The sequence below is a fragment of the Mangifera indica genome, chromosome 7, assembly GCF_011075055.1.
Source record: "Mangifera indica cultivar Alphonso chromosome 7, CATAS_Mindica_2.1, whole genome shotgun sequence".
NCBI classification, from domain to species: Eukaryota; Viridiplantae; Streptophyta; class Magnoliopsida; order Sapindales; family Anacardiaceae; genus Mangifera; species Mangifera indica.
This window is the reverse complement of record NC_058143.1, coordinates 7,871,408-7,943,496: the sequence shown is the minus strand read 5'-3', so window position 1 is coordinate 7,943,496 and position 72,089 is coordinate 7,871,408. Positions and strand designations below refer to the sequence as shown.

Here is a 72,089-nt window from a genome sequence, read left to right as displayed (position 1 = left end):
TTCTTTTTATGCTTGTTTGTTTGTCTAACTTAATTTGTTTGGAGTTCTTTGAAATAGTTGTACATTCACTTTGAGCATAAAATATACTATCTTTTAATGCTACTTTCTAGTCTTGCTGACTCATTTTCCCCTATATTCTTGAATTTTTTAAAGGAAAATATTGATAATAATATGATTGATCTTGGATTTGTCATTTGAGTTATATCTGGGGTGTTGATTTATTACCCAAAATTGAAATAACTTTTAGAATTGTTTCAAAACAGTTCAAAAAATTATCTTATCTAAATGCTTTTTCTGAAGATTCCTTATATTTATTGTTTTTCAAAAACAAGGAATTGCGTACAGATTTGATATCAAACATACCCTCATAGATTAGCTGTTCTCTATTTATAGTTCAATGTGTTGTTATCTCCATTGGAATTATTTAATGTGTTTTCCAGTGATAATATTGAAGTTTTAAACAGAGATCTTCAATATAGAGATATTTGAGATATGCCTTTTGTTTAAAGGTTCAACCAAAGAAAATCAAATATTGTTGATATATGTATGAGTACTTACATTGTCAATTGTTTTCTAGTGTTCAAACAGTACTTGTCGAGTTGCATATCACCCTCTCTGTGCTCGTGCAGCTGGTCTTTGTGTTGAGGTATTTTTTGCTTTTATTTAAGATTTCTTTGATATTACTGGATGTTGTAGCTGTTGTAAATGGTGGAAAATGTGGCTCCTGATTCTGATGTTCTGTAATTTTATTTGTTTTGTGTAGCTTGAGGATGAAGATCGACTTAATCTTCTATCTTTTGATGAAGATGATGAAGATCAGTGCATTCGTCTACTTTCCTTCTGCAAGAAGCATAGGCAACCATCAAATGAGCGTTTAGCTATTGATGAACGGGTTGGGCAAATCATTCGTCGATGTTGTGACTACTGCCCTCCATCTAATACATCTGGCTGTGCTCGTAGTGGTATGTTATTTTGCATCTAAAATAATTGTGCAGATTCATAAATTTGATTAGTAACTTTTGAAAAAGCAAATATTAGTACAAACCATAGAATCAAATAGAGGGTCTGTTTGTGTATGAATTTGTTACATGTTTTACAACCTGTCCAAATTTCTATTTTTCCCAATTTTCACTGTAATTGACTTTAATATACTCAATAAACACAAATTAAAGTCGAAATACATGTAGCAAAGTGATTAATGAGGTTAAAATAAGAATACACATTCACTCAAAAAAATATATATCTTGCATTGATTATTTTTAATGGTATCAATTAAAGCCGACTCAGTCTAAATCCTTATAATTGAAGCAGAAAAGCTTTATTCGAACAAATATCTCAACAAGTAATGAAAAGATTAATTAGGTCAAAATTGGAAACCTCCCTAGAACCTACATTGATTATTTATCCAAATCTCTCTCTCTCTCTCTCTCTCTCTCTCTCTGCAATATGACATTATCCTATTTCAAAAAATAAATAGCAGAGAAACACAGAAAATTAACACGGCTAGAATTTATATTGATTTGCATTAGTTGTAGAGTTTACATGGATTTTGGGTAGATCTATCCCACAAATGTTATATTGATTGGCAGAGGGATAAGGGATAGATAAATACAAGAAACACTTAAATGAGTTTTGCAATTGTTTTTTCACGTTTAGGTGTAACGTCATATTTGCCTTTTCTTTGTTTCTGAATAAAGAATTTGAAAATGATAATTGAATGTTACTATCAGATATACAACTTTGGAAACAAAAATTGGAAAAAAGTTTATAAATAAATGGGGCTATAGAATAACGTGAAAGGAAAAAAAGGAGGGTTTGACAGCATTTGAATTAGGATTGGATGCAAACTCTCAACCAATAGAATCTCCAAGAAATGCAATATCTAGCCAGAATTATTGTTGTGGAATAACCAAAAAGACATGATTCACAGCTTAGACAAAAACATGTCGTGGGAATGTATATATCATTGAGAGTAGCATATCAAAAATACTGGTTCTCCCCATGTAAGTCTGAGAAGGTAAAGAAGGAACTACACTCAGCATTCCTTGTCCCTTATTGAAGCTCCCAGCCTAATCCTTGAGCCATCACATATTAAGTGATGGATCTCAATCTTTTATCCCTTGTGAGTTTGCATTTTTATTGATTCTCTATGGAAAGAATTTTTCCATGTTCTTAAACTTGGCATGTGTTGTTAAATGCTTAAATTTGGCATACTTAATTAGTGCCACATGTTAGCAACATGTCATGTAAGTAATTTCTGTTCAGTTCTGCCATTTACCATCTCCTATGCTAGGCTCACTGAGGTATTGACAGGTAGCAGGGAAAAATCCTCATCTAAAACTCTTTTGGATGAATTTGTTAGATCAAAGGTAGAATGTTATTTTTATTGGGATCTTTCATATCATCTTCTGCAGAGCCTTACAATAATGTTGGAAGAAGAGGGCGGAAAGAACCTGAAGCTCTTGCTGCTGCATCATTAAAGCGTTTGTTTGTAGAGAATCAACCATACCTGGTTGGTCGCTACTGCCAACATGGATTTTCAGAAAACATATTGCCTTCTATTGGAGTTAGTGGCTCTAAATTCTCTTTCAGCATTCACAGGGATGCTCACAACAATATTCTTTCCATGGCTGAAAAATATAAACACATGAGGGAGACCTTCAGAAAGAGATTGGCATTTGGTAAGTTGTTTTAATTAATAATACATAGTCCACCAAGTTGGTGGGTTTCACAAATGTTAGTTGGGTTTCTGTAATTTTTAGTACTTCACGCTTGATCCCTGTAGTAAATGTAAGATGTGTTCTGTTACCTAAGTTAGATCACTTTAATGTTGTCAATTTGCATTCTCACAGATTTAATGCTACTAACAGGCTAACAGCAATAGTAGGGCATACCAGTATGCCAGTTTCTTTTTTCTTATGTTTCTCATAGATAATTGGATTACTTGTGTAAAGTTTATTATGTATGAAAGCAGCATTCTGAATTTTATATTTTATTTTTCTTCCTTTTGGATCATTGGGATTACAATGCCCTAGGGAAATCAGCAATTCATGGGTTTGGCATATTTGCAAAGCATCCGCATAGGGCAGGAGACATGGTAAAATATATCATTCTCTAAGTCCTCAAGTTTGATATAATTGTTTTTGGTATACTGGGCATTAACGAATTAAATTGCCCAACTTTTAGGTGATTGAATACACTGGAGAACTTGTTCGACCTCCTATTGCTGATCGCAGAGAACACTTCATTTACAATTCATTGGTGGTATGCAATCTTAGAGTGTTGTCCTTGGTCTGCTTATTTTATGTTTGCATCATTGTAGTACAGCTGTCATCAATAATACAAATTTACTCTATTTTCAAGGCTTAAACCGTATGTATATTCCTGAACTAAACGTGATGTTGCAGGGTGCTGGCACTTACATGTTTCGGATTGATGATGAACGAGTCATTGATGCTACAAGGGCTGGGAGCATTGCACATCTAATTAATCACTCATGTGAAGTGCGGATCTTTCTCTCTTACTTCATCTTTTGTGTTTCTTTAAAGAAATATTTGTCCCATAAAACTTTTCTGCCTAAGCTGTAGGCAGGTGAAATTTTTATTTGGATGTTAATACAGTCTTAAGGATGGTAACTTCATAAATTTATTTTTTCCACTGTATTTATTGAAGCAAATTTTCATGTACTATTTGCCATGCTCATATTTATACCTTTGCGAAGGTTGACTTATTATTGTTATCATTGTGATTAAATGCTTTCTTAAATCCAGATTTTAAAAAATTCTGATTTTAGCTTTGCTTGATGCAGCCAAATTGCTATTCCAGAGTAATAAGTGTTAATGGTGATGAGCATATTATCATATTTGCTAAAAGAGATATCAAGCAATGGGAAGAGCTGACTTATGATTATAGGTTCTCCTCAAGTCCTCTGTATCTACAATGTAACCATGATTTTGTTTAGGCTCTGACTTTATCTTTGTGGTAGGTTCTTTTCAATTGATGAACAACTATCATGCTATTGCGGCTTTCCAAGGTGTCGGGGCATAGTTAATGATACTGAAGCAGAAGAGCAGGTGGCAAAGTTATATGCACCCCGTAGTGAATTGATACATTGGAGAGGAGAATGAGAGGTTAGCAATTTTTAGATCTGTGTGTCCCCTAATAATCGTTTTTGTTTGTTACCAAAGTAACTAATATATAAATGCAGTGATCATAAAACATTATCCAAATTTTGACTGGACATTTTGTTTGAACATCCTTTCAGCATTTTTTGAAATGTAATGCCCAAATCTAAGGTTGCACATATTAATGGGAGATTCAGATTGAAAACCCATTATACCCTTTGCATAATCATTAGGTTCAATTTGGCTAGTTAGTTCAAGGAATTTTACATTTTAGTGCTATGATTCTCAAATAGTTGTCTTACTATCATGGAACAATTTTAAATGTATGGATATTCTCTGTTTGCACGAGAGCTAGTGTTAGCTTAAAATAGACCTTTGTTAGTAAGTTTTCAAGATTATGGAAAGCATTGCCTATGCAAAGAAATATTTATGTTTGAATGGTTTTTTTTAGGGGTGTTTAGACTGACCTCCATTTACTGTTGAAGAAAGTGTCAATTAGACCAAAGAGTTTTTGCGCTGTAAGGATACTTTACCTTGAGATCATTAAATGAGGTGAATTTTTCATCTTAAATTATCTCAATGCCCTTGTCGTGTCTTTGATTTGTTACTGGGGTAAATTAATTACCTTGGGAGGTATCCTTACAATCTAGAAACTTGAGTCTAATTTGTAGTCTTCCAACCTTGAGGGAGGTCCTTACAAACTAATAAGAATCTACTTAGATTTTATTAATATTGAAAGAAAATAGTGTTGACAACAAGAGGTATCAACTCCTTTCAAATATAATTAGAGGTGTCTTTCCCCTCCCAATTAGCGCTAAGGGGCTGCCCAAAAGACCATATTTTTCCCCCCTTTGTCTATTCCTCTTTTATACTCTCATATCCTAAAATCTTATTATAGTTTAAATTTATTAAATTCCTTAATTCTCTCAAAATCATAATATTATCCTAATCTCATAATATTATCATAATTTTTATTTTGATTTCAGTTCCATCATTACCTGATCTTGTCATAATCTTATCATAGTCCTATCATAACTTTTATTATTATATCAATTATTTCCTAATTTTATCATTACTGTCCCATTGAGAACCACCTTATCCTCAAGATGGGTTAAGTGTCAGTGTCACTTTCCTTTATGCTTCTATTCTTCATCTGTTAAGAGTTTGTCTTACTAGCATTGCTTGCCTTCTCCCTTGCCAAGGGTCTCACCACTCTAATACTATTTGACAGGAACCTACTTAGATTTTAGTAGCATTGAGAGAAAATAGTGTTGGTGTGTCGACTTCTCCCAAAGGCAATTAGAGGTGTGTATCCCCTCCCAATCAGCCTTAAGGGGCCTAAGCTGCCCAAAGAACCATATTTTTCCCTCCCTTTATCTATTCCTCTTTTATACTCACATAACCTAAAATCTTGTCCTAGTTTAAATTTATTAAATTCCTTAATTTTCTTAAAATTATAATATTATCCTAATCTCATAATATTATTGTAATCTTTATTTTGATTTCAATTATATTATTATCTAATTCTATCATAATCTTATCATAATCCTATCATAATCTTTATTATAATATCAATTATTTCTTAATCCTATCACAAACTAGCTTCTTTATGTTCAATTACTTTCTTTATATTTCTCAATAATTGATAGTAAAATGTGGGATATAAGATATATATTTTTGGTCACTTTTGCCGAAGCACAATAAGTTTGCTGAATGGTTGGGGTGTTATAGTAAAATTCACTTTGAGGATTTTAATAATGTGATTTTTGGGTAAATTCATATTTTCAGCTTGTGGTTTTCTAGTTTAGGTCTAGGCTGCATTGTTTTCATTAGAGTAATGTTTGTGTAAAATTCTCCTTTTGCTCCTTTTTCTTATGGTTTCTTATTTTCTTTCATGCAGGAATCAGAGAATCCTACTGGAGAAGTAATTTCTTCTCTGTAGTTAACTAGAATGGCATGTCATTTTATCTAGGTGTTATGCTTAGGCTCTATGGTTTTCTTGTTTTATATTGTTCTTTTTTCACCAAGTTGGGGAAACATTATTTAATCTTATTTTTCTGCAAATTGGCGTAGTAATTTATGTTAAGCAATTTTAGAATGTGCTTGAAATCGAAGCGCCAATTAAAACTAATGTTCAATTTACCTCTAGGGAAGCTGTGTTATTTAGTTAGGTACACAGGCATTATGTGATTACACTAACCAATTGTAAAAAAAAACCATTTTATGGTTTCAAATGAAATGTGAGTGGTGATAACCCTTGAAAATTGAGTATGAATGGTGTTACGCAGGAAAGGACCCTATTCCAACAAAATGAAACAGCCCTGTTGTAACCCCAGTGTTGCACCATGGCCGTGGGTAATAAAAGTCATAAATAACCATAAAAAAGACAAACCAAAAGGAACATAGATGAAAACCAGCCCTTCGCTTTTTCATCTTCCTCGTCTTTTACAGATTCGTTGCCACTGCTGATAACGACTTCTCTCTCCATGCTATGTACCTTTGCCGTGATCAGCTGCCTCAACCTCAATATGGTCATTACTATCAACTTGATCAGTTAAGTCCAGCTTGGACACTGGAGGTGATGTTTATTCCAATAATATCTTTCTTTGGTAATTAATGTTTTTTAGTCATGTTTTTCTTTGATAGCATATTTTAGTATAATTATATTGATTGTAAGTTTGGTAACTTATAAATTGAAACATTCATAAACTTATTTTGAAATAGATTGATTTTTGGTTTTATTGTTGATATATCCAGATTGAAGCAAAAAATAGAATAGATGCAAGTACGAGTGTGAGTGTGAGTGCAAGTATGAGTGCAAGAGTGTGTGAGCTGACGCGATATAAATTTTTTCTAACCCTAAATTGGTGCACTTGTAGTTTGTTTTAAAAAGTCAACTAATTAAGCAGAAAAATGGTAAGGGTGATAGATATACTTGGATTTGGTGGGTAATGGGTTAACAAAGGTGATAATATTTTAAAATGTATTAGTAGAGTTCAAACATTAGTTTTAATCCATAAGAAAATTAATTATGATGGATTTGTAGAAGTAATGTGATTTTGTTTAGGTATCGATCGAAGTTGTAATGAGGTAAAAATTTATATGTCAAACCTAACGGAGTTCAATGATTTGCTATATTTGTTAAAAGATAACTATGATGTTCGGATTATGATGAAGCTATTCAGGTTACGCAAAAGGTCTTTGTTATTTCTTGAAGTGGTGACATGCTCAATTGAAGTCATAACCAACTTGAACAATAACATCTGGAACCATAACAAAGGGTTCACTAAGGGGTTCATCGATCCCCCTCCATTGAAGTTCAATCTTTGAATAACATGTATACGCAATTAGAAAGTGTGCTTGAAAATAGTAAGAGGTGTAACACCTATAGGTAAACACAAGGGCATTTTAGCCTTTTCTTAGTTTTTATTTTAAATATGACAATTAATGATTTCAAGGGTACACGCTCATGTATGGAGGCATATATGGTTGTGCATGGTCAATAGAGAGTTAATAAGTGAATCAGATTGTGATCGTATCAAAACAGGAAGTTGTTGTAGTTGTGTAACTAAACACACAATCGTGTATAGTCCATACATGTTCGTGTATCGTGTCATAGAGATAAAAATAAAACGTGATCAATTCTAATTTTCTCACATTCGTTTGCTTCCTAACCATTTAAAAAGTGATAGAGTATGAGAGAGGAGTCAATGGGTGCTTGAGGTGCCAAATTGTGTGGATGGTGACATAAACTCAAATCAAGTAAAATCTAATTCGAAAAGTTAACAACCTTAAGACTAGTGTTAGACAACTAGATAGTCACTAGCTATGTGTTTAGTGTATCATACACTTGGCGTCAAGGCATATAGCTACCTAGTTAAGTTCAGGTATACATAGTAAGGATGTGGCTTTTATATTTTCCTCACATGATTAGCTAGATGCATTACATATGTACCCTAGGTATGGATCATCTTCGATTGGTTAATCAACAGTTTTGATTAGCTTATGTGGGAAGAGAAGAAGTTGTTATCAGATATTTCACCAAGGTGTCCTAGTTAGATAACCTAATAGGGCATTTGGCATGTGCACAAGGTACCACAATAGCTTTCACCAAAACATCAGATATGTCGATTCTAGCTTGGGTCACCACAATTTTTGTGGATGAACCATGTTAGAGCATCGATGTGTCGTAATGTGACAATATTTATATTACAAATGGAACGCGAGTTTTACCACCAGATAGTTTAATAGTCATGGATGCTGAAAGATCTCTATTTATTGAGTTTCACTCACATGTTTCCTTTGTATGTTTTACAGATATAAGTGAGTAATAGGGCAGGTGGAGATTTAGTGATCTAGTGAGCAGCTACACAAGGAAAAGGGCTTTTATTATTCAGTTTATCAAACTCATATTTTTCAGTACTACTATTACTGTTTTATTATCGCTATTGTTATTGTCAGTATTTCCAGACATTTAGAGTTTTATAAATATTGATTAATAAAGTGTTTTTATTGCATCACTTTTTTACATGCTTTATAATTTTGATCATGCATTAAAGTTTAGATATAGTCCAGTTGTGTACGTCTTTTTTGGTATATTCCCATTAAGAGTATGTATCTAAAGAGGGATGTTACACAGGGTATATGTGAACTTTCATCATAGCGGTGTTGAGGTTAGGGTTGGCTAGATTCTTTCGTTTCAAGATTGGGCACATGGTAAAGAGCCCTAAAACCGCTATAGGGTACACCTGAAGGATATTATTAAATAGGCAATTTGCCTACAGATGATTTTCACTCCAATAAAGAAGACAAATATGGTGTTTGTGATAATAATGGTAGTGATAATGATGGTGGTGGTGATGATAATACTGGTAGTAATAATAATGGTGGTGTTGAAGGGGTGATGATATTAATGATGATGTGAGGGTCGGTAAATTAGGGATAATGCAAGAAAGTTCAATTCATGTTGCTTCAATGCATCATGGTTCCAATCCTATTAATGTGTAGGTCCAAAATCTATTATTTTGGTGGTCTAGAACCTTATAGGGATATAGAAAATAAGCGAATTGAATTTCGTGTTGCTATACCATGAGATAGGAGATTCAAAGTAAAAAATCAATTTTCTTGTAAACATGTTTTAATAGATATGTTATATCGGGATGCATTGAAAAATGGTTATTAATTCATGGCTTTAAGTTTAAACAAAAAAATATGAGTTATAAAATGTGTGAATCAACAATGCAAATGGAAAACAGGTGAAGTTAAGTAATAGTGACATTTTTGTGTTGTGAAAGTTGGCAATGCACACTTGTCCTCGAGATGTCATAAGACCTCATTATAGATACGCTAACAAAAGGACATTTGAAAAAATATTACAGACATTGTTTATTATAGGTGATAGTGTGTAATATGACATATAGGTATCAAATTGATATATTTTATGCACAAGTTTGATGTGCCAAAAATTGTGCTTTGAATGAGATAAGAGGTTCACTAGAAAAGTCATTTAGACTATTATCAACATGTTGTTACAACCTTGGATAACAAAATCCTGACACTATTATACACATAAACATTGACGTGGATAATTGGTTATATTTTGTCTTTATGGCTTTAGGTTGCTTCATTAGAACATTTTGTGATTATTGTTGTCTCATCATTTGTATTGATGGGATATTCTTGAAAGGTTGATATTAGGATACAATTTTTATTGCTTGGAGCAAAGATAGAAATAATCAAATTTATCTATTAACATTTGATGTTAGGGAAAAAAGAGGAAACAATAACTTGGACCCTATTCCTCCAAGCGTTATATAGGTGCATTTGGGACCTCCTAGATTTAGCAATCATCTCACATAGACACCACGTTATCACTTCTTGTGTGAGAAAAGTGTTCCTGAGTGCATACAACGGTTGGTGCAACCATCATATAAAAGGGACTATACGTAGTCGATACAAACAAACAAAATATATCGAATGATTATTTTAGAGAGCCATAAAAGCATATCAGATAAAAGATTTTGAGGAGGCTCTATGGATGGTTACAACTAAAAATCCCATTACAATAGTTTATTTGGACGGTAGTGACTACTGATGGTGGGCTTGTGTTCATTTCTCCGACATCCGATATAATATCATGACCACAAATATTATTGAACTATTTAATACTTTGGCACAACATGCATGCAAGTTACTAGTGATGATGCTCCTTGAATTTCTATAAAAATGTTTTATGTGACGCTCAAAGAGCATAATCACTGATAACTTGCGTGTATATCATGCTAGAGCATTAAACGACTCAACAATATTTGTGGTTATAATATTATATCAGATGTTGGGGAAGTGAGCATGAGCCCACAATCGATAGTTAATACCTTCCAAATAAGCTATTATAGTGGGATTTTTATCTTTAACTATCCATAGGGCCTCCTTAAAATCTTCTATTTGATATGCTTTTATGGCTCTCTAAAAGAATCTTTCAATATGTTTTGTTTGTTTATACCGACATTGCATATTCCCCTTTATATAATGGTTGCCCCAACCATATTACTCATTTGGAAACACTTCTCTCATAAAACGAGTGATAACGTGGGGTCTATCTGAGATGATTACTAAATCTATGAGGTTTCCAATACACTTATGTAATGCTCAGAGGAATAGAGTCCAAGTTATTGTTTCCTCCTTTCTCACAACATCAAATGCTAATGGATAAATTTGATTGTTTCCATCTTTATCTACAATAATAAAAAATGTGCCCCAAAATTGATCTTTTAAGAATGCCCCATCAATACAAATGACAAGACAATAATAATCACGAAATACTCTAATGAAGCATCCTAAAGCATAAAGTCAAAGTGGAAATGATTATCCACGTCAGCGTTTATGTATGTAACAATGCCAAGGTTTCGTTGTTCAAGGTTGTAACAATATGTCGATAATAGTCTAAATGACTTCTCTAGTGAACCTCTTATCTAATTCGAAGCCCAATTATTGGCACGCCAAACTTGTGGATAAGAGATATCAATTTGATACGTATTTACCATATTTGTTATGATGTCTTTCGGCCTATACATATGATTACTCGCAGTAAACAATGTCTACAATATTTTTCAAATGCCTTTTTGCCAGTTTATCTATAATGAGGTCTTATGACATCTCATAAACAAGTGTGCGTTACTGTTACTTAACTTCAACCCTTATACTTTCCATTTGCAGTCTTGATGCACATATTTTATATCTCATCTTTTTTTGTTTCAACTTGAAACCTTGAATTGATAATCATTTTCCAATGCATCACTGTATAACGTATCTATTAAAACCTGTTTATAAGCAAATTGATCTTTCACTTTGAATCTCTTATCTCGTGGTGCAATTGCATGAATTTCAATTCCTTTATTTTTTACATCTCTATAAAACTCTAGACTACCAAAAAATAGATTTGGAACCTACACATTAATGAGATTGGAAATGTGATGTATTGGAGCAATGTGAATTGAACTTTCTGGTGCTATCCCTGATAGACCAACCCTTGTATCATTACCCCTTTCAGTACCACTATTATTATCACTGTCGCCATTATTATCACTATCACTATCATCACAACAACCATATTTGTCTTTTTCATCAGAGTGAAAATCATTTGTAGGTAAATTGCCCACCTAATAGCATCCCTCGGGTGTACCCTGTAGTGGTTTTAGGCCTTTTTCACCATGTGCCACACTGTCATGATGAATTTGGGCACACTTTCTAGTTGCATATATATGTTATCAAAGGAGTGAACTTTAATAGATGAGGATCGATGAACCCCTTGGTATGGTTCTAAATATTGTTGTTCATAGTTGGTTCTGACTTCAATTGGGCATGTCACCATATTAAGAAATAACAAAGACCTTTTGTGTGACCTAGATAACTTCATCAGAATCTAATCATAGTCATCCTTTAACAAACATGACAAATCACTGAACTACGTTGGGTTTAACATATAAATTTTTACCTCATTATAACTTCGATTGATACCTAAATAGGAATACATTGTTTCTACAAATCCATTGTAATTGATTTTCATATAGACTGAAACTAATGTTTGAACTCCACCAATGTATTTTAAAATATCATCACCTTTGTCAACCTATTGCCCACCAAATCCAAACATATATATCACCCCTACCATTTTTCTAATCAATCAATTAACTTTTTGAAACAAACCACAAGTGCTCCAATTTACGGTTAGAAAAAATTTATATCATGTTGACTTGCACTTGGACTTGCATCTGTTCTATTTAATATTTTATGTAAAAAAATTATTTTAACTATAAAACAATTTAAAAGAATAATCATTATAATTATAATAAAATAAATAATATTAATAATAAATTCCATCAATAAAATTTTAAATTTAATTAAAAGAAATATAATAATAAAACAAACATTAATGGAAATGGATAACAGAGGAAAAAAGTAGTTATACTTCTAATAAATAATGTTTTATCATAAATCATATTTCTTTTAAAAATTTTTATTAATAGGGCATATATAAATAATTTTAGTTAAATATAATTACATCGCAAAATATTTTTAATAATAAAATAATACGTATACACTTTTGAATATATAATTGGAGACACATATGATGTGTCATTATATGATTATGTATTAGTTGAACAATTTTGAATTAAAAATAAAATAAAACATAATCATATGATACATATCGTGTATACCCAATTGTGTATTCAAATGTGTATACACATGATATTGCTCTATTTTTTTAATAATAAAATTTTCAAAGAATTTCAATTCCATAAATTTATTAGTTTAAACATTTATCTTTTAGCTTTTATTATTTATAAAATCGAAATTTATAATTCTATAAATTTCTTATTTTAAATATATTTTATAAATTTAAGAATTGTAATTTTATAAATTTAAATATATATATTTTTACACAATATAACCTATTATATAGATCTCAAGGGTTAGTTTGAGTGATTAAGTGAGATGACTCCCTCATGAAATGTCAAAGTTTGACTAGTATAATCTCTCTTTCATATGAAAGACTTAAACTGATTAACTTATTGCATGACTAAAAAATTTTCCAGATCAAGTTAGGGTTGAGAAAATTTTATTTTGAGTTAGGTTAGGGTTAAGGCATGGTTTGAAAAGTCAGACTGGACCAATCCAACCAGGAACCGATCATTGCAGCGAATTTATAATTCGAAAAAATCGTTTTCTTTACTTTTTCAGATTGGACTGTGGCTGTAGCAACGGTTCATTGCTAGTTTGTAGTCTAGTCTAGTTCAAAGTTCCGAACCAGCCCAATAAAAATATAATTGATATTTTTTTTCTATTAAACTCTACACAGTGCACAATGTTTTACATGCATAAGATATTCAACCTGGCCCGCACCTGCTGATGATGCACCTTGGGAAGAATATCCAACCCCTTACATGGCCCAACTTTCGTATGGATTTGGTATAAGAGGTTTACTGGTAATTTTGACTCAAAGAGATTAACGACTTTTACCCAAGACTTAAGGGGATTAAGCTGTAAGCTTAGTCATAGAGAGAGAGAGAGATAAATTGAAAGTTTTCTCTGTACTTGCCTTGTATACAAGGATCCTGTACACCAGAACTCGTACGGGTTGGTCTCCTGTTAGAACAGAGCAGTCCAAACACTTAGGTTCTATGAAAGGTTGGGTTGACTATGTGTTGAGCGACCTTAGACCCGTAAAAGGACCCTCCATCAAAGCCTGTAGATGTTAGGCTCAAACCGGGTCATACCTTGGGTACGAGTTGTCTGTTTCACTTTCATAATCCCTGACATACCTTAGGATCTATAAGCCTTGATTGCTCTATGAAAGAAACAAAACACCAGACCTATTGACCAACCAGGGTTAACCCCCCACACATGGTATCAAAGTGACCTTAGACCCGTAAAAGGACCCTCCATCAAAGCCTGTAGATGTTAGGCTCAAACCGGGTCATACCTTGGGTACGAGTTGTCTGTTTCACTTTCATAATCCCTGACATACCTTAGGATCTATAAGCCTTGATTGCTCTATGAAAGAAACAAAACACCAGACCTATTGACCAACCAGGGTTAACCCCCCACACATGGTATCAGAGCCATACCTCTGTTAGTTTTCTTCTTTGAGTATTAGTGATTTTTACCCAGACTTAAACTTTCTCTCTCATGGCCTGTCAAACTCCCACTCCTCAAAGTGAAACTCATATTATTCCTTCTCCAACTAGTTCTACTTTAACTCGACACTTTTCATACAAGATGGACAGTCTTTATGAAATCAAGTACCTCGATAATGAATCTCGTCTTCCTACTACCAACCTTACCTTTTTAAACCCCTATCATAATTACTTAAAACCTCTTACTTCTTTTCATCGAACCTTAAACACCATCATTCACCCCTCTGCTGTAAAAATAAAGGAATACGTCCAAAGTACTTCCTTTAGCAGCTATCAACTCCCTGCTACAACTGCTGAACAATACATTACTCTTGAGTATCCTGCTCACTTTACTCAAGAATGGATCTCCAAAGGATACACCCATCTCCATTTTGGTGCTATTCGGTTTGCTTTAACTTTTCATGGCAGAAAAAGTCTTCCAATAACTTCCAGAATTACTCTCCTGGATACCAGATTCCCAAACTTTGAACATGCTAATTTGGGAACCGTCCAAACTACTCTCAATGCTGGCACTGTTATGGTAACCCTTTTTTCTAACTTCTGTATGTCTTTACAGGATCCTTTGGTCTATCAAGCTTTGAAATTCCAAGTATAAGTAACTGGTGTTGTCCCACAAGGTCAAACCTTGATGGCTACTATCCACTACTAGATTGCTTACCGAGTCCAAAATCATTCTCTGGACATTGCAACTCCTGATCAAACCCATGATGCTATTTTTCTCACTGTGGATACAGACAGAAAGCCCTATTGTACTCTCATTCCAAAATAGATGCCCAAAGATCAATTGGAAGCTTTGATCCCAAAAAAGTGGTATACTGCTTATGAACAACTCCAGACCTCTGATGTTCCACCACTTCAGTATACTGATCCCCAGTTTACCAGATCTACTAGTGGACGCCTTTCCATCTCATATGATGGCCCTTCTTTATCAGCTAAACAACCCCAGTGTTTTCCAACACAGTTTTCATGTGTTCCTGTTGATGATGTTCCACAAGACGAAATATATGGTTTTACCCCTCAGGGTGAAACTATTTATTTACTTCAACCACATGATCCCGACAATACTCAGTGTCGATGTGTTTCTTGCACAGAACAAGCCAATCCCTTCTCTCCTACAAATCGTCGCAGATTTTTCTCGCGTTCTGCAAGACCAAAACACATAGATACCCAAAAACTTTTCTAGCAACGTTATAAAGCTGGTGTGCCTGGTTATGATCTTCTTGGTGAACCCTCTGGCAAATTTGACTATGTTGTGTATTATGGTCGTGGTGATCCCCTTGCCGATACTACTGATTATGTTCCTCCTCTTGGACAGACAGATTCTTGTTCCTCCTCTGATGATGACTCAGAACCACCTCCTCCTTGCTGTCCTCCTATTCATCGGTCACATTCGAAGACCAACAAACAGAAACAACAATGGCTCCCCAAGCACAGCAAACAGTTTCCAGTTTTTCCTACTCAACCTTGCATGATGTTCCAACCTACTGATTTTCCTCTTCTGGAACCAATTTCTGATCCAGTCCAACGCACAACTCAAGCATGGAAAATTAAAGATCCTCAGACAGTCAAGCCCGATGGTACTCCTGAACGAGTAAGTCCAGCAGAAACTGTTCTTAATTGGCAATCTTAGAATGCTTTGGCCCAAAATCAAGTTCTGCATGATATCCATCATACGGCCCAAAGGATTGAAAAAAAATTGGACACCCAAACCCATATGGTCATGAAGCCCATTGATGCTCTTAGACTTAAAATCCAACAGGTCCATACTGACATCATGACCTGTATTGATCAACAAATTCCTTTCCATTACCAACAACAAGAAATGAATTCCCTTAAAGCCCAATTAGCCCATCTTGAAACTATGGTCCAACAAGGTCCTCGAATTGCTATTCCTCCTGCTTTCCCGTTCGCTTTTCATGATACCTCTCCTTCTAGCCTTTTACCTAAAGAACCCCAACAAATATATACCAACCGATACCTCCAAGGTTTTGAAAATTACAAAAGTCTTTTTGGCGATTCCTCTGTTCTCCACCAAAGACCTAAACCTCCACCCCCCTCTCGACCTGCTTTTTCTTCATATGTTCCTCCACCTGCTCCTACACCTCCACCATCCCGAGGCAAAGCTATTGTCATCTCTGAACCTATTGACACTAGCCACACTGATCCCTTACCGTCCCAACAGGCCATTTTTCCCAATCCCATCAGTGACTATCTCATGGCCCATACGGTCAGCTCTAGGTCAGACACTACTAGTACTGCATCTTCAGTCACTACTTCAGATACTTATTCAGTTACCTCAGAAACTCATCCCGTTTTGACTTATGAATATGGTCAAACTTCACAACCTCCAGATGAAGCTGAATCCACCATGGAAGAACCTCTTCCAACACAACCTTCTCGTACATCCCAATATGTACCCATCACAACGTCAAAGTTCCAGACTTTTACTTTTGATGATATCCTTGTTTCTCAGTATCGAAACAGGATCCATGAAATGACTGGCTGGCTTAATACTGAAATGTTGAAACCTGGTGCCAATCTTGTACAGGTTTTAACATCTTTTGTATCCCACTTTACTGGTGATTTAAAAGAATGGTGGATTGCTCTTGCCCAGTACAGACAAACTCAACTATTGCAAATTCTCGATATTGATCAATTCATGTACAATATCTATGTGGAATTTATTGGCAGTCCGGCCCATATTTCTGATCAGGCCCGTGAAGAATTTTTCAAACTCAAATGTTGTTCCTTCAACCCAAAAGATTTAGAGAAGCATTTTAAGAAAGCCCGTGCTCGCTTCTACCTTCTGAAAGGTGTTGATGACCCAAATTTGAAACAGGCTTATCTTAACCAATTGCCTGAACCTCTTGGTAACGAAACTCTGAAATTCTTAGAATTTCAAGGCCGCACTCTAGCCCAGACTACCCTTGGTGATCTCTATCAATTGGTCCTCAGTCAATTGCAAATGCTCTGCAACAAGTCCAAGTTCCTAGTTAATATGGAAAAACTTGGAAAGTCTTTAGGACGCGTGTGTGATCGTCCTGATCTAAAAATCAAATGTTCTCATGTTGACAAAACCTGTGATTGTCGTACCACCAAAAAACGACATCATAGAAGGTACAATCCCAAATATCGAAGGAAGCCTCAGTTCTTCAAGCCCCGAAGACCCAGACGACGTTTCTTTCGCCGCAAGAAATCTTTCAAGAAAAATGATCGTTGTTTCATTTGCAAAAAGAAAGGACACTTCTCTAAAGAATGTCCTCATGCCAAAAAGAAGAAGATGATTCAACAAATCTCTCAGATTGCAGATCTTACCACACATGATGTGGAATCCCTTTATTCCGAAACAGAATCAGAACACTCAGAATTGGACTTCATTCTATATGAGTCCCCAACTGATGATTCTCCTGACACTTCTTCTGAAGATGATCCAGTTCCTCTTTCCTATGGTGTCATGCTTTATACTCATCAGCCACAACATCAGCAACCTCTTGTAGAAATCAAATTGTTACTCCACAAGTATGATCACCCTATAAAGATCATTGCACTCATTGATACTGGTGCTGTTTCTTCCATCCTTAAACCCGATGTGATCCCTCATAACTATTGGAAACCCCACAAACAATATTTTCGTGCCGCCAACAATGAAGTCTTTGCTACTGAAGCTATTAGCAAGACTGTGACTATACAACCATTTCCCTCTATCAACATTAACCACAAATTCCTTGCCTCTGATCTCCCTGGCAAAGATGCAATTATTGGCTTTGATCTCATCCAGAAATTTCTTGATAAACGAGTTTATCTACGTTCTGATGGACTACAGCATACTCAACAATTTCTCCCGTGGAGTAAAATTCCCAATTACTTCACCATCTCCCCTTTTGAAGCACTCAAACAGCAGATTACCATGGAATCATGTGCTACTTCTCATACGGATTTTCTCACCAAATGTACTCATCCTTTGTGGAAAAATCCTGAGTATTTTATTACTCTCCCTTTTAAGAAGAATGAAGACATCAATCCCACCAAAGCAAGTCATCATGGACTTAATCCCGACTTGGCCCAACAAGCAGAACAGGAGTTAGCTCAACTAAAACAAGAAGGCCTCATTGAACCCACACAATCCCCTTGGGCTTGTGCAGCCTTCTATGTCAATAAACGAGCGGAACAAATACGAGGGAAGCTCAGGCTTGTGATCAATTATAAGCGTCTCAACAGTTTCCTACAAGATGACAAATTCCCAATCCCTAATAAACAACACTTCTTTGCGAGATTGGCTCAAGCTACAGTACTTTCAAAGTTTGATCTCAAAGCTGGATTTTGGCAACTTGGTATACATCCAGATGATCGCCCCAAAACTGCTTTCTCTCTACCTAGACATCATTACCAATGGACCGTTATGCCTTTTGGTCTCAAAACTGCTCATTCCCTATTCCAAAAAGCCCTCACAAAGATTTTTAGCCCAATTCAAGATCACGCCCTCATTTACATTGATGATATCCTACTTTTCTCTCGCACTGAAAAAGACCATGTTACCTTCCTTCAACAATTTCATGCTCTGGTCAAATCTCATGGGATAATGCTCTCGGAAAAGAAGATGATCTTAGCTCAAGATTCAATTGAATTTTTGGGCATGACAATATCACAAGGCTCATATGTTCCTCAGCCTCACATCGGTATTCACCTTCAAGATTTTCCTGATGAATATCTTTCCAAAAAACAAGTCCAACAATTCCTCGGTATTGTCAACTATGTCTCTGAGTTTATCCACAATCTCAGTCATTACACCAAGCCCCTTTACCAGATGCTCAGAAAAAATCCTCCTGTATGGACAGATGTACACACCCAGTCTATTCAACATCTCAAGGCTCTCGTCCCGAAATTACCTCTTTTAAAACTTCCCTCATAAGGAACCAGGATTTTACAGACTGATGCTAGCAATGACCACTGGTCTACCATTCTTCTCGAAGATCTCAATGGACGAAGACACGTGTGCGGATATAAAAGCGGACACTTCAAGCCTTCCGAACAACATTATCACTCCACATTCAAAGAAATCCTTGTTGTCAAACGAGGCATTGAACGATTTGCTTTTCATCTCAGTGGACATCATTTCCAAGTGGAAACAGACATGACTTCTTTCCCATCAATGTTGGTCCCCAAGTCTAAACGACTTCCACATCCACAACTTATGCGCTGGAATGAATGGTTCTCAAACTATTCTTTTACTGTCAAACATGTCAAAGGAAAAGACCACATTGTCCCTGATTACTTTTCCCGCCTACATGATAAAAAGCCTTCCAAACCACTCCTCCTCTACACTCCTCCTTTGCTGATTTACACCATGACTTCCACCTCTTCACCACATCCCCTACCTCCTGGCATTTCAGATCTACCCCCCGAATTTCCTTCTCTTTACTCCACTTTACCCATTGATGAAACTGAAACCCTCAAGACACTGATGTTCTCTTACCAAACCAAAGCCATTCAAGAAACTGGTCCCTATACCCTTGGCTCAATCAGCATTCACCCCGAATTTTCTTACATCACTCTTTTTTCCATCAAAAACCCTGCTCGAGATTTTACATGGAACTCCCTCTGGTTTTTATGGTATTTACTTGCAAAACACACCATTGCTATCGAATTCCCTGTTAGCCTTATGCTTACCTGGCTTCACCACCTGGAACATGGCCCCTACAATCCAGAATTCCTCCCCTTTCACATTTTTCTCCTCTGGTTTTACCGTCTCCCTTGGTGGGCATGTACCTTCTTCCAATACCAATTGGACCACCAAAGTTTTGGACGCTCTGCTGAAGCCTAATACTCCATCCTGTTTTTCACACACAAAACCCAAATCCTAAAATACCACCACAAGGTTTTATTTGAAACCCATACCCGCAAATATGCCCATCTTCCATATAGCCTCCTCAAATACCGTACCAAATACACCCAAGAATACCGTAACTTTGAACGCTCTATCACTGAAGCCAACTCAATCATTCCACACCAAGTCTAGCCCGCACCTGCTGATGATGCACCTTAGGAAGAATATCTAACCCCTTACATGGCCCAGCTTGAACATGACCGTGATATTTTTTACTCAAAACTCAATGAAAAGCACAAACTGACAGATCCAACAAAGCCTACCTCCAGCTGTCAAGACATGGACATCTCACCTCAATTATCTCCAGAACTGTCGCTGTCTACATGGCACTCTCCTCAGCCCATTATTACAATTGAAGGAGAATTTTCTCCTGTCCCAGTACCTCCTGATGCTGATCCAGCCACGTATCCTACCTATGATAAAGATCCAACGGTCTATCGACATTTGCAAGAAGATTCCTATCCTGCCTTCTGTCACCAAAGCACATGTACCCATAACCATAACCACTTTGTATTACGTGCCTATCCACCAGAAGACAGTGTTCCTGAATCCCACTCAGAAGATTCCCCAGGTGGCAACCTTCCAGTTCTCCATGACTTCTTCTCCCAACCACCAGAGTCACTCGATGACATAGACTTCGATGCAATCGATGCCTTGGTGGCCCAACATCACCAACAATCAACATCAAAGACATCTCCATCCACAACAAAAGGCTCACGCTCTTCCACGTCACCGCACTTGGCCCTCTAACTATTTTGGCACCATCTGCCATCTGCCGACGATATTGTATAATTATTGTTTTCCTGTTTTTATGCTTTCCATGTGTATTTTAATTATTAAGTGTGATGTAAGCCCTTACGAATGCATGTAAAAGATGCCCTACAGCTGGCATCTCTTTTGTACAAAGTTTTTCTATAAATATCAACCCCTTCTCTTCGAAGAAGGCAGAGAAAACTTTCAATTTATCTCTCTCTCTCTATGACTAAGCTTACAGCTTAATCCCCTTAAGTCTTGGGTAAAAGTCGTTAATCTCTTTGAGTCAAAATTACCAGTAAACCTCTTATACCAAATCCATACGAAAGTATGCTCTGTACTTGCCTTGTATACAAGGATCCTGTACACCAGAACTCGTACGGGTTGGTCCCCTGTTAGAACAGAGCAGTCCAAACACTTAGGTTCTATGAAAGGTTGGGTTGACTATGTGTTGAGCGACCTTAGACCCGTAAAAGGAACCTCCATCAAAGCCTGTAGATGTTAGGCTCAAACCAGGTCATACCTTGGGTACGAGTTGTCTATTTCACTTTCATAATCCCTGACATACCTTAGGATCTATAAGCCTTGATTGCTCTATGAAAGAAACAAAACACCAGACCTATTGACCAACCAGGGTTAACCCCCCACACAAGCAAGTCATCATGGACTTAATCCCGACTTGTAATCAGTTTAATGAAGGTTTCATCAGTTCAAAATCTTTGTATACATGTAAGTCATATTATCTGCACTATAGCGTCAAATTTATTATAAGTAATATGTTTAGTCAATCTTTTTTTTATTTTTGTAGTTAATTTCTATTGCATATCAAAGAAGTCGTGTATCCGAAGATATCTGCAAACTATTAGTTGTTCTTAAATGTTGTGCAACTCACGATCCTTCAGATGTTCTAATTACAAGTAACTGATCTCATTTCATTCTCTCTCTTTCCATTGATTAATTTGTATTGTGATTTAATGCAATTTTTAGAGATTTGCAATATAATACCTTAAAAATGAATCGATAATGTTGATTTCTTGAGTATTTTGAAGAATTCAAACATTTTTTTACCCTTTGTTCAATCAATTCGTGGTTGCGACTAGATTTAGGCAGTTTAGATCCGTATGACAACTTTTTTCAAAGATAAAATCTATTGAAAGATTGTTCTAATAATGAAATGCTTACTTTTTTCTTTTTAATTTGAAAAATAGTATTAGATACTGGTATTGGTAATTGCTTGGAGGAATTTTAGGACCTAAAATTCTCTAGTGAGTTTGTTGATGCCAAAAAGTAGGGTAAGTGAATGATTGTGCATTTTGTGATAATTCGTATTAATGATATGCTTATTTTCGTATTTTTGTGTTGTTCAAATGACTTGTTAGTAGCCTTTTGTTTGACATGTTGAATTTCATTGTAGATGTAGTGCTTTCAGTCAGAACAAGTAGTAAGTTCAATTAGTTTGTGGTAACCTTGCTTTGATTTGTTAGATCTTTTTGACCATCTTTTTTGGACTGACCAAAATCTAGTTGGATTGATCGGTCAAAACGGTCCGATTGATTTAACTAGAATTAGTATTTAAAATGATTTATATTTCAGTCTAGTTCTTAAAACCTTTGGTTAAGGGTTTTTAATCCTAAACTCGAAATAACATTAACTACTAAGTCTAATATCAAAATCTATTTTTTTCTTAGGGTCTAGTTTTAAACCTTTGTTAATAATAATGTCAAAACTTCATCATTTTGTTAAAAAAAAAGAAAGTTTACAATTTGGTCCAATTTCATTCCAACTTGAACTACAAACCAAACCATAAACCATTTTTAGTTTTTTTAATTTAAACTAAACCGTTTTACAATCAAGTCTAAACGAAATCAAACTAACAACTTTGAAAGGTTGGATCCAATTTTATCTTTTGGAACTTTTTCAGACACCTCCAGCAATATATGATAATGTACAAAGTTTTGTTCGAGTCCAGCGCCAAGGAAGAGAGCTCAAGGACTCTTTTGCATGGTGATAATGTATAATATTTTGTTTGTGATTTGAGAGGCTTTATAACAAAGGGAGAAGGGAGAAACGTTAAAAGAACTGCCCTCTTGATGTAAAATCGTTATATTTACCAAATGCATAAAGCTGTATTGAATCAATTTCATACCCAAGATTTTATGATTAGACCAAGTGCAAATTCATTGATATTTCACCTAATTTTTTTAAATTGATTCAATCTTATACAAATAAATTTCTATTATTTTCTATCTCAAAGATATTCATAACTCAATCATCAAATTAATAATCAAATTTTAACCTGAACCCTAAAACCTTGGTTAAATCTAAACTGTTAAAATCATAAATAATTAGATTTAATTCAAGCATTTATTATCAAATTTGTGCAATTAACAAAAAAGACTTCCAACTCACATTTTTTCCTATTTTGCAGATTGAAAATCATGAGTTATTTAAAAAAAAAAAAAAATTATGGCAACATGGAAAGTATAAAAGTGAAAGTAGAATTATTTTTAAATAAACCCTTCAAAAAATTATTTTGTGTTTGCTGTGCATTTGAAGAACAATGGATAATGCGATGTCCCTGCAACTGCAGAGCCATAGAATCCCTTACAAAAACAACTTTTTCTTCAAAAACCTTCTCCGAAAACCCTTAACTTTATCTCTCCCTAATTCAACCAAACACACAACTCTTCTCGTTGAGACCTACCATCAACACCAAGCGCTTAAAGCCTTGATTCACAGGCTTAATCACATCCATTCTTGCCCTTTGAAAATACTTCAACATGACGGAGATTGGAGCAAGTCTCACTTCTGGGCTGTCATCCGCTTCCTTCAAATTTCCTCCAGGTCAGCTTTAATTCCCCAGGTACTTTCTCTTCAATTCAATTTAAAACTTGTCTTTAAATCCGGGGAACAATAAATTTGAAATTTTAAAATTTGTCCACAGGTGTTTGATTTGTGGGTAAATGTGGAGAAGTCACGCATTAATGAATCAAACTATGAAAAGATTATTGGGTTGTTATGTGAAGAGGGTTTGATGGGAGAAGCTGTAAGTGCACTTGAAGATATGAAGCATAATAATCTTAGACCTTCTTTAGAGATTTACAATTCCATGATTCATGGTTATTCCCGAAGCAGGATGTTCGAAGATGCTTTGTTTTTCCTTTATGAGATGAGGGGAATTGGTTTGAAACCTAAAACTAATACCTATAATGGTCTTATACAATCTTATGGAAAATATAAAATGTATAGTAACATTGATATGTGTTTGAAGGAGATGAAATTAGATGGGTGTTTACCTGATCAAATTACATATAATTTGCTTATTCGAGAGTTTGCACGAGGCGGTCTGTTCAAAAGAATGGAAGGGGCATATAGAAGTCTGCGTTCGAATAGAATGCATTTAGATTCATCTACTTTTGATGCAATGCTTGAGGCTTACATTAACTTTGGGAGCTTGAAGGACATAGAGAAGGTTTATAAAAGTTCACTGAAATCAAATACTTTTTTAAAGGAGGATTTGATTAGAAAACTGGCTGAGGTTTATATTAAAAACCTTATGTTTTCAAGACTAGATGACTTGGGGGATGATCTTGCTTCAAGAACTGGTAGGACTGATCTTGTCTGGTGTTTGCGCATCCTTTCTCATGCTTGTCTTTTGAGTCGAAGAGGCATGGAGCTTGTTGTGCAGGAGATGGAAGATGCTAAAGTTCCTTGGAATATATCGATTGCAAATATTATCTTGCTTGCTTTTTTAAAAAAGAAAGATTTTACTCACTTGAAACTCTTATTCTTTGAACTTCCAAATCATGGTGTGAAACCAGATATAGTTACCTTTGGAATTCTGTTTGATGCAAGAAGCTTTGGCTTTGATGTGACTGGGATTTTAGTAATGTGGAGAAGGATAGGGCTTCTTGACGAATCTGTAGATGTAAACACAGACCCTTTGGTTCTTACTGCATATGGGAAAGGGAACTTCCTTCAAAGTCTTGAAGATCTGTATTTGTCCCTTGATCCTAGGGCTAGAGAAAAGAGCTGGACGTATCAGAATCTAATTGATTTACTGGAGAAACAAAATAGACGTCAGCTTCAAAACAAATACTTTGAATGAAGCTCAGAAACTGTGGCTTAGGTTCATTAGTGAATGAAGCTCAGAAACCGTGGCTTACATTCATTAGAACTGGCATGAATTTGTATGTACCAAAAATTAAGTGGTACTTTCTGGAAACAAGGCTGGACTGGTGCTGCTTCGACAGACCAAAATGTTGTATTGTAATATGTGTTAAGGTGGCACTTCCCAGAAAATATGAGGATTTTACTGTGTTTATGCTAGTGATATTGCTGGAATATTTTCTTGTTCTCAAGATCAGACGCTTTCACTTACGCGATTGAGTTTAGAAATGTGTTATCATGTTGTTTTGCCGGTAAGATTGATGTTTTGGGGAGAGTTGAAGGAGAACTTTTAACTCTATTGTTTGAGCAATCTTTGCACAAAATCTCATGTTAAGTTTGAGAGATTGATTAGTTCTTTAACTAAATACTGTCTCAGCTCTAACCCTTTCATCTATTACCATTCATTTTAATTGGAAAAACTATATAATTATGATGAGCTCAAGGCCACTCAGTAAGCCAATTTACAGCACAACAATTGACCACTTTGGAGCTGAGTTTTGATAAACGCCAAGACTTCATGTACGAGATGGGGACTTTGATAGATGAATTAAGGTAAATCCTTTCAGAGTAATCAAGCCTCAAATTTATGAAGACCAAATTCTGATTAAAATACAACATTTTTTCCAGCTATCATCATTACCTAAAGAAGGTTTTGATTTCATCTAATAATCTCATGTGTCCATTTTGTGATTTCATAGACAACTGAAATGATTGAGATATTCACGTAAAACAGTAACTCAGAATCTTTTCTTTTAAATGCTGACAAAAGAAACCATGGAACCCATTTGTGTCTCATAATAAAGAAAACATGGCAGCCACAGAAATTAGTAAGGAAATACCAATTGAGTAAAGATGTGAGAAACTACTGTCCATAATTATATATGAAAAGTGATTTTATTAAATTGTCAAAATGGAAGGAGCAAAAGCAAACGAAAAACAGTTCCTGCAGCACATGATTTAGACTAGCAATAGGCTCTGCCTTTAAGAAATCGGAATTAAGTTAGTTCTCGAAACAGAAGGGCCATTTCACTGCCATCACTAGCCTCTAGGTTTCTAATTATGCCAGATATGCACAAATCATCATACATAAGGGAATCTTATCTAGTTTTAGCATCGCAACAGCTACATGCACAGTAGGCTTGTGATTAAAGAAAGATTTCGATGCCATACTTTGAATATCAAAAGACAATGCTATCTTTTCTATAATCAGCCAGTACCAATTATTTTTGGCAATAATTCTCTTCTGCAAATCCAGCTTTTCCGACCCTAACAACATTGATAGGCAGAGTCCACGGTTCATAGCCACTGTGATGTCACTATAAAAAACTAGGCCTTCTAACACAGCCACTTTGGACATTAGGAAATCTATGGAGCAATTCAGGTCCTCATGTCCTCTACTTCTCTTATCTGATAATCAGGTGAACAATTCCAAAAGACAATATGAAGAGACAAGCTTGACTGAAGGGGATCCGAAATGCATCAGGCTGCACAAATCATGGCAGTGGATTCTGACTGCGGTGAGTGATTGCTTTGAATTAAATGGGTCAGCAAAATTTTGCAATTTCAGGAGGCGTTGAAACGCAGCATGTAAACTAAGGCAAGAGAGAAAGATTTTATTGATTGGAATCATACAGGTGCATCAATGCAGGGCATTTACCTTCTTAAATAGAAATAGTATTGCAGAAGTGCAAATATCAGACTTTCTCCTGCATTAGCTCCTTCATCATAATCAAACAACACTGGTTCCTTCGAAGAACCAGTGTCAATTGTGTCGATAGCTTTTTCCATGAAATTTACTATTGTTACTATGTCATGCTCGTGGCTTTCTTGCTCTACAAGCTTTACCAATAAGCTAACCAAAATGGCAGCTGCATAATTGTCTCCTTCTGCTACTGACCCTGCAATAATCTTCTCTTCAATAGTTTGGCTACCATGGACAAAAACATCCATTCCATAGCTTCTGCAGAACTTCCAGATTTTGTAAGACAATGGCTTGCTAATTTTCGCTTGTTGAAACAGCCACCTCGGTGCTGATGAGGGGATCACTGCAGAAGTCACATCCCATTCATTTTCAATAACTAAATAGAAAAGGATCCTCTCAGCTTCTGACCGGAGGAGATCTGGTAACTTTTATCAGCAAAATTCCTAACTAAACCTTAAAGATTCACCAGCCACATCATGGTTGATAAATCACAAGCCCCACACTGAAAGTTGCTTCTATTGACAAGAATGTATTGCTATAAAGAAGCAAAAACTAAGGTCTCATCTGCAAGCCTGAATAAAGAGGTCTATAAAATGAGAAATGATGAGGCAAATCTAAATGGTGAAAGAGCAATGGGAATGGTATTAGCTCAGTAGCTCAATTACCTGTCCTCGTACTGATAAAATAAGTAAAACTACTGACTGACAAGAAGACAATTCTAAATTGTCAGCACTCCTCTGACCAAGAAGAAACAACATATCATCAAAATCAGATGGAATGTAGCAAGCCACATCTCTAATTAATTGTCCTGTATCACTTCCCTAAGGTACATCAACAAGGGAACTGAGCACCATACATACTTTTCAACTTTAACTTTTCGGAAGGAAATAATCCCAGACATCCATATGAAAAGCTTAACCAAGAATATGCTACCAGCGCCTTTGCAAATTCTGTGGCTTGCATATCAGAATCCTGAGTATAAAGTGAAAAGTTTCCAACAACACTAGCACAATTTCTTCATTTTTCTCATGGATGGCCTTTACAAACCAGGGTAGTAAATGGGATATACAAAATAGTTACAAAGATTGAGCAGGTCAAAATGATTGTCTCTGTAAGCATGCTCGTTTCCCATCAGAATTCCTTTTAAGCATCATTGTCAAACAAAGAATTACTTTCTCAACCTGAGAAGTTGATAAGATTCCAGGGCAGTTAGAAATGCAGTCCCAGATGAGCTTCATTGTCGGATTTTGATAAGGGTGAAAAGTATTGAAACTAAACCAGAGAGAGAAATTGAAGGAAAAATAAAGATTATTTTTTTTCTATTTATTTTCTGTAGTTGCAATATTGGAGTATATACAGAAAAACAGAGACCAAACTAGTAGTCCATATCCCATATCGTCTAATGGTGATTCGAAGTTAAGATTTTTATTTTTTTTCGGTTACGGTAAGTAAGTGTATATAAAACCAAAAAGGAAGACCTAGCAAAAGCTAGGGAGACAACCTAAGCTCAGCTTTAAGCACAACAAAAAGGCACCATGCTAGCACAGAACTATACAAGCTAACAACCCAGAGGGCAAGCCAAGACCAACCTCTTCCGAAGGACAATCGCCCTATGTGAAGAGGAAAGAAACCAGCAAAACACAAGAGGAGACATCTCCTCTTGAAGAGCCATCTGAGCTCTTACAAAGATAGAGCTCAAGAGGAGAAAGAGCAAAAACGACCATAAACAAAGGCACCCAAAAACTGCTCCCCAGAACAAAAGAAAAAAGAAGCACCATAAACCAAGGACTGGGATATTGAAATCCTAGTGCCAAAAGAACTCAACCTACAGCATTCATTAATAGAAGAGCAAGCACAAAGCAAGGACTGAAACAGGACAATCGCGCAGCAACAGAGCCAAAGGAGAAAACGCCAACCATAATGGGATAAATCACAGACTTTCCCCAAAAGAGGCCAGCGGCAGAAACTTCTAGCATGAACTCTCCAAGAATCACCCGCCGGGAAACGAAGATGAGTTTCTTTTTGGCCTCCAGGGAACCCGAGCACTTCAAGGAAAACATTGTACTCATGGAGCACCGCTAGGACTATAAGCGAAAATGCATTCAGACTGGAACTTGGAGTCCCTGTAAATTTCTTTTGCCTTTGGCAGCCAACAGTAGCATACATGCATTGGAAGAAAGGAATGGAAACTTCACCAGGAATGGCAACAAACTTCAGGCTGGAGCAGTTATTTTTTTTTCACTGGAATTGCATAAGAAGTGACCAACTGTATTTAATTTGAACTCTGGCCAAATAGTCATTTTTCTCCGCAATTTATTCTGGATTCTGTGGTTCCAAAAGCCAGTGACGATGGAAGAAACAACATAAACTCGGAAGCTGCTAGTTTCAAATTAACCTGCAAAATGAACACACAGGTTAGTGTTAGAGAGAATTATGCTTCCTCGTCTTGTGCAGTTTTTGAATTTTGAACTTTGTATGCATTACTTCTCTCTTTCAGTTTCAGTCCTCTGCTCCTCTCTTTCAGCTTTAGTTTCAGCTTCAGTTTTCTCGCTTTCAGTTTCAGCTTACTCCTCTATTTCAGTTTCAATTTATTTCAAAATTTAAAATCTCATGTACACTTGTATATTTTCAGTTTCGGTTTCCTTTGCTCCTTTCTTTGAGTTTCAGTTTATTTCAAAATTTAATATATGCATGGCAGATTGTCATGAACCAATTAATAGTAAAAACAAAATTTTTATACTCAGTTTTTTATATGGTATCAGAGCATTTTAGCTCCAACGAGCAAACACAAATTTCTTTTTTTCATGACATGGCCACACAACAAAGCACTTTTGTTGTTACCAATGCTCCTCCCATTGCTCAAAATCTCATTGCCATTAATGCAGTTGCACAACTTCTAGTTAAACTTTCTCCTACCAACTATCCATCTTGGAGAGCTCAATTTTCTTCCTTGCTATTTGGTTACGATCTCATAGGCTTCATTGATGGCTCTAACCCAAGTCCACCTCCCATAATCACATAAAACAATGCTATTGTACCAAACCCAAACTTTATTTTATGGTAATGCCAAGATCAACTTTTGCTCCATGCTATCCTCGCATCCCTCACAGAACTAGTTATGCATCTTCTTGCATTATCTCCAACCTCTCAAGATGCTTGGACAAGAGCTGCTCGTCTTTATGCGAATCATTCTTCATCTAGAATCATGCACTTGAAAGAGCAGTTATGTTAGAATATGCCTTAAAAACCAATTGCTTTGTTGGTTTCAAAGGTTGTATATCTTGCATATACATTATTAATAAAAGAAGAGTTTTATCATACTTCACATGTTTTTTACATCACTTTTATATCTATGTTGTAGTTGTATATTACATCCATATTAACTACATACATATGACATATAAAAGGTTCCGATAAGTTTTAATAAACGTTATCAAATTGTTCCCTGCATAAGTAATCTGTTTGGGCAATAGTATTGCATAGTGGGTGTGTGCTACATTCCCATAGTATATCAGTGGATGATATTAGACATGGTGGATATACACATGGGTAAATAATAGAACCGTACGATGGTTAGAGAACTGATTAAAGGTTATTATATTATATTGTTTATCTAACATGGCCACTGAATGATGATCACATGGATATTAATATATAGTTGATGATACATTGTAAATCATACTAGTGTATAGATCCTTTGACTTGAGATATCATGGTTGTGCTTTGTTTCAGAACGTATGGTTCCTATGGTATATACCACGAGACTAATCATGTCTCATTCAGAAACCACTTTGATTATATGTTGCTTGAGCGAGAGGACAAGTGATGATCATACAGGGATCCATCAGCTCGACTATTCCCAAGTTCCTATACGAATATTGAGAAACATGAAAATCGAAGACATTGGCCAGTGTAAATAAAAGTCCACATGAAAAGAGTTTCGATGTGGGACGTTCTGAGGTATGACTTGATATTCGAAAAGATTAAATATTAGATTTTAACATTCCATGAATCCAATTTTAATTAGGATATAACAACGGAGGGATTGAACTATATGGTAAGTGTGAGTAAGAAAGGTTCATTTTATATTATGTGAAGGTTGTACTTCATTGTGAATTAGAGGTCATGAGACATTGCTAGATGACACCATATGATTAGTGGGAGCTTCGTTTTGTAGCGAAAAACAAAGTATATCAGTTAGTGACAGCTTTAGGTTATACAGTGATATAATGAAACGTATCATCTGATATGGGGCTCACGACTACGTCACTATGAACCTTGAAAGTCACACTCATATTTCAAGGAAGAAAATGGTGTTATGAAGTTGAAAATATTTATCTATGGTTGGCTAGCACTTTCCAAAGATAAAAATGAATCTTTTCGAATAAGATTCGAAAAAAGAGTGAAATTGTTATTTTACACTTTTTAAATTGTTTAGAAAGTTGAATGAATAATTTTGGGCACAAATTATTTAACATGTGTCAAATTATAATTTAATCTTAATTATCAACCAATGGGAAATAGACACATAATTTAATTTGATAAATATCAAGTTTAAACTTAATAAATGGGAGAAATACATAGAAAATATATAGATTTTTTTTCTTCTTCTTCCTTTTGCCGAGAAAAGCTTCCATTTTTCTTCCTTGAAGGGTGCAAGTCAAGAGATCACTTATTTTAGTGATTCAAACTTCCTAACTTCAAATCAAATTACAAGGTATAAAGTAGTTTACATGTTTTTATGTTTTAGTTCGTGAAACAATATGTAAATTTTATATTACTATTGTTACATATGATGTGAACATGATCTAAAAATTTTAATTTTCTTGCCAAAATCCTACAGGCTATATCTTCTATCCAAAGGATCAACACTAGTTTCAAAATATTTACAAAAAATCAAAAGTATTTGTGATGAGCTTGCACTAATTAATGCTTCACTTACTGATGATGATCTTATTCTTTACTGCCTCAGTGGCTTAGGTCTAGAATTTAAGGAGCTTATCGCGACAATTCATGCACAAGAAAATTCAATATCCTTTGAAGAATTTCATGATTAGCTAATAAAACATGAAACCATGCTCTCTTGCAATGAGAACAAATTTGATCCTAGTCTTATTATTGTCAACTACACTTATGCAAATAACTTTAACAAATACTATTCCACCTAACATCAAAATTCATCATCCAAAAGATTATCAAACAACCAAGATCGTGACCCTCTATGTAGTCAAGCTAGATTTCCAAACAATCATGGTTCTCCAATTATATGCCAATTTTGTGACAAACGTGGTCATATCGCTCACTATTGCTGATCATTGAAGTCAAAATTACATAATTCCTCTGTTCAACCAGTTGTCAATGTTTTTACTACTATACCTTCTAATAACTCAAACTGGCTTGTTAATTCTATAGCCAGTCATCACATCACTGGTGACTTAGCCAATTTTTTTATATGTGATATTTTTAAAGGTGGTGATGATGTTCTTATTGATAATGGCTTTGGTTTGGTCATCACTCACACAGGTTTGGCTTATGTTTCCCACAATATAAAAGACTTCTTATCAAACATTCTTTGTGTACCATCAATTAAAAAAAAATATGATTTCAGTTTCCTAATTTTGCAAATCTAACAATACTTTAATTGAATTTTTTCCTACTTTCATTGTTGTGAAGGATCTCAAAACAGGGGCACAACTACTGCAAGGCCCAAATAAGGTTGGTGTGTATGAATGGCCATAAAAATAAAGCTCTCGCAATATTAAACTGTGTGCTTTGCTTGATGTGAAAGCTAATATTAGAACCTAACATGATCACCTTGGGCACCCTTCCTCTAGAGTTCTTCAACAAATTGTTAAGTCCATGTCGTTATCCGTAACTTCTTCCAAGTCTTTTTCCAACTGTAGTTCTTGTTTGAGTAATAAAAGTCATAAGCTTTTATTTGCTGGGTCTACTTTGATTAGTCATGGTCTATTAGATCATGTCTATTCTAACATGTGAGGGTCTTCTCCACTTGTTTTAATTAATAATTTTAAATATTATGTTATATTTGTGGATCATTTTACAATATACACATGGCTTTATTTGATTTCCTTTAAATATGATGCCATGTGTATCTTTATGTCATTCAAAACCTTAATGAAAACTTATTTCAAAACCAAACTTAAAACTTGTGTGGTTCAACACCTCACTACACCTCTATACACTCCTTAACATAATAGGTCAATCGAGCGTTGTCATCATCACATTGTTAAAATTGGGCTTACTCTACTTCACTAAACTTTTGTTTCTTAAACCTACTGGCCTTTCGTATTTCAAACAGTTATATACTTAATAAATAAACTTCATACACACTTTTTTATTATAAATCTCCTTATGAGTCCTTGTTTCATAACCAGTCTAACTACATAAAACTTAAGACCTTCAACTGTCTATTTTACCCATGGCTTCATCCTTATACTAATTAGAAACTTGATCCACGTTCCACTGCTTGTGTTTTCCTAGGATATTCACCCATTCAAAGTGTTTATCGTTACTTAGATTTGTCCACAAACAAGATGTATAAATCACAACATGTTCAATTTGTTGAACATGTCTTTTCTTTTTCCACCTATAGTTCTTCACTCCTACCAACTTCAAACTAAACATCTTGGTGCTCATGTTCTACTTCACTAGCTTCCATTGAGTGTCTACATTTTTTTGTTTCAACTTCTCCTACCTTGGTGTCCAATAGTTCAACTCTACTAGTTCAAGTGACAACTTTAACATCGAATGCACTAGTTTTAACTTCTTTCATTGAGACAATTTCTACACCTATTCTATCTTTGGCCGCTTATAATAGTATACCTCTACTTCCTTCTACTAAACCACCACCTTTTCACAGAGCCTATCATATGTTCACTCGATCTCAAAACAACATTTTCAAACCAAAAAGAATTCATGCTACCACAAAACATACCATTCCAGATTCCTTTGAGCTAACTTATGTTTCTGCTGCTTTACATAATCCATTTTGGTAGGTTGCTATGATGGACAAAGTTAATGCTTTCACACGAAATGACATTTATGAGCTTGTGCCTCGGTTGCCTTCTTAGAATGTTTTGGAGTGTAAATGGGTGTTCCATATTAAACGATATTGCTCGCTATAAGGCTCATTTAATGGCCAAAGGTTTTTATCAACATCATGGAATTGATTATCATGCCACCTTTAGCCCTATTATGAAGCCAACTACAATCTGCTTGGTTTTGTCTCTTGTTTTACATAACAATTGGCCTATTTATTGGCTAGATGTTAATAATGTACTTTTGCATGGAATTCTTCATGAAGACTTTTACATGATGCAGCCTTTTTGATTCATTGATGACACCCTTCTTTCTTATGTTTGTTGGTTGTGTAAAGCTATCTATGGGTTTAAGCAAGCACCTCGCATATGGCACAATAAGTTAAAGGATTTTCTTATCTCATTTGGTTTCTCTAATTTTTGATTGGATATATCATTATTTATTTATTCATCTAATGTTAGCTTGATCCATTTTCTTATCTATGTGGATGATTTACTTGTTATATGAAATAAGGATACACTTTTGGAGTGTTTCATGCTTGTCTTATCTCAATAGTTCTTTTTGAAAGATCTTGGTCCTCTTTAGTATTTTCTAGGTGTTGACATTATTCCAACAACTTAAAGCTTATTTCTCACTCAACACAAATACATTTATGATATTTTTGTTGAAAATGAAAATGGATGGTGCCAAAGAAGTTCTCACTTCATTGTCCACTTCTGATGTTATTATACTTCATGATAGCTCCACTTTTACAAATGCTACTGAAAATCAGAAAGTTATTGGTTCTCTACAATACTTAATATTCAAATGATCGGATATTTCATTTGTCATCAACATGCTAGCTTAATTTATGTATGCTCCATTTCAAAAGCATTAGACAATGGTTAAACTATTACTTCGCTATTTGAAGCATATTATTTATTATGGCTTGTATCTTCATAGAAATCAATCATTGAATCTGCATGCATTTTCTAATATACACTGGGCTAGCAATTGTTATGGTCGTACCTTAATATCATCTTATCTTGTTTATTTAAGTGGCAATCTCATATCTTGGTCTTTTAAAAAGCAAACGTCAATTGCTTAGTCCTCTAAAAAACAAACATCAGTTGCTTAGTCTTCTAAAAAGCAAACATTAATTGCTCAATCCTTTACTAAAGCCAAGTATTATTTGGTTGCCACAACAACTGTTTAGCCTTTATGGGTTTTGTCATTCTCAAAGAACTTGGTGTTACGACTCTATTATGACAATATGGGTGCCACTTACCTTTTGTGCTAATCCAATCTTCCATTCAAGGATGAAACACATTGCCATTGATTTTCACTTCATGCATGATAAGGTTGCCTCTAGTATTCTTTTTGTGTCTCACGTCTCAACTCATGACCAGCTTGCTGATCTTTTTACTAAACCATTATCTAGGACTTATCATCATCAATCACATCTCAAGTTGGGGCCATGTTAGAGAGAATTATGCTTCTTGACTTTACGTTTTCTGATCTTGCGCGATTTTTAAAATTTTAAACTTTATATGTATTATTTCTCTCTTTCAATTTCAGTCTTCTGCTCCTCTATTTCAGTTTCGGCCTACTCCTCTATTTCAGTTTCAATTTATTTCAAAATTTAAAGTAACACTTGTATATTTTTTGTTTCAATTTCCTCCGCTCTTTTCTTTTAGTTTCATTTTATTTCAAAATTTAAAGTCTCATGTACACTTGTGTGTGTGTGTGTGTGTGTGTGTGTGTGTGTGTATATATATATATATGCCAAATTGTCATGAATCAATTAATAGTGAAAAAAGTTCTTTTATACACAATTTTACAGTCAAGTGAAAACCAACTAGGCTTCTTCTTCTCTTACCTGCTTAGACACCACCACTAGTCATCTGAAATGCAATTTGGAAGCTTCCAAACATGAACCAAGTGCTCTATTGTAGTAGTTCTTTTCACCTTAGTCATCTCAAATACTTTATCCTTTACTATTATTCTAATTGAATTAGTGAGAGTCTCTTAGCTTTTCCTCTCTTTTTCAAAGTTTCTTTTATTCCTTTCTTTGTACACTATATAAATGGCCTCACAACATAAGTTAATCGACTTATCTCTAAGACTTTCTTTCAAACTTTTGAAATTTCCCAGCAAGTAAAGAAGAGAAGATCCATGGTTCCCTTAGCATCACCACAAAAGCAACATCTCACATCTATTGTGAGACCTATTCTACTTATCTTTAGTAGGAATTCTTTCTTTGAACGCTAACCATGTAATGAATGCATGTCCTGGAATATCAGTTTTGAACCATACAAGGCTTGACCAATTAACCACTCTCTCATTTCTTCAAAAAATCTAACAAGTTGATCCAAAGCTAAAGATACTGGTCTTGTTTACTTTCCATACAATTTTGTTCCTATCATTTTTTAGCTTTAGGGGAAAGGAGTTTTTAATTTCAAGATGGTCCCAAGATTTGAAGTTAAGATTGGGTTGTAGCGATTGTACTATTGTATTCACATTTTCTTTAGCCTCCTTTTACTTAGAACATTGATTTGCAAAATTGTCACAACTATTGATTGATGCAGGTTCTATTTGACATTACATTTTTGCATTTCGATTGGATCACCGCAAGGATTGTCCATTTCTTTCATAATTTCCTTTGGGTTATCCAATATTCCAACCATAATGGTTGTCTCATGATGTAGACCAAAATAAAGGAACTAAATGTAACGTTCTAAGTTTCAGCCTTTTGAATTTCTATTCAAGTAAGTAATGTCGTTTACATATAAAGATTGTAATACACCTCTATATAAGTCATGCTTACTTTATAGATTTAGAAAGGAAGGAAAAATACAATCAATTTACTTCTCTTTTTCTCTCCTATGTATCTTGCCTTTTTAGATCTTCTCCTTCTTAATTTTAAATTTTCTTTCTCTTATTGTACTCTTCTTCTTTTAGTTTAGTTTACATCAAATGGTATTAGGGCAATGATCTTGTGCTATGGTTTGAAAAAAAAGAGCTTATACATGAAGAGTTGTAGCAGTTTTTGAAAGGTGTTGCTAAAATCAAAGAAACGCTCTTAATGATTACTTAAGGAATCCTTTGACAAGATCAAAAACTTAATTACAGGTTTAAGTTTGCAACCTATATAAAACTTTGAACAAAAAATTAACATAACAGAAGTGGAACCAGCCCTTGAAAATTTTGAACAAAAAATTGATCTAGTGAAATGAGGAAATTATTACTGAAAATCTTGAACAAAACTCTCCATCAAGATTTTCAATCAAGTCAAAGTCTCTTTCCTTCAAGGAAAATAGGTTTCAATTGGTTTATTAGAATAATTAGAAGATGAATGAGTATAAGGTATGCAATGGTGGTGACTCAATTAGACGACAAAGGGTAAAAAGAAACTTGGTGAAGGTGAAGATTAAGAAAAAGAAAAACAAAGGAAGAGTTCTTGCTGGAATAGCTAAGATGGTCCAAAAACGAGGGCAAATTATTGTTGGAGCTTGGTTTTTAATAGTTATGACAAAATATTCAATTTTAATTTAAGTGTTCTAACTAATAATCCCAATGATGTTTTGGAATCTTTTTTTTAAGCCATTTGCTAATAATTATGATTTAAAGTTTGTTTCAAAGGTGTTGCAAGGCCAACCAAATTTTGATGTATTAGAGTTATATGAAAAGAAATTGTCATGTCGTGAAGTTCTTGAGTATAGGTTAGTCTATTCAACTTTTCTATGTGCATTGAAATATATGTTTCAATCATGCAATGAGAAGGTAGTTATTAAGTTTGGTGACAAATTCAAAGTAATGACATCAAACTGAATATATGTTGTTGATTTTGAGATAATCCTTTAAGAAGATGACAATGAGGTTAGGGTGAAACATTCATTGTTGATTGCTACTTAGAGGTGAAGTTGGATGAACTTGTGAACTGTAACAAAGTAGTTGTAAATTATGGACTTGAATTACTAAAGTTATTGTTGAACGTTAGGTTGATTACACTATTGTGTTTACTTTTTTATTGTTGATGTTCATAGATAATGGACTAGTGGTTGGAATGAGATTTGATTTTGGGTGGCAGTAGAGATATACTTGTTTTTGTGGAAGAGTTGTGGTACCTTCATTTCAATCTCTATTGCTTTATCCATTTTTTTGGGTTTGGACAATAATTGGTACTTTATGGTTCACACATGCAAGACATTGTTTTCTAGAAGAGGGTCAAAATGAATTTCTTCATTTGGTTGCTTTGCAGTTATTGTGAATTTCTTTACCTTGCTTACATGTCTATGGGAAAGTGGTTGACATAAAGACAAGCTCATGTATTACATGCCAAACAGGGAAATCTTGTTTTAAAATATGGGGTTTTGGTTGACATGATTTGTGTAACATATTGGATATTTGAGGCTATAGGTTAAAAGAGGAGAGACATTGAAACTCAAAGAGAAGCAGTAGAGACACTTATTCAAGAACTTCTAAAGTTTAGGTTAAAGGTTGGTTTGACTAATTGTAGTGAATGTTCCATCTGCTTGGAAGAGTTTTAGTAGAGGAATGAGGTTCAAGGCTAGGCTTGCCTAGTGTGAATAATTTTCATATGGAATACATTAATAAGTGGCTTAGATTGAACATGAAGTGTTCTATATGTCATAGCTTAGTCTTCCCAAACCTTTACCTTATTGCCTTATCCAATCTCTGCATTACCAATTTTAAGCAATCATCAGCCAATATTGTGATATCTCGCCAACAAATAAGAACCTAACTCTTTGGCCAAAGCTATTTTTTATGTCAGGTTGGTGTTACTTGTTCCTTGGATGTAACGCAAAAAAGAAAGAAGAAACTGTTATCACATAAAAATTCCTTTTATAATTTATAGTTTGAAAATGACCTACTTTCACTTAAAGTAGATCAACTAATAGGTATTAGCACATCCTTAATCTTTATTACTCGAATATGAATTATTGGATATGGGTCCACCCATGACTGGTTGACCTGATCCGATTTTGTTAATTGTCAAAGGGTAGTTATTGGTGATTAATAATTGGCAGTTGGACTCTTATATAAAGTCCTAACTACCTTCCCAAAATAGTGGTATGCTATTTCTTTTACTAAAAAGATTTCTCCACCCAACACACAAATATCGACGCTAATCCTGTCTCCCTAATTAAAAAAACTAATACGTACTGGAAATTGGGTCGTGAAAATAGACTAACGTTAATACCTTGCATCGTATATGAAGAAGCTTTATTGAAAATTACTTCGGGTACATAAATCTCTATTTACAGATTTCACAGAATTGATCCTGGTATATTTAATTATTTCCAACATTGGTATCAAAGCCTAGGATACATATTTGCTATATTTTCTATGAATTGTATTGCGTCTATTGTGTAAATTAGAATCTGTATATTGAATTTTGTTTTAAAAATTCATTTTTGGGCACGAATTTAATTTGACCAGCATGCAATTGGTGTTGGGAAACATGTTGGATGAATTATTGGAATGATATTACATGTTTTAAATTGAAAATATGACTCGAATTAATGTCGAAATCGATGAAAATTGATCCAAAATCGAGACCTAATGCATGTTTTTCCTTGTTACTGTTTCAACGAATTTCAGTGTCATTGGCCCCTGAACTTGGAACGATCAACTTCGTCGTCAACTGGGATATAAAAGCTTTATGGTTTCTTCATCGAAAGTCGGCTAATTGAATGGAAAAAAATATAAGGTTTGTGCATAGAACCGGGTCGATATCGAGTTGGAAAAACCTGATTACCTAACCTGGAGGTCAACGGGTTGGTCAAGACCCATTGGTTAATAGGTCAACCCATTGAGTCAATTGATTCAACCCGAATCAGTCAACACCTATCAGGTCAGTTAATCGGTCAACAGTCAAACTATTGACCGTAGCATTGATCAATATGTGATAACCTCATTCCGAGAGTAGTGGTGTGTGCAAGCACATGACAATCATTAGTTGGCAAATGACGACAAGTTCAACTCATTCCTTGTGCATGAAGACACGTTGCTAACTCTTTTAATTGCATGTAGAGGTGCGTGCAATGTCGTCTTGACATATGAAGAAGCGTATAAGCTTATTTTGGCATGTGATAGTGCGTGAACACCCATTTTGGTGCATCTTGGCACATGAAACCTATTTTTTTATCCTTGGAAGATGTGTTCCATGGGTCTTACAATGCATAATAACATGTAATATCTTATTCTGACTCTCTAAAACACATATTAGTGTTTTGAAATACATGTTTCTACTTTATGCAAGTTTGTTGACTAGGGACCATCACATTGCATGTTGAAACTATTAATACTCTGTTGAATTCTCTTAATTGAAAAAGAGATAATATCCATACATGAATATATGCCCCGTAATAAATGATTTTATTCAGGACAAGAATTTGAAACTTTTTGGGATTGAGTGGATTCATTACAGCTTGCTATAGAGCGATGTTTAGTAATATATGAGAGAATATCCATTACTTTAATGTTATTCCCAAAACTAACATAATGTGAGGTATTTGACCTAACGCAAATGTAATAGAGACTTTATCATGTATAAAGTGACTCAAAGATCAATACGGGTTGATGAAATGCTCCTAGTCAAAATGGATAATGCATTCATTGTATTATATATATTTGTTAAGTGTGGGAATTTGAGATTGGTAGAATTTAATGAAATTCTCATCTAGAATTAATATTGGTGTAATTGAATTAAAGTTTAAAATGTCAAGCATTTGTGTCATGGAAGATGATTGGGAACATAGTGAACTTTCAATTCTATGCCTTATATGAGATATTTTAAACATTTTAATATGTAGTTGTGACAATTGATCTGTATTTGATAGCGTTATGTCTAATAGATATATCTTTGTGTTCTAATTAACCATAACATCTTAGAAAATGATGGCTGCTTTGAATCAAAATGATACTAAATAGAGTGAATTAATGCACAATATCCTCGATTAATAAAAGGCTTTGGAGGCCGTAGATCAGGTTAAGATAGAGTTATGGCTGACTAAAGGATAGAAACCCAATCAGTGCCTTACACAAACATGATATGGATGCACATCACGCATATAAGAAGCAAGGCTCATTTCATGTAATATCTTGATTAGTTTCATGAATGACAATCTGATATATGAGTATTAGTAATGTTTAACTGCATATGCCATAAGTATGGTTTTAATTGAAAAAATTTGGAGAAACTATAGTCCCTAAATAAAGACAACTGATCGTTGAATTTGATTGAATGTCAAATTTAATTATGAAACTAAAGTTAGTTATGCGTAACCTGATACATGAACAGTAGGTTCATTTAGAAAAGCGATCCATTCCTGATAGTGAGAGCGTATAAAAGTACATATGACCCACAATTAGGAAAGAAAAACTTCTGTTAGTTATTCTTGCCACATAGAATTAGAGGACAAGAGCCCTTGAGACAGCTGAACTTAGTACTCGTGTATATGTTATAGAATCAAGTTTTAAAAGTGAGTGGCTCAAGTCTAAATATAGGAAGGAGATTGTATAATGCTCAAAGAATAAGGACAAGGAATTGAAATGGGAGAGTGGCAAAAGTACTTGAAGAAGAGATGGAAACAAGATGAATAGTTACAATAGAAGTAACAAGAATTATATTGTCTATGAATGAACGGAGCTAAAATGATAGTCTTGTTCAATATAAAGTGATGAAACTTTATTTTCTAGTACTATGATATTAACTGAGTATTATCCTACATAGATTATGGACTCAAAAGCCACTGACCAAGTAGTTCATGATAAAAGATCTTTAGTAAATTTCTATCAAATTCTTAATAAAGTGAATTAAATGTATGTAGGCAACAACACAAAAGTTGTAGTAAGAGAAATAGACACGAGCAAATGAGTTTAGTTGGTGGTCGAATTGTAACATCTCTTCCCAGAAGTGCTACCCACCAAAGGAGAAATGTTACTAATTAATATCCGGAGCATCTATTATTATTATTTTTTAAAAATACTTTAAAATGGATGCATCACTAAAAGTGTTTAGAAATTATTCTAAGAAAACTGAAAATCTAGAAGCGAACAAAAGTTGTATATACTCATATGAAAACTCGTCTAAAAACATATAAAAATATGGAGTAATCCTATACAACTGTACAATCATCTCAAAAAGGTAAAAAGTCAATAAGAACATGCGACTATACGCATTTAATATAAACTAGAGAAAACTTGCACCAACCGGATCTTTCTTCGCTGACCTGACCCTGCCTCATAGCTACCTCGATCACCTGTACCTGCAATCATGAAAGAAAAGGAAGTGAGAGATAAGAACACTCAGTAAGGGGAAAGAATTAAGTAAACTATCTCTTTTCCTATTCTAACTCACTCTTGGGACCCAATCTCACATTATAACCTTCATAAGAAATCGAAGGGATAATCTAATTCATTCTTTACTATTTGGGTCATACTTTGTCCCATTTGGTGTCTATTTGATACTTTCTGGAAGCTGACTATAGGGGTTTGGTACTTTTCTAAGCTCAAACTCTCTTTTTTTCTCTCACTACACCATTTCTAAATCTAAATTGAGCTCTACTATGAGCATGCTCTACTGTGAGTAAACTCTACTGGAGGTCTATATCCTACTACGGACATGTCCTACTATGGACGTGCCCTACTGCAAGCAGTATAATATAAAGTGCCCCCTCACAGTTCATAGCATGCATGCGTGTCTTATATCTTACTAATATTGCTTCTATCTAAATCTATTCATAACTCACCAGACCATACTCTTGGGACAACCTCTAAATTCTGAGCCCCAAATTTCTTTTCTTGCTTTTCTTTTTCTCTCTTTTCCTTTTTTTCCTCCTTTTCTTTCTTTTCAAAAACTGTGAAATACTGTTCACGAAATTGTTTATTTGGTAGGATAGACTTCTTTTTCATAAACTTTCATAGTCTAAACGGTCTCTAAGTTATACTAGCTATATATCTTTAAAAAGATGATTCAAAGAGCTTTCCAACAAGCTATAATAGCACTCATAATTCATTAGATAAGACATCAAAACGTGAGATGAAGTCAGTGGCAAAATCTTGTATTTCCTGTTTATTTGGGTAAAGCAGTCTTTTTGGTTCCTACCATATTTAATAGTCCAAACTATCTCTACTTAATACACATTATATATCATTGGAAAGAGGATTTAAAGAGCTTTCCAAAAAGCGATAATAGAACTCATGATTCATCAGATAAGGCAGCCAAAAAGTGGGATAAAGTCAGTGGCAAAAAAACTATCTTCACTGTTTATTTGGTAAGACAATTTTTTTTGTTCATGCAATTTAATAGTCCAAACGGTCTCTAATTCATACAAGCTATATATCATTGAAAATATCATTCAAAGAGCTTTCCAACAAGCTATAATAGCACTCATGATACATCAGATAAGACAACCAAAACGTGGGATGAAGCCAGTGGCAAAACTGTAAATATTAATCAACTCTCTATCATCAACAAAATCACACAAATAGATACCCCAAATGACAAAACAATGTTCCTCAACTTCAAAATCATCTTATAACATAGATCCAAAGAACCAAAAGCATAAAATATAAAACATATCAAAGATAATAACCTTTATCTTGTTTCAAGTCAATCTTTGCAAGTTGGCTTCCTCCTCTTTGTCTTGCTTCCTTTATCACCAAAACCACCTTAAATCAACACCAAAACACACTAACATATTCATATAACATGCATCTAATATATATATAAAGATAGGTAAAGGGAAAGGAAGGAGATCTTTTGGTTACCAAGGCTTCCAAAGTGCTTTCTCTTCTTTTCCTTCCTTATTTATCTTCCAAAACCCTTCCAAATCACCCACTTTTCTTCAAAAACACAGCAAGGAAAGGAAGAAAGCTGCCTTCTTCTGGAAGAGATGGGAGAATGATGGAAAAAGGGTAAAAGTTGTCTTTTTTGACTTTTCTCTTTCTATATATATATTTACATACTTTTTAATATATTAATATATATATATATATCTTTATTTTTTCTTTGTAATTTCTTTGTATATAACACACACACACATACATTTCAACATATAAATTTAAAACTAGAAATGTCTTAAAATAGGACCAAAAGACACAAATGCCCCTAAAATGTACCTGAGGGTATTACATGAATCCTATACCTATATGAAATCCAATATGCTCCAAATATTCAACAAATCTTGGTTGAAGTACTTGTTCTTCTTAAACTAGGATATAATTTGAATTTTTATGGGTGTTCTATTGAAATGCGATAGAAATGACTTCTACAGTTTTGGTTTGTTAGTTGAATGGTTATATGGTGTTTGTCACCTTACATTATGATAATGTTAAGTTTTTCATTATTTGCTTCTGTTATATGTATGGATATGAATGCAAATATAGGACATGTTGAATTAGGACATGTTAGCCAAAATGGGTTGAATAAATTGGCCTATGAAAGTTTATTAGGAATTTTTGCATAAATAGAATTGTTCACATGTGAGCATTGCTTAGTTGGAAAAACTTCTAGAAAACCATTTCGACAAAGCTGTAAGAGCTTGACTTCCTTTGCAATTTATATATATACTTAGGTATATGTTTTCCTATGAATATAAAGTTTGAGAATGTATCTCATATTTCATTACTAGTGATGATAACAATACTCGATTCAGTCTTGTCTACTTGATCTCTCATAAGTACTGCTTTAGACACTATATATAAATGAGGTTGAGAATCAATTAGACAAAATAGATAAGAGTTTTATGAACTCATCAAGATTTTGAGCATTTGTCCAAAAAAGTTCAAGAAACTGAGTAATAAAAAAGAAATAGTATGGTAAATAGTAATTTCAAAACTTTGCAACAATCAGTGTAGTAAAAAAGAGTAATTGAACTCTATTGGAAATGGTTAAGTCAATGAAGGCACAAGCAAAATGTTAAGTCACTTTGTGATGATATGATGTCTATTGCTGATTGTGACTTAATCGATTGCCTACTAATCTAGTTGCTTCCACTCCCTATGAGTTATGGTAAGGTAGAAAATTTGAGTTCATTTATTGCAACGTTAGTGGTTAGCAATGTCTATCCATAACTTTTCCCATAAGTGTGAACAATTGGGATTGAAAAGAAATGAATGTATCTTTATTAGATACACTGAGCACTCCAAAGGATTGTGTTCATTAGGGAGGATTTCGTTGGAAGATTAACTGAACTTGTATTAAAGATACTACATTTATAGAGGATAGGGATGATGTTGATAAAAGGTTTCATCTGAATAAGATGAGAAAAGAACGAGGATGGGTATATTTTAACGATCATTGGTTGAGTCTTAAGAAATAAGACCTATACTTATTCTAGAAATTAGGAGTAATGATCCCTAATTACTTGTTTTGGATAGTGGGAGTAATGATCCCTAATTACTAGTTTCATTTATCTCAACCTAGTAGGAGCATTGAGATTAAACTTTAATCTATTTCGGATAGTGGGAGCATTAATTCTCAATTGCATTGGAGTAAACGTCTAAAAGTATTCAAGTGACATTTTGAAGTGAAAACGAGGTTTTTATAACCACTCCCCAGGATGATGAAAAACCTGAAATAATAATAGAAATTGTCTCATCCCTTGATAGAAAAATTTTAAAATGCATTGGAAGAATAGATGAAATACAAAGAAAACAAACCAATTTAAGTTTTGGTTGACTTACCGTCAAATAAAAAATTCATTAAGAATGAATGGGTTTCCTGAATTAGTCGTAAGACGGATGACTTAATAAATAAATATAATTTTGCTTAATAGCGAAAAACTATACCCAATGAGAAGATATATATTATGTGAAGGATATTTTCATCATTTATAAGATTTACTTCAATATATTTGATTCTAGTTGTAGTAACACATTTGAATTTAGAATTACACTAGATTAATGTTAAGACAATTTTCTTTAGTGGAAAACTTGACAAAGAAATCTGCGTAAATAGGTCTGAAGCGTAGAGTGTGCAAGCTTCAAAGACGTTAAATGACCTAAAACTGTCATCTACATACTGGTACTTGAAATTTGAAATGATTAATCAAGACCATCATGTCTATCTGACAAAATTTGATGACAAATTTGTAATTCTATTAATGTGTGTGATGATGTATAGATAGCTAGAAATGATTTGAAGTAAGTGATAATCATCAAAGGATGGTCGTCCATATTTTCAACTTACGAGATATGGGAAAACAAATTACATATTGTGAATTTAAATCTAAAGGAATTGTTCAAAGAAACTTTTGACTCTGTCATAAGAGCATAAAATTCATAATATTCTAGAATAATCTAATATGGTATACTGTGAACCCGTTGATATTCTTGTGTTAAATGATGAATTATTAAGCCAAAAGAGATATATCTCAAAACTTAAGATAGAAGTAGAGAAATGTCAAAGTTTACCTATTCAGATGTATTATGTATGCTATAGTGCGTACATGCTCAAATATTTATTTTTTGTTATTTGGCTGGTTAGTCGAAATAAGTAAATGTTGAAAAGGGCAGTGAAAGGTTGTATATAGAATATTGATATTTTAAAAGGCTTTGTGAATAATTGATTATGTGATTAAGGATCGAACTTGTGTTTGATTGTCTATTGAGATGTCAGTTGGAGAAAGAATTTAGACCAATGCAAATTAAATTACGGCTATGTTTTCTTACTCCAAAAAGGTCCATATCTTAGAGCGATAAGAAATAGATATGAGTAACTGTATCCACATCGGAAGCCTAGTATATAGCCTGTTCAATAAATGTGCAAGGAACTGTTTAGTTAAAGATTCTTCGTGAATCTAAGTAAATTGGATGATATTGTTAGAGTAATAGTTGTTTGTTGAAATAAAAGACCTTGAATTTTTTCTAGGATAACCAAACGTATCGACGTTAGACACAACGTAATAAGAGACTCTATTTCCAAGAAAGAAATGAATGTACAATATAATTCTACGCATTATATGGTCATTGATCTTTTGATCGAGATTGTTCCAAGAAAAGTACATCTTGCACATGTTAAATTTCTTAGATTGCGTAGACTATGATTGATGAGTGTTGAGCTTATATATATCGTATTGGTGACAAACGTCAAAAAACATGAATTTAAGTTCATTTTATGTTTTGAACTTGCGTCCTAAAATTCTTAGGTTTTCATTACATAGACATCGTTTTTAGCTCAACAAGATAATAATGTCACACAAGTTAGAGATTAACTCACTCACACGAGCAATCGCTTTTGGTGTTGAGAGAGCGAGCAAAGATAAGACATTATTCTTAAGAAATATGATGTTGAGAGAGCATTCTAATGGGAGACAAATTTCTCAAGAAAAGATTTATCAAAGTTTAAAATATCACCTTGATGATTGATCAAAATAAGGTCATAAATAGATACATTTAAAAATGACCGATTTGGATTTCCCACGTCCAAATAACTTGTGAATACCATATGTGAGTTCTTAATATAGATAAATACCTGTAAGTGTAAAGATAATTAAGAACTCAGGTTAGGCATTGGGTATAGCTACTGAACTAAGATCTGTACAGTGTTGTGAATGATATTTGAAAAAATACATACTGTAGTATATGATTCATACCATGTGTGCATAAGTAAGATGGCCAGTTAAAGTAGTGAGAGGATGAATCCCTACTCTCACTGTATGAGACTTTATAAAGATTACCTCATATTAGGATCTTTTGACTCTTTACTGTTGTTCGATATTTACTCTTAGTGGAGCTATCTTAGCTTGGAACCTATGGCATGCATGATTCAGTCTATGGAACATGACTAGAAAACCAACTAAGTTTAAATTGAGAATTTCGAGTAGGAGAGGAAGACTTACATATTATATGTGTCCATTGGCTGGTCGATCATGTCACTCATATGAAGATTAGACTTGATCATGGATACATAAGAAAATAACACAATGATAAATAAGGGATTAAAGGGAGCTAGTGTTGTCGAGTAAGTCTGGGGTGCTATGAGCCTAACGCTTTATTTTTGTTTTATTCAGATTGAAATGACTATGTTATTCCTAACAGATACATAGTTTTTAGCTCTCAAGTACAGGTTGCTCGCGAGGTCACATGATACATTTGCAAGTATGAAACGTACTGCTATATGGGATTTTTGTGGCTAAGTATTTGGTTCGAGTCTTTTGTCATATGTGAATGAGATATTGGATACGGGTCTACCTATAACGGGTTGACCTGATCTCGTTTCCTTAACTGTGAAAGGGTAGTTATTAGTGGTTAATAATTGGCAATTGGACTCTTATATAAAGTCCTAACTGCCTCCCCAAAATAATGATACGTTATTTCTTTTACTAAAGAGATTTCTCCACCCAATACACAAATATTGAGTAGATCTTGTCTACCTAATTGAAAAAAGTAATACGTAGTACAAATTAGGTTATGGAAATAGATTAACATCGATACCTTGCGCCATATACAAAGACGTTTCATTGAAAATTACTCCAGGTACGCAAATATCTATTTACAGATTTCATAGAATTGATCCTGTCATGTTTAATTATTCCTAAAAGGAATAAAAGTTCTTCTTTGAAGAATTTGTGCCAGTATATGTTGGACTATGAAATTCAAAAAAAGGTTGCTCTACATGATTATTTAGATGATGCATGTGCCACAATGAAAGTAGTTCTTACTATAATCAAGCATGGTGTTGATAATACAATGACTATTGTTCAAGAAGATGTTCTAGAAACAAACAAGGCAAAAATGCTTCTCTAAAGGCAAACTTTAAGTTATGCTAACAAGCTGAATGGGTTTAGTTTTTATTTGGTGTAGGAAAAGGAAGGTATTAACTACTAGAGTATTGTTGCTAAGTGTGTTGAAATACAAAATGCTTTATTTCAAGGTGCAACATCCGATCTTTTCACTAAATATCAATATGTTGAAATCTACACGGTTGCTTTTGCAATCTTGATCTTCCTATTTCTTGCTTTTGTGGAGGTCTTACACACTAAGAGCTAACCTTGAACTTATGATAAGTAGGATACTTACAAGCCTTCTCTTACCATTACACTTTTCAACCTTGTGTCATTCTTGGTTGGTGCAATAACGTTTTTGCTTTTGGGTTTCCTTGGAGGTGAAATTGGTTACTTATGCCAATGCAAAGACAACCTCAAAAGCAAGAAAGGGGGTTGCGAAGGCTTTTATTGTTGAAATTTGGTTTGATACAATGTTTCTTTTAGTGATAATCTTTACTATCAATATTCTTAAATTGTACCATAGTGGAAATTGGGAAGGCCTTTTTAAGGTCATTACTAGTTCGCTCATTGATGCTTATGGTCCCATTAGTGACAATGTTGTAGGTTTTGTTGAGATGACTAAAATGAGCCATTGCATTTGTGAGAGGACAAATGCCTTTGATGTTGTTAGGAATAGTATTACTACCATTGGAAAGGGATTTGCCATTGGATTAGTTGCCTTGGTGTCCTTGACTATATTTGCTATTTTTGTTAGTTATGCAACAATTTCTAAAATTGTTGTTTTGACCCTAAAGGTCTTTATTGGTTTGCTTGTTGGAGCTATGCTTCCTCATTGGTTCTCTATCATGATCGTGACTAATGGTGTGGAAAATGCTTACTTGAAGGTGGTTGAGAAAGGATGTAGCCAAAACAACTTGGGAAATTATAGAGGATTTCAAATTTTACAGCCCAAAATTCTTCCTCGAGGACAAGGAATCTTGAGGGAGGGGCATCGATGCGAACTAAAATAAAGGAACCAAATACAACATTTTGAATTTTAGCCTTTTGAATATCTGTTCAAGTAAACGATTTCATTTACATACAAAGACTGTAATATGCCTCTAATAAGTCATGCTTATTTTATAGATTTAGAAAGGAAGGAAAAAATACAATCAATTTACTTTTCTTTTTCTCTCCTATGTATCTTGCTTCTTCAGATCTTCTTATTCTTCTTGATTCTAAATTTCCTTTCTCTCATTGTCTTCTTCTTCTTCTTCTTTTAGTTCAATCCGCATCATCTCATCCCCAAGGTGTTCTTGTAAACTTTAATTTCGAATTTAATCTAAATACACATAAAATATAAAACACTGAATTTCTTAATTTAATTGAATGCAAAATAAAAAATTAGAGATATAGAAAAACTTGTTTGAGTAATGTCTTTGAAACTGAAGATCTTTAGAAATCACATAAAACTTGAAAATACGTTATGACAAGTCTTCCACATCAGAAATTTCTTTATAATGACTTTGAATAGGTAAGTGTATCAAAAAAATTAGGTTTTGGAGTGAAAACCTAGCCAATTTATAAGAAATTACTTAGACTCTCTTATTAAAGATTCAATAATCAAAGACCCACACTAAATCGTTTGCCCAAACAAGGGACTTTTAAATGTATTAGATATATTTTTATTGGTTACTCAAACTCATATATAAACTGACATTGAATTATTCAATTACTCGATTTTATAAAATCAAAATATAGTTAATATTAGCCTATATTGAAAATTTCTAACAGTTTCATCATAAGATCTATTTGATGGTTTGTTTCTTGGCAGGAAGCTCAAAAGTTCCATTTTTGATTCTTTTTGTGCACTTTTCTCATTGTGGGGTGGCCAATGAATTGGTGATTTTACAATACATTTGATTTTTCTTATGTTCATCTATATGTGTTCATCTGGATGTTTTGCACTTGCTGCAAGGTTTCAATGGCCTCAAACACTCCCTTCATTTGGACTTTCCTACTTGTAGCTACGTTTCATGGAGAAAAGATGTGGGCGCCAACCATCAAACTAATCAGTGAAATTGAAGATGAAGAATTTAATATTTGGGATTTCAATTTAGCAGGTGGGAGCTTGGTCATTGAGTAAACTTTGGGTGGGAATAAGTCTTTTAGCCTCAATAAAATGATGTATCTAACATGGAGAAGTCAGAAGCCACCTCCCAAACGCTGCACAGGGATAGGGAAAGGAGAACTCGAAAAGTTGACTAAAGTTCCATGCTTACGGAGGACATGATTTTGATTGTTTTAGGGTAATACAATATACACATGGTGTTTAGGAGTTGATTTTGTAGATGTTGTGTTTAGGAGTAATGGACGTAGCTTTTAAGGGTATATATTTGACGCAGGAAGAATGAAACTGGTTCAAGGATTTGGACAATTCGTCAGATTATGTAATTTTATGAAAGGAGACTGACTAAACAAAGATTGGACAGTATTAGACTGAAAATCTGAAGGCTGCGTGCTCGACCCACGCTCACCGGGAACTTTAATTTAAAATAAAACAAGAGACTAATGATTAATATCGACCTTTTCCTTGAAGGATTGATCAATTAAAATTTCATGATGCCTCATGAAATATTTTAAAAGATAATTAGAAAATTTGGGATTTATATAAAAATATAAATGAATAAGTAACTAATTATGGAATATGACACAGACTTAAATAAGTCTAAGTGCGTTTAGGAATATTTTGTGTTAATCATTCACTAGATATCTAGTAATTTTAATGGAATAAAAAAAAATAAAAATATTGAATTTATCTAGGCATAAATGTGTCCTGCTTTATTGAATTTGAAATACTTAAATAAAACATAATTAATATTATTTGTATTAAAGATTTTAGAATGATAAATCCTATAAAGTATTTATATTGGAACTGTAAATGCATTTTTCGACACCAATCAAAATATGCAATTTAAAATAGTGTGAAAAATAGACTAAAGTACCAACAATTAAAATCTAAATACATTTTGGTGAGTACTATTGTGTATCAAAATGTAAATGAAAATAAATCTAAGAAAATAAACAAAATAAGACACATGATTTTTAATGCAGTTCAACATAATTACCAAAATGTCTACTTTTATAATATAACTATTAGTTGATATATATATATTATGTAAGGAATAGATATAGTAAATTATCTCTTTTTTTTTTCCCACAATTATCATGATTCTTTTTTCTCAAAGAATCTTAAGAGTATTGAAGATAAATTACATTCAAATTAGGATAACCTAAGATTTATACTCATAGTAAGATTTTAATAGTGTGCTCATATTTCAACAAAACTAAAGACCAATGCTATGCATACATATTTTTTAGTACACAAATAGATATACACATGATATATTATCACATAATTGAATATTATTGTATTATTAATTCAAAATTCTTCAATCACGTGATAATAGATCATATATGTATCCATTTATGTACTTAAAAATATGTATATATAGTTTTATTGAAAACTAAAAGGGAATATTAAAAGATAAAAAGATATCTTGATAGAAAGGTTGAGATATCTTCCTATTATTGTTATGAAGGTGGAATTAGTGAAGATTTCCAAAAGATTCTAGACAAATTCCTTATTTAATAGATGTTTGCTTGTTCTCTTGAATTGAAAAGTTTACTTGTGTTTATTGTTCGATATCAGATGGAAAATAACGAAGAATTGCTTATGTCCATGATATAACTATTAGTAATATGTATTATGTAAGGAATAAATACAACAAATTATCTCTTTATCTTTTTCTTAGGGTTATTATGATTCATTTCCATAATACCCCACCCAAAATATCTTATTCTTTGGGGTAAAGTGCTACTAAAATCTAGATGCATGAATGATGTTCAATTTAAAATTAATATCTCTCAACTCAAATATGCATAATCTATATGTGATAATTTATTAATAAAAGAAAGAGTTCTTTTGTGCATATACATAAACTATTTCCTTTATTTGCATTAACATAAAGTATGTATGTGAACTATTTGAATAATTCACTTAATCTATAAAAATTGAATTATCAATTTTTTTTTCCAACTAACATGATATAAGTTGGGTAATAATATCACATAGTAGACATACTAAATGCCTCTGTTGAATATCATGAAATAGTATTACGGTGGGTGACAATGATGGTCATGTCATTAGAGCATTAGTGTAGATTAACATTCAGGGAACTGCTGTTTGAACATGACCAATAACAGAAGTCAAATGGTCATTAAATTATAGTCAATGACTTATCATATGATTGTACTAGTGTACAAAGTAATCATTTAAATTGACACGTTATGGTTGGATTTGATACGAATGTAAATAATTCATTTGGTGTATAGATGCGAGACTAACCACATTCTTACAAAAGGCTATGTGTTAGGGTAGATATCCTAGAGCCAATTGATTTGATATTTGTAATTGTAATTTATCTCATTAATTAATAAAAGAATTTATAGTTATTCAATGCATATGCTTGTGTATTATATGATTGTGCGAATAACATACCCTTAGAATGATATAATTGTGACAAAGGGATAAGATGATTGATCGTGGGAACCCTATGCATACATTAGATGCACATTCTAGAAATGCCCATATTCTCAATATTATAATAACCAAGGGCATATGTAATGGTGATAAGATTATTATAGTGTTAAGAAACCCTACCGAAAAATGGTGATAGTTCTCACTGTTTACTAATACCTTAGTGTAAGACACAGGTACATGTTATAGATGTATTCATTGGACTAACCCCATTAAAGGATATTCATATGGATGGTTGCTTCAAAGTTTATGGAACAAATTCTATGAACACCATGAGTGCATGTGATCTTTTGACTTGAAGTTGTTAGACCATCTTATATAAGGATTGGTATGGTTTGACACTATCCAACGTATCATTGTAATAAGGGTATCATGAAGGTAGTGAACAACCATATCGTGAGATATATGAAGATTATGGTTGATTAATAAATGATTCGTCACTCCTAAATATAGGAGAAGATATCTCATATACGAATATTAAAATGTATTTATGACTGCTTGAATCTGTGGTCATAGTGGGATAAAGTTGTAGTCTAATTTGTGTAAGTTATTAATGTGTATCAACTTATATTAAAAAATTATTGAGATAAACACACTTCTATGACTTAGCCTTGAAAGATATTGATTAATAAAAAGATTAAATTGCAAGTAACTGTGATATTGTAAAAACTTATAGAGATGTTTGCTAATATTTTATTATCCAAGTGGCCATGACACTTGTGTCTGAATTCAACTTGAATTAAGACACTATTGGTTTGATAAAGAACTTATGAGTCACATGTATTAAGAGGTTGATATGAACCAAAAGGCAAGGATCGTTTGACAAAAATCCTAAGATCACAAAAAAAGAGAAACATATGGATGTGTTTTGACTGGAATCATGTAGTGTGCATAGTGTCATGTGGCATTGTATAAATACATTGCATGGTTTTGGCTAGACCTATTTAAGAGTCCAACTGAGCAAGGCCAAATAATGGATACAAGTCAATTGGTTGAGTTAACTCATGGGTAAGTTGTTTTAGTTAAACAAATATTCTTCAAATTCCTTGTTTAATAGAAAATTTAGGCTGAGTTGGAATCTTAATTTAATTAGGATTCCTATGTTTTAAAACTTTCAATAAATTCAAAGTTCTTATTTGACAAAAAGTTTAGATTGAATTAGAATTCTAATTTAATTAGGATTCCTATGCATTAAAACTTTCAATAAATTAAATGTCTTAATTTAATAAGAAATCTTGGACATTTTATCACCTAAGTAGTTAGGTAAGTAGTTAGAGTCCTAACTAACTTAGAATTTATACACATCTTATAAAAAAAAGGTGTTTAGTTTGAGTCAAATTTTACATAACAATTCTAAGCGCATATATCCTAAACACTCGTTTTCATATCTAGAACCTTGTTGACACAAGCTTCCATTGACGTGACCTTCTTCTCACTTTGCCATAATCCAATTTCTAAGATCCAGATGACAGAAGCCCTGTCAACCTTCTTTTTGGATCGCCTTCTGTTCATGTTCTATGTGAATATGACGACGTCACCTCAAGAAGATTGGATAACGATTTTTACATAGCCATATAAAGTCTTAGAAGAGCCAACAATGCAGGTATAATTTCTAAACACCCTATGTGTGTTTAAATTATTCATAAATCTATGCATTAAAACGAGTATTTTGGATGAGTTTTAGGATCTTTGATAATTTTTAAAAATTTTTAATTCTACTGCATTGCCAGTTAACGATGCCCTTTACCTTACAGTGGTATCAGAACTATTGTTTAGGCATACTTTCATGAAAATATACTTGTAAGTTTTGGTTATATTTATGTGTTATTGCATGCAATTGATAAATAATGAAAACCCAAGAATGCCACAAATTGGCATGTATTTCTTAATGAAGCTCTAGTTTTTACTCCTTGGATAAGGTCTCTAATAATCTTTTCTTCTTTCACGTCACTCTTCACCTTTGGCTATAAGATTTCTCATTGTGGTTCTTGAGGTTGCATAAGTTCATCCTTTTGGTTTTCAACCTCAACTTAATGTTTTTCTTTCTCTTTTTTTGGTTGAGATGAGTCCTTGATTTGTAGATCCTTTATGAGCTTAATCACTTCATCTTTATTTCTATTATCTATACACTTAGGAGATTCATCAAATACCATATGGATAGATTCTTCGACTAAGAAAGTTTTCTTATTGAAGACTCTATATGCTTTGGATGAGGAAGAGTAACCTAGGGAAATTGCTTCATCTAATTTGACATCAAATTGTCCTAAGTTATCCTTTTCATTATTTAACACAATATTTGCACCAAAGGGATGAAAATATGCAATATTAGGTTTTTTTCCTTTGAATAACTCATAAGGAGTTTTCTTGAGAATTGACCTAAATATGGTTCTAGTTATAATGTAACAAGAAGCATTAATGGCTTCACCTTAAAAATACTTAGGCAAATCATTTTTACACAACATGGTCCTAGTCATTTTTACAAGTGTCTTATTTCTTCTCTCAACAACTCTGTTTTGTTGAAAAGTCCTAAATGCCAAAAAGTTGTGTTCAATGTCATGTTCATTACAAAAAATTTCAAAATCTAAATTTTCAAACTCTTTTCTATGATCACTTCTAATGCATGCAATTGCATAACCTACTTGGTTTTGCAATTTCCTAACAAGTGGTACAAATGTAAGGAATACATTACTTTAATTTGTAAGAAGCAAGACCTAAGTAAATCTTGAAAAATCATAAACAATTACAAAACAATAATATTTTCCACCAAGGTTTGTAGTTCTAGATAGTCTACACAAATCCAAATATAAAAGTTGAAGGGGTCTTGAAGTTGAAACACAATTTTTAGACTTAAAACAAATTGTTGTTTGTTTGTCTTTCATGCAAACATCACGCACATGGTCTTTTTTGAAAACTAATTTTGGCAAACCTTTTACTAAGTTTCTTTTTGAAAGGTTTTGTAGAACATCAATGTTTGCATGCCCAAATCTTCTATACCATAGCCACATGTCCTCCTCCTTGGTTGACATGAGACATAGGTCTCTAGATGCAATGTCATGCAAGTATATAATGTACACATCTAAATACTTATGGCCAATGAAAGCAATTGCATTTGTGCTAGCATCAACAATTTCACAATATAAATAGTGAAAACTAATCTTGAAGCCCTTGTCACACAATTAACTTATACTAAGTAAATTACGCCTAAAACTTTTAATGAGTAGAACATCACTCATTGAAAAAGAAGAGTTACCTATGATATCGATGCGAATTACTTTTCCTTTGGAGTTATCTCCAAAGTTGACAGTACCTCTATCTTTAGCCTTCAAAAAAAAGAATAGACTTCTATCTCCCGTTATATGTCTTGAGCATTTATTATCTAAATACCACTTACTAGAGGACCTCAAGGAAGATTGCAAGCAAGCCTACAAGATAAATTTATCTATTTACTTTTTGGTACCCAAATGGTTTTTGGTCCAACAACGTTAGTTTTAAGTGCCCCCCTAGGGACCTAAACCTTATTTACTTTGAAAAGTTTACCGTTCTAATTGGACAATGTCTAATAGTATGCCTAATGAATGAACAAAATTTGCATTTCATATGTAATGCATAAGGTTTCTTTAAAAGCCTATATGTGTTTGAAAAAGGGTTACTTCCACTATACCCTAACCCTTCCTTATTAAGATCACTTCTTTTAGATGCAAATGTCTAATCCAACCACTTAGTACCTATTTAAAATTTTTTGAATTATTCATTCGAACTAGATACCTTTTTCTTTGATTCTTTATGTTCCTCTTTCATGCATGTTAATTCCTTTTGGCATGAATCCTTTTCATTTTGAACAAAATCACATTTCTTAGTCAACTCATCATGATCATGTAAAAGTATATCATCTTCCTTTTTAATGCAAATTAATTGTTTCTTTAATTATTTATATTTTGCTTCTATGTTTTCATACTCATCTATCAAGTTTTCAAATGCATCTTGTAATTCATGCAAAGAGTATGAATTTGAGTCATTTACCTCATCCTCTGAATTACTCTTGGCCATGAAACATATGTTGGCCTTTTCTTCCTCTAACTCACTTTCATCACTTGAGTCATCGCTTGCACTCGAAGTAGCGGCAAACATTTTCTTCTTGAATCTCTTCTCCTTGTTATCTTTCTTCTTCTTTCTCAAAGGACAATCTTGGTGAATGTAACCCAGTTTCTTGCATTCATAATATATTATCTCATTATTGCTCTTTTCACACTCTTCCTTTGTTCCTCTTTGTCTAGCAAACCCTTTTCCTTTGTTTCTTTTTTATCTTGATAGATATTTGCTAAACTTTCTAGCCAAGAGACTCACATCATCTTCGTCCATGGAAGAATTTCCTTCCTCTTCCTTTTCATCCATAACCTTCAATGCAATATCTCTTTTAGTCTTAACTTTTTCTTTCTTTGATTTTCTCTTCATTTCATAGCTAAAAAAACTTCTTATGAGTTCATCCATTCCCATCTTGCTAAGATTCTTAGACTCCATAATTAGAAGGTGAGTAGGCCTGGGTATCTTGTTAAAAAAACAATAATTAAATTGGAACCGATTAGTTTCTAAGATTTCAAACTTGTAGAGACAAATATCTATCCAAAATCTACTTGGTCAGTTATGATTTGGTTTTAGGTACTTGATACTATTCACCAAGGTTTTAAGAACTAACCGGACTATGAACTGTTTTAAGGATTGGTTATGATCGAACCAATCAAACCATTTTAACTAAATGGTTTAACCGGATTTTTAATTTTGTGTAAAAACCTAAAAAAAATTGATATGATTACATAATAACACATATTCGTAATATAAAAGTCAAGAGTCGTCAACACATAACAACATCATACATAAAATTACACGAGAGCATACTTATTAGTTTATAAATTACAAATTGCAATGGAGTATGTTTACAAATTACAACTCATGCATAAAATGTACATTCGTGAATAGAACATTATTCGTCACCCTAAATTATTTTTGGGTTGTTGTAAACAAAACTTTACTAATGGAATATATAAATAAAATTACAAATTCGTAAGAATAACAATTATAGTTAGGAGCAATCAACACTACCAACTAACATTATCATAAATTTTCAGAAACTGTCATATATGCTTATTAAGAATACATTCAGACTTAGGCATTCGACATTACCAATTGACATCGTCGAGACTCGCTAATCTTCACTGAAAGTTGTTGCCGGAATTATCACAATGTTGGTGAACTATAGAGTTCATAATGAAGACAATATAAAAAAATAGCTAAACTTGGAGAAGAAACGTTGATGACAACAAGCTTTCTATAATTCGTTGTCATCAACTGTTGTTTGAACCTGCATATTTCGTTGTTAACTGTCATTTGAACTTGCGTACTTCAGCATCAATCATCATCGTCGAACTTGAACCTATGCAACATTAGCAAACGTCACGTTTCGCTCTGTTAGGTATGAAGAAAACAAAATTACACTCTATAAAATCAAAGGGTGTTATCATAATTCAACTTCATGAGAAAAAAGTTCAAGAGGAAAGTGAGGATGAAGTTTCCTCCTTTAAGAAAGAATTACAATCAAATCAGAGAAAAAGAATTTAAAAGATTTGCAGCTTGTCTAGCTTATTACTATCTTTTCTCAACAGCTCACAACTCCATTATTTTCATCCCTTCCTTTCTATTTACACACCATAATATCTCTCAATAAACCCTCCGGCTTTCTAAAATGAGCTCCGGTGAAACAAACAAGCCTATGCTCCCATGGAAAACAAGGATCTTCATTTCAATTCTTTCTAGTATTACTGGCACTTGTCACCATTTCGATAGAACTATCAATCACCATCTGCTCAACTTCTTAGACTTTCACATTTCTCCCAATCCCAAACCAGTCAACTCAGTTTCCACCTCCGACACCACCGTCGACCCGCACACAATCTCTAGTTCGATCTCTTCTCTCCCACCTCTACCACTAGCGCTACTCCCGTCATCATTTTCTTTCATGGAGGTGGATTCACTTTTCTCAGCACTGCCTCTATGTCCTATGATGTCGTCTGTCACCATTTCATGCATAAAATGCTTGCGTTTGTTGTTTCTGTTAACTATCATCGGTCCCTTGATTATCACTACCCTTGTCAATTCTATGTTAGAGCAACCAGGTGTGTCAAACGTCATCGACAACCGTCATCACACGTCATCAGCAATTTGGCTAGCGAGATCAATAAAGGTCACAACAACGACGACACGTGTGAAAAGGCTGGAGGAGTTGGGTTTCTACAAACATTTTTTTCAATTTATATTTAAATTTTAAAAACTGGATGGATTCTGAAACGGATTGGATCAAGAACTGGCAAAAATCATCGGTTCACCTGTGTCCAATCCGAATTTATGTAAAAAACGGTTTTATTTGTAGCAAAAACTGTTTGAAGTGTTGTTCATGGTCTGGCCGATCTGACCAGTTGGTCTGGCCAGGTTTTGTAATCCTTGCTATTCACCCATAATTTTGAAAATATGTTAATTGGAATTCAAATTAAAATTATATAAATGTGACAAATTTGGAATTCTCATAAATTTACATATATTAGTAGCGAATTTCTAAAACATAATTTCAACAACCAAAATAAAAAAACACGTTACAGTTGATAATCAAAATAAGATAACCCGACTTATAATTTCTTCATTTCTTGAAAAACACATTACACTTTACACGAGTATTATCTTTTAAAGTATACCAAAGAACATCCCAAGCTTTGATACCAAATACTATCTAGACAACACTACATACCAAAGATACCCCAAGCTCCAATAAAAGACAAAGAATGAACAAGCTGAACATGTATTATACATGTTACACTTACGAACACAAGGAAAACAATCAGTCAAAGTTTAATTTGTTAGCAAGGACCATTAGCTTCTTCCCAAGATTCTGCTCACTCATGAGGCCTCTGCTGTATGTTGGAAAACTAACCTGAAGCATTCAATACATACAGAAAAGAAAAGATAGAAAAATAAATAACATTAATTAAAAAAAAGATAATATATAATATATGCACTTATAATAAATACTAATTCAAATGCAATAATAATGTGTCATTATATGATTGGTTTAACACTCAAATTGATATTTGTCATAATTGTTGTTCATTATATATTGTTGGAGACTCAAATAAAGAATAAAGAAAAAGAGTCTCACATCTCATAAATAGAACATAAGAGAGTGGTATATAAGTGTGTGGATTGGATCTTAACATAAACCAATTGGTTGTGTCTAATATGGATTTCAATCTTCACACTTGTAAACCCAATATATATTTTCAACATGGTATCAGAGCTCGAGCCAAACAGCGGCTTTAACAGCCTGAGTGTTTTTGGATACAAGTGACAATGCACGCAGCCAAAAATCGACTAAGCTGAAAGATAGGTCTAACAACCTAGACGTTTGCACTTAAGCGGAGGTGTTAGAGACTCGAGAAAAATAGTCTCATATCTAATAAATAAAACATAAGAGAGTGATATATAAGTATGTGGATTGAACCTTAACATAAGTCAATTGGTTATGTTTAATATGGATTTTAATCTTCACACTTGTAAGCCTAATATATATTTCTAACATATATATGAGCAACAATTCTATATAATGTGTTTTATATTATTTTTCCATTAAAAAGACCAATTAATAAATAATTCTATATATATCAAAGTAAATTGAAAAAGTACTCCAAATTCTTCACATAACACTTTTGTTTATTCTAAAACCTCTTTTAATACTCTTTGAATGCAATTTTTACACTTTAATAAACCTCAACCACATCTATGCTAACCAACTTGTTAACTTATATTGTCCCGAGCCAACAAAAAAGTCCAAACCTTCTGGAGCAGGTGTGTCGGTAGGAAGATGAGGCAGCACTGGTGAGAAAAAGAGGTGAGAGGGAGATATCTTCTTGAATTAGTGGGCACTCAACAACCAACAATAACATGCATTTATGGCCATGCTTGTTACTGCTAATTAATGAAGTAGTCAGATGGAAAAGCAAACAAATCTCTTACAAAGAAGAAAGGAATCCCTAACTGACTTTGTCAATGAGGTGGAGCCATATGTCGCTTTGCTTGTGGCCAGGAATCAGTTTCCTCTAATTGGGGGGCTCCTCAGTTTCATCTTAAGTTACATCACCCATAACTGCTCCTTACAAGTAGTTTTCATAATACAGCTCAGGCATGTTAAAGATTTTCGACATCTTCAACTACTTTGCAACTCTACCCTACTCGTACCAATCAAAATCTTTCACGCTTACATCTATTTACACTCTAAACTCCTTCATTTTTTTCTTTTAAATCTCTATCAAATTAATTATATCATCCCAAATAGGGTAATTACCCTGGCAATAATTTTAAAGTCATTGGACAGTTATCATGGAAAACAGTACACATGAGATACATTACAAAACAGACAAATACCTAAGACATATATGATATGACTAAGAAAAAAATGACGCAAAGATCAAACGTCACAGAATAGGTCTAAAAATGAATATATACAATTTTTTTCTTTTAAAAAAGTAAAAACTGAAAAGGAAAAAATAAATTAAACTTGTTGAAGCTTGAACTAGAAATTGCCATGGAATAAACCGCCAAAAAAGATTGCAGCAACTTTCTTAAACATAGGTGATACGTCTAATTGACGGTCAAATTGGTTGTAATGGGGGACCAAGACATTCAATTTGTGAAAGGAAAATAAGGATGAAACATGGAAAGAAAAAAGGTCACAGGATGATTTGAGGCAAGAGGTAGATTGGATGGAAGAGACAAATAGAAAAGAAATTAATAGAGGACTATAGCAAGAAAGTGCGAGGTGGAAAGCATTAAAAACATGGAAGAAATGAGCCAAAAACAATAGGGTGATGTGGCACATGACATGATGACCAAAGATGACATGACACATGATGTGGCAATGTATTTGGAAATGTGGCATGATGATGTGGAAGACATATAAGAAGCCTAATAAATGTGAAATAAGGAATCCTAATTGAGTGGAATTTGGTTTAAATCAAGTTTCCTTGTGAAGTTTGGTTTAAAACAAATTTCTTAATTCAATTTAGTTAATTGAGTCTCTTATTAATTTTAGTTTTCCTAATATTTTAATAGTCTTATTTCAATTTAAGGAATAAAGAGCTTTTAGGTTTATTTGTTTAAGAAAACTCAATTTTAATTTAGGAGTTTATTAATGTTATTTTCTATAATCATAAGTTTCTAGAATTTGGAATTAATTAATATTTCTAATTCTAGTTAAACTAATATTATAATTTAATAATTTTCTATTCTAATAAAGGAAAAATTTCTATTTTAATTAGGAGAGTCATTAGCCTATATAAAAGGCTCAGGTCATTGTAATTGAATCAATCAATTCAGTTTAAGCTATTAATAAAATTTCTTATTTGAGTTTTATTAAGAATTCCTTTGCAAAGCTTACAAGAATTCTTGTTATCCCTTTGCATTTGTTGAACGATATTAACCTTGAGTGTTATTGTGAATAATATTGCAACCCTATTAGAGCTTGTCTTGTGCCAGGTGGAATCAAAAACTTGTCTTAAGGTGGTTGGGTATGAAAAAGATATGGAGAGAAGTTTGTTTTACATTCCTACACAACCCAATCACTCACAATGCAAGAGAACCTTTCAAAGTGAGTGCACAATTAATGGTAAGGTGTGTCAGCTCATGATTGATAATTGTAGTTGTGAAAACTTTGTATCTCATAGGTGGAGTACTTCAAGTTAGAAACCAAACCTCATCTTACTCCATATGGTATAGGTTGGATTTAGAATGGTCCAAGTATGCGAACAACGAAACAATGTAGGTTATCATTATCTTTAGGCAAAGCCTGCAAAGATGAAATTTTATGTGATGTAGTACAGATGGATGCGTGTCACGTACTTTTGGATGTCCTTGGCAATATGATGTGGATGCTACATATAGGAGTCGAGACAATACTTACTCTTTTATGTGGGGGGAAAAAATGAATCATCATACATAACAAAGTCGAAGAAAATCCAAAGCAAAATAGGAGAGTTTTGATTTCCATACCCTTAAAAGAGGATGAATTCAAACCTAGAGCTGATAAAGAAGTTAAAGAAGTAAAGGAAACTTTAGAAGAAAACAATGTTCTCTTCAATCCATAGAGTTTTGAAATCAAAGAAGGTGATGAGGTGAAAACTACCTTTGTTGATTAAGGGGAGGAACCTAAAGAAAAGAAATGAAAGCAACTTGGGTATGAAGGAAAAATCAAAGATATGACAAAAGCACTTGTAGTTCAAGAAAATCTTCATCCCCTTCACGAGAATTTTGAAATCAAAGGCATTGTTGATTAAGGTGATCTCAATGTTAATTAAGGTAACCCTATGATAATTCTAAAAAAACAGTTATATAGATGTCAATGAACTTAAGAGGAATATTATGGAATGTCTATATCCTTGGAAACAAAATTTCTTCCTTGGAATGAAGGCAAGATTCAAACCTTGGTTTAATCCTTTTTTATGTTTGGATAATACATTACATGATGATGACTCGAGGGCAAGTTTTTTTTTCTTTTTAAAAAAAAAAAGGGTGAATGATGGAGGACTAAGGCATTTAATTTGTGGAAGTAAAACAAGGAAAGAAAATATGTCAAAGGATGATCCAAGGCAAAAGGGTGGTTGGATGGAAGAGACGAATGGAAAAGAAATTAACAGAGGACCATGACAAGGGGGCAATAAGGTGGAAAGCATTAAAAACATGGAAGAGACGAATGGAAAAGAAATTAACAGAGGACCATGACAAGGGGGCAATAAGGTGGAAAGCATTAAAAACATGGAAGAAACGAGCCAAGAGTAAGAGGGTGATGTGGCACATGACATGACAACCAAAGATGACATGGCATATAGCATGGCAACATATTTGGAAATGTGGAATGATGATATGGATGTGCATGATGATGTGGAAAACATGTCGAAAGCCTACTACATGTGGAATAAGGATTCCTAATTGAGTGGAATTTGGAATTAATTAATATTCCTAATTCTAGTTAAACTAATATCCTAATTTAATAATTTTTTATTCTAGTAAAGCTAAGATTTATATTTTAATTAACAGAGTAATTAGTTGATATAAAAGGCTCAAATTATTGTAATTGAATCAATCAACTCAATTCAAACTATCAATAAAACTTCTTATTTGAGTTGTCTTAAGAATTACTCTACAAAGCTTATAAGAATTCTTGTTATCCTTTGTGTCAATTGACCGATGTCAACCCTGAGCATCATTGTAAATAATATTACAATCCCATCAATGCTTATCCTATGTCAAGTTGTCAACAATTGTGATTGTCATCAGAAATCAAAGTTTAGGGTTTACAAGAAGGTTAAGAAATGAAACTTTGGGCTTTAGATTAGTTGGGAAAGGGGGAAATCATGTGCAAAGTATGAGGGCGATGTGCAAAAACTAGAAATTTGATTTCTTTTATATGTTGTAACAAAACACTATTATTTTTAACATAAATTAAGAAAGATTAAAGGACTATTTCCTATCTAAGTTTTTAATACAAAGAAAAATACACATTCACGGTGTTTTAAAAACTCAAACACTGATGGATCAACTACTATTATAATTTTCTATTATAGTTAAAAGGTAAAATCATATTTTATCAATAATATTAAAAAATATATAATTTTATTTCATTCCCCCCTAGCCACTCTGCGTTTTGAAAACTCACATTTCACCTCTCAGCCTCAACTTTGAAAAGTAACTCTCTCTCCCCCCTCCCTCCCAATTCCTCTAGTTTTCTCCCTTCTCCGGCGATAGTGACAGCAACTGTGGCTGCCACCAATTCCATCTTTAGCCCGACTATTTCCCTCCTCGACAGATAACGTCAATGGAGATAAAAAGTTTTATCTTCGTCGACAGAGATAAAAGACGACAAAGATTATTTGTCTAACTCTCAAGTTGACTCTTGTTCTTTAAATGGTTGGAATCAAAACTAAACAACACAAGTTCTGATTCAACACAAATCAGATTCAGAACTGAACAGCCCAAAGCATTATTTCACAAAAATCGAAATTGAAACCTATTTATGATAAGCTGATTCACTGAAATGCTAAACACCTAGTGGTTCAGAACTCTCAGGACTTTTGCTCTACCCTAGTCTTAACTATATGATTAAGCTTTCCTCATAAATTGGTAATCAAGAAATGTTTAAGAGATTAGTGGTGAGAAAAAAAAAAAGGGAAAGATAAGTAAAATTCATTAAATTTTTGCTAGGAGATTTTAGGAGAGAGAAGACAGACAGGAACGAAAAAAGAAAATACAATGACAAAATTCATTTAAAATACTGTTAGATGTATTTATTATTATCAATTCTACGATTAACTTGACAATTAGATCCTTATTTGGGCACCTTACCTGGCACGTTAATATTGTTAGTGTCCCTCCTTATAATTATCAAAAATTGCATGTCATAATCATAATCATTATATACTAACAACCCATTATCTTAACTCTTTCTATGCTAAGAAGAAAGCACCAAAAACAAAAAATTAAAAAAAAAAAATTGAACATCCCTTCATTTCCTGCGGCACCCAAAAAATGCAAATGAAGATGAAAATATTTTTATTGCCCTAACATTATTTTGAGTTTTATGTTGAATTTGAGAAAACCATTTCTTTAAGCTTTACAAGAAAAATGACAAACCTGAAACAACAATACTCAGTCTTACAATATGCTACGTATTCCCCTTTCCCAGCACTTCAAAATGGGGAAGCATTGACTAAATACATTATTTAGATCCATCAACAAATCACTAAATTTTACATGAACCACAATATTGCAGTTGTAGCAATGTACTTAACAGAACTCAACACATAATGCAAATCCCAGAAACAAATAAGACCAATATATGTACTCAGAAACCTAGTTAAGTACAAAACTACAGCTAATGTAACAGTAGCCAAAGAACACCAGCGCACAAAACTAGTGCATTTGACAATCACACCATGAATATTTTGTTTGTCCTACATTACATGATTTAGGCACGAAGCATATCCTAATTTACAGATGAGCAACACATAAACTGTGCCCAGTATGGTCTCCCCTTCACTTTCCTCTTCTCTCTCTTAATATCTGCATTATAACTTGCGTGAGAATTATATTCCTTCCCAGTATCCCTCTTTGCAGGTTCACTTGCGGATACTCCAGGGTTCACAATTGAGCTCACTGTTGGAGCAAGAGCACCATTATCTTCTGTTGTGGTTTCATCTTTTTGAAGAACAGGAGTTCTATTTTCCCTAGGGTTAGGAGACTTTGGTTTGGTTTTATGATTGGCTTCACTCAGAAGGTTCTTCAAAGGAGTATGTTGCTTTCCAGTACTCCAGTTTGTGACCTTGGCAATAATTTCTTCATTCTTCTTTCTCCCTTGAGACTCATTCACAACATTTGTGAGAGATGGAAACCAACCAGCTTGTGAAGATGGAACTTTTTGCTGCTGTGTATTCTCTGATGTCATGCTAGCAGAAGCAGAACCTTTCTGGTGAACCCCACCTCCAGGTTCAACCAATGTCATGAAAGATGGCGCCTCAAAAATGTCTGATTTTTGAGAATGTTGTCTCTCGGTTACACCTTCTGGGTTCTTTGAGTTGGTTTCCTCAGCTGCTTTTGATGCTGGGTAATCAGTTGACGCTAATGTTTCAGAATCAATAATGGGCACTGTATCTGATTGTGTTGAAAGCACTGCTCCAAGCATCAAAATAAGCAAATATACTGTATTTCATTAAAAAAAATAACAAAGTGGTTCTTTTGGGATAAACTACAATACATTAAAATTTTGTACATAGTTGACCAGTAGCAACTGCAGAGAAGAGGTTGATTTCTTACACATGCTAACTAGAGATTTCTAAATGTTTAGTGATTCACCACTTTACGCTCTAAGGAGCTCACTAGTCATAAGCATAATAATTAAGTCATTAAAATTAAAACATGCCTTAAGATGGTTAACACTGCATGAAAATTTGAATTAAGACATTTAAAAGCAATAGAAGATACATAAACACACACTAGTATTATAAATTTTATCAAACATCGACCTTATAAAATTAGTGGATCTAGAATCATCATATCTAGCAAGTAGAACAATGTCTTTTAAGTTTCTTAATTTATTTTTTAATCCTATTGATCTTCTATAAGCCACAACAGATAAGATGGTTTCCAGGTCAATAAAACCAGATCAAAATCCAGTTAGCTGGAAAATTATCAATACACAGGAAAATTTCCAATATCAAAATTTTCATGAGAGATGTAAGTGTACCTGAAATTGAACCCCAGTTACCTTCCAGACTATCAGTTTGGCTCAATGAATCAACTGAAACATCAATGACAGATGCACCAAGCTGATGTTTTACAGGATTATTATTATCAGTTTCTTTTTGCAAAGACTGATTAATACCAGAATCTTCTGCACCTAACTTTTTGGTATCAGCAAAAGCAACAGAACTTTGTATAGAAACTTCAGTATTTGAAGGAGAAACAAGAGAATCTTTCATTGCATGGTCTTCTGAATTTCTGTCTAATATCATAAGATTTCTTCCATGTTCAGCAACACACTCTCCCTTTGCTTTGTCATTGCCATCAATTTCAAGTTGCTTTCCAACATCCGTAGTAGTAGAAACTGCATCGAAGTTTGTGAACTTGGTTTCTAGTAAATTTGTCTCAGACTCTTCTGCACCTAACTTTTTGGTATCAGCAAAAGCAACAGAACTTTGTATGGAAACTTCAGTATTTGAAGGAGAAACAAGAGAATCTTTCATTGCATGGTCTTCTGAATTTCTGTCTAATATCATAAGATTTCTTCCATGTTCAGCAACACACTCTCCCTCTGCTTTGTCATTGCCATCAATTTCAAGTTGCTTTCCAACATCCGTAGTAGTAGAAACTGCATCGAAGTTTGTGAACTTGGTTTCTAGCAACTTTGTCTCAGACACATTCACCACATCACCAGCATCACAAAGGGATTCATGAAGGATGCTACCAGATTCAAAAGCTGTTTCTGTCTGCAAAAAGTGTTTTCCTCCTGTAGATTGTCCCCTGCTAGCAACTGCCACTACATCATCCATAGTAGTAGAAACTGCATCGAAGTTTGTGAACTTGGTTTCTGGTAACTTTGTCTCAGACACATTCACCACATCACGAGCATCACAAAGGGATTCATGAAGGATGCTACCAGATTCAAAAGCTGTTTCTGTCTGCAAAAAGTGTTTTCCTCCTGTAGATTGTCCCCTGCTAGCAACTGCTACTACATCACATTGTTCAACTATAGCCTTCTCATGATCACTAGCTTCATCATTTTCATGTAACTTAGTTGCTGGATTGACTTGGAATTCAGGGAGATTAGTAGCTGCTTCAAAAGTTTTTACTCTAATTTCCTCATAATTTGCTACTCTTGGTCTTTCATTCTCTTCCTCTCCAGCTACATCACCAATTTTGGCAATACCCTTCTCATGATGACCAGAATCATTCATGCTCACAGCATTAGCATCCAAAGAGGCAATCATAGGATTCACTTCATTCAACATCTTGTGATGATCATCACTTTTCCCATCACTAGACAAGCTATTTATCATTGGCACTCTACCTTCAACCAAAAGGTTATCTTCAAAAACATTCATCTCTGAAGCAGATGCCTTGGTGACTTCACTTGACTGTAACAAATAGAAGTGTGTACAATTATCCACTGAAAGAGGATCTTCAACATCATCTTTCTTGTCTTTAGTTATTTCACTTGAAACCAAATCTGATGTTACAGACTGGAGAAAGTTGAATCCCTTATAATCTTTAAATTCTTGGAGCTTCACCTCCGCATTGTCTCCCTCAGGAATATCAGATGGTACAGAAAGCTCGTGCACATTTTCTTTCCCTTCTCCCCTTCCATTCAAACCCTTACATGAATTGTCTGAAGCTGCCACGTCTAGTCTTTGTTGAGCACTAACCTTAACTTGAGCAGTATCAATAGAAACCATATGCTCAAAAGAATCAACTTCAGTGGTTGGTTCACTCAAGGACATATCAGAAGCAATCTCAGCACCTTGCTCTTCCTTCATAAAAACATTTCCATCAGATGGCATTACATCCACTGTAATCTCCTTCTCTTGAGGGTTAGACCCCAAGCCAAATGTTTGCCCTGTACATTCACCAGGAAAGAGGAGAACTGAATCCCCATCTGAACTGATTTCACCAATTCCCTTCACATTGGCCTCTAGCTCAGCATGTGCCATCAAGCCTTCAGTCAAATCTTCACCAGCATTAATTATCTTAATCTCTTGTGAAGCATCTGTTAGTAATTCAGGTTTAATGGGGACCAAGTGATGAGACAACCGATTTTGATCATCAGTAACATTAACAACTGGAGCTTCATTGGTGTTAGACACACGAACTTGGGGCGCGAGATTATCCTGTAGAAGATCAGCTGTATTTCCAGGAACTTCAGGGTTTTGTGTTTGGATGCCATCAGTTGAACTGCCTAGAGGTTCACTGACATCTGAAAGGTGCACATAATAAATACAAATCACATTAAAAATTAGATTGAACTTGTTAAAATGAAATCATCATATAAAATTAAAAAAATATGGTAAAGTAACCAGCTCAGAAGGTAAAATGTTCGTGCACTCAACATAGAAATTATTAGTTTACTCTTAAATAATTAATTTGAGAACTTTAATGATAGAAAATATATGATCAAACTAACAATCAGCTGATCAAAATTCCAAAACAAATCAAACAATGTTTAAGTGTAAAACACATTTAGAGGTAATTTATTTTATTCATATTTTCCTATCTTAAAGTGTTTATCTCTTAGCTTGTTTTGATTAGGGTTCCTATGTGATTTGAGGCTAGAAGTATACCAAGTTATGATCCTTTTTTATTATTATATAGAATTGTTTTTTTTTTTTTTTAATAAGAAGGGTTTATAGTATTCCATATATGCACATAGTTACTGGTAGCATATTATTTAAATTACTGCAGGAAAAGATATTAAATATAAATAAAAACTTAAACAGTAATTTGTAGATTAAGGGGCTATCCACTCTCAAACCGGTTAACTGGAGGACCAATCTATCAAGTTTCTCCTTTTGACTTCAAGGAATCAAAGCACTCAACAAAAACCCTAAGCCTATATGATTTTTAGTCAGAGTAAAGGAGAAGATAAATTCATGTGCTCAAGATATAAGAAAAAAGTAAGTTCATGTGTGCAATATAATTGAAACTCTCACAGAAATTAAAGTAAAACAAGAGATCAAGGAAGCTATAGATTTATGCCATACATTTTTTATGTACCAAGTGAATAGCAACAAAAACAAGGTGCTTCACTAAAATGTAATATCAATGATAGGAAATAAGCGAATTGAATGTTTGTCAAAAGACAAGATATCAACATGAGAAATTTTTCATACAGTAAGTTTACACAGCAGCTATTATTTCCTACCTATAGTAAAGTGGCATCTAACAGTCAGGTTAAAAACTTTGTTCCAAAGAAAAATATTTTAAATTAGTTGAATAATGGAATTAGGATAATAATGGAAATGAATTAGTAATTGAAAATTAGGATAATAATTCAGTTAGTTTTAGGAAATTAAGGATTTTAATAGAGTTTGCATTAGGATAAGGTTTTAGGATATGAGAACAATAAAAGGAGCAACACTAAGGGAAAAGGGGAAAAAAAATTGGTTTGGGTTTTAGGCAGCCTTTGCACTAATTTGGGAGGTCATCACCACCTCGAATTGTTGGATTGGGAGGCCTCAACTCCTTGAAGAATTGATAGTTTTATCCACTTGTAAATCCCTTGTATAAAATAATAATAATAATAATAATAAGAACTGAACAAATTGGCATCAGAGTGGTGAAATCTGGAGTTTCAGAGACAAAACGGCAAAGGAGGAGGTCATGAAAGGGCTGGATTGGTACAATAGGAGGCAAGGAAAGTTAAACCAGCCAAGAGGAAGACCAAATGTTGCTGGCAGGAAGGTGATATGGTCACAACAACCCTTGGGCAGAGCAGATCAATGACAGAAATGGTGCAATCAGCAAGGAAATGTGTCAAGGAAGATGAATTGATGGTTGAAAATCATGTGAGTTGATAAAAGAAAAGATAGTATATTCTGGACAACCAAAAAAATCACAAAAAAAAAAAAAAAATTTAAGGGGAATTTTCTATTTTCTAACCTCAAGGTGGTTCTCAAACAAGCTAGAAATGTTAGGATTAGGATAATAATAGAAATAATAGGATTTAATTAAGATTAGATTAATATTTGAATAATGTAATTAAGATAATAATATAAATAAATAAAGAAATTGAATTAGTAATTGAAGATTAGGATAATATTTGAACAATTGCAAATTATGACAATGATTGGATTAGTTTGAAGGAATTGAGTTAGGACAAAATTTGAGAATATGAGAAGAATAGAAGGAGGGACACTGAGCGAAAAGGAGAAAAGAACATTGTTGTCTGTTTTGAACACCCTTTTGTGGCATGCAGCCTTGGGATTGATTTGGTAGGTTCCCAACACCTCAAATTGTTGCTGGTTTATTCACGTGTAAATTCCCTTTATCAATAATATAGTTTCTATACTCTTCATTTGTTTGTGGCGAAACTAGTTGGCATCTAACAAAGACATTGGAACTCATGCATTGGAAAATGCAAAGACCTTGCATCTCATGTGTGTTAGCTGATGAGATTTGTTTGATACGTTACTCATAATATTTTCCAAGAATGTATGTTGAGGGTGATTTTCTCTCTATATATATTGGTTTCTCAAGAAAAGATGGTGTTAAAGACTACTTCAATTAAATCACCCACATGCTTA

The 72,089-nt window shown here is 33.7% G+C and overlaps 3 protein-coding genes and 1 pseudogene across 7 annotated transcripts in view; 3 read left to right on the top strand and 1 right to left on the bottom strand.

Annotated features, from left to right (window-relative positions):
• LOC123221310 (histone-lysine N-methyltransferase ATX2-like) overlaps window positions 1–6,395 on the top strand; it is a 13,094-nt gene extending 6,699 nt beyond the window's left edge. The window contains exons 17-26 of one of the 2 annotated variants that reach the window (XR_006503254.1): window positions 578–646; window positions 764–962; window positions 2,415–2,681; window positions 3,036–3,097; window positions 3,187–3,264; window positions 3,408–3,503; window positions 3,809–3,912; window positions 3,986–4,130; window positions 5,356–5,429; window positions 6,025–6,395. Coding sequence is in view for 1 of the 2 variants with exons in the window: in XM_044644122.1 (XP_044500057.1) it covers window positions 578–646; window positions 764–962; window positions 2,415–2,681; window positions 3,036–3,097; window positions 3,187–3,264; window positions 3,408–3,503; window positions 3,809–3,912; window positions 3,986–4,127 (1,017 nt within the window). In the remaining variant the exon portion in view is untranslated. The remainder of the gene's footprint in view (window positions 1–577; window positions 647–763; window positions 963–2,414; window positions 2,682–3,035; window positions 3,098–3,186; window positions 3,265–3,407; window positions 3,504–3,808; window positions 3,913–3,985; window positions 4,131–5,355; window positions 5,430–6,024) is intronic. The other variant, XM_044644122.1, reaches the window with a different exon arrangement.
• Window positions 6,396–23,485: 17,090 nt separating this feature from the next.
• On the top strand, window positions 23,486–25,318 carry LOC123220199 (pentatricopeptide repeat-containing protein At4g14190, chloroplastic). 2 transcript variants are annotated; one of them, XM_044642252.1, is made up of 3 exons: window positions 23,486–23,820; window positions 23,902–25,075; window positions 25,113–25,318. In XM_044642252.1, exons 1-2 carry the CDS (start codon window positions 23,518–23,520, stop codon window positions 25,063–25,065), a joined length of 1,467 nt encoding a protein of 488 aa, XP_044498187.1. In that variant the 5' UTR covers window positions 23,486–23,517; the 3' UTR covers window positions 25,066–25,075; window positions 25,113–25,318. The 2 variants fall into 2 exon arrangements, with proteins under 2 accessions (XP_044498187.1, XP_044498186.1); XM_044642251.1 differs by having other exon boundaries at window positions 23,902–25,318.
• Window positions 25,319–37,873: 12,555 nt separating this feature from the next.
• LOC123220085 lies at window positions 37,874–38,632 on the top strand (annotated as a pseudogene).
• Window positions 38,633–66,000: 27,368 nt separating this feature from the next.
• LOC123221093 overlaps window positions 66,001–72,089 on the bottom strand; it is a 7,354-nt gene continuing 1,265 nt past the window's right edge. Inside the window, exons 4-6 of one of the 3 annotated variants that reach the window (XM_044643782.1) lie at window positions 68,181–69,763; window positions 67,538–67,916; window positions 66,001–66,963 (exon numbers count right to left, since the gene is read on the bottom strand). In XM_044643782.1, coding sequence (XP_044499717.1) covers window positions 66,281–66,963; window positions 67,538–67,916; window positions 68,181–69,763 — 2,645 coding nt within the window. In that variant the 3' untranslated portion in view covers window positions 66,001–66,280. Of the gene's footprint in view, window positions 66,964–67,537; window positions 69,764–72,089 lie in introns of all 3 variants that reach the window. The other 2 variants (XM_044643781.1, XM_044643780.1) reach the window with 2 other exon arrangements.

Excerpts from the sequence above, each read along its gene's own strand:
- LOC123220199 (XM_044642252.1), top strand. The coding sequence starts at position 23,518 with ATGGATAATGCGATGTCCCTGCAACTGCAGAGCCATAGAATCCCTTAC. Across the intron at positions 23,821-23,901 it reads GGTCAGCTTTAATTCCCCAG|GTGTTTGATTTGTGGGTAAA; the intron begins GTACTTTCTCTT and ends ATTTGTCCACAG.